The 72089-nt window shown below is 42.4% G+C and overlaps 2 protein-coding genes across 3 annotated transcripts; one reads left to right on the top strand and one right to left on the bottom strand.

Annotated features, from left to right (window-relative positions):
* The first annotated feature begins 20146 nt into the window (after positions 1–20146).
* Positions 20147–63420, top strand: stambpl1 (STAM binding protein-like 1). 2 transcript variants are annotated; one of them, XM_052027590.1, is made up of 11 exons: positions 20147–20555; positions 38913–39005; positions 42950–43167; positions 43322–43397; positions 45230–45325; positions 48812–49169; positions 53665–53789; positions 57518–57655; positions 57963–58075; positions 59409–59508; positions 63072–63420. In XM_052027590.1, exons 2-11 carry the CDS (start codon positions 38970–38972, stop codon positions 63126–63128), a joined length of 1317 nt encoding a protein of 438 aa, XP_051883550.1. In that variant the 5' UTR covers positions 20147–20555; positions 38913–38969; the 3' UTR covers positions 63129–63420. The 2 variants fall into 2 exon arrangements, with proteins under 2 accessions (XP_051883550.1, XP_051883551.1); XM_052027591.1 differs by lacking the exon at positions 20147–20555 and adding an exon at positions 20653–20937.
* acta2 (actin alpha 2, smooth muscle) lies at positions 62985–70973 on the bottom strand. The gene is made up of 9 exons (XM_052027592.1): positions 70818–70973; positions 69218–69363; positions 68309–68437; positions 68052–68162; positions 67771–67855; positions 67521–67682; positions 66401–66592; positions 65521–65702; positions 62985–64424 (listed from the first exon to the last, which is right to left on the bottom strand). Exons 2-9 carry the CDS (start codon positions 69344–69346, stop codon positions 64281–64283), a joined length of 1134 nt encoding a protein of 377 aa, XP_051883552.1. The 5' UTR covers positions 69347–69363; positions 70818–70973; the 3' UTR covers positions 62985–64280.
* Positions 70974–72089: the final 1116 nt, after the last annotated feature.

Genomic DNA, 72089 nt, shown 5'->3' with positions numbered 1-72089 from the left:
GCCCTTGCCGGTGACACTCTGGTCCTGAAAATGAACAGAACAAAAAACCCTGTATTTCTTCATCAACAGTTGCTTCAGGCACTGGAAGGCAACTCTAAGCATTTGCATTTCTATGGCATTTTCCTGCCTCAAAATCAATAGTTTATTCATTTGCTCTCAAGGCCAAAGTTCATCTTTGAACTTGTGGGAAAGCTATATGAGTAACGGCTCCATTCCATGGAACAGGGAAATCAGGGGTTTGTGGTCTATGCAAATGGTGAAGAGACATTCATGAGCATACTTGTGGAACCGCTGCACTCCAAATCTTCTTTATCCAGCTATGAGCACTTTTTCTCTGCTGCTGTCAGTGTTCTGGACATAAAACCAGAATTATCTTCCATTTGATGAAACAACTCTATACGAACATTATTTGGTGTTGGCATCACAAGATAAGATTAAACTCTCTGCCTGTTGAGTAGTGAATCAGCAGTCTGTAGCCATACTTTGGAATGCGCTAAAGCCACTTCTTGAGTTTCAGTCCCTCTCCAGTTCACATCCTTTCATAGCAATTGGTGCAGAGGAGCTAAGAGTATTGATAGATTTGGCAAGAATTTATTTTAATAATTCAACAATCTCTGCTATGTCTTCGGGAGCACTGCTAACAACTTTTACCTTCTCTTGAACTGAACGTAGTCCTTTAGCATCTATGCGGTGCCCAAAGTACTGTACCTCATTTGTGAAGAAAATACCTTACTTTGCTTTTTACGTAGGTCTGACTTTTTAGTGCGCTCATTGATTCTTCCAGATTGCACAGGGGTTCTTCCTCCTGAAACCAGGATATCATGCGATTTTATAGTGACCTCGGCAATGTCCTACAGAAACCTCACCATAGTTCTCTGCAAGGTAGGAGTACAGACAGAACTTAAAATGAGTTATATGTGAACAAGCTCTTGTGTGCTGCCATTAAAAGACTTAGACTGTTCCTCTAACACTAACTGTTGATATGAATGTCTGATATACAACTTAGTGAACTGCTGCTCTCCACACAAAAGGCAAAGAAATCTTCTATTCTGGGAATGGGATATTGTTGCAGGAATGAGATACAATTAACAGCCAGCTTATATTCTCCATTAGCCCTGTAACACTAGCACAATGGGAGCTGTCCATTCAGGGTAATCAGGAGGTTCAAGTACTTTCTCTCTGAAGAGGCTGCTAATTTCTGACTCCAATTTTGGTTTCACAACATCAAGTACTAACCTTGGCTTGAAGAACCAGGGTGGGGTGTTAGGGTCACCATGAATTTTGGCTTGGGTGCCCTTCAATGTGCAAGTGCGTTGCCGTAATTACACTCTTAGGATAACTTCTTCAATTTGGCTAGCCACTGTTTCAGCCATTGTTCCTTAGGTTTCATTCTGTTCCATACTCAGCCACTGTTTGCTTAGGTTTTCTAAACCACAAAGCGACTCTAAACATTTGCACAATCTCACTTGGCTTTGGGTTAAAGGTATTCTTCAACAAATCCACCAATTCTTCAATGGACACACAAGAGACTGCAGATGCTGGAAATCTGGAGCAACACACAAAGTGCTGGATGAACTCAACAGGTCAGGCAGCGTCTGTGGAGGGAATTGGAGAGCCGATGTTTCGAGTCAAGACCCTTCATCGGGACTGGAAAGAGGGGAGTTAGCCAGTATAAAAAGGTGGACAGAGGGGATGGAGCACGAGCTGGTGGGTGATAGGTGGATCCAGGTGAGAGGGGGAAGATAGGCAGGTGGGGGAGAGGGAGAGTGGGAATGATATAAGAAGCTGGGAGGTGATAGGTGGAAGTGGCTAAGGGCTGAAGAAAATGGAATCTGATAGGAGAGCATGGTGGACCATGAAATAAAGGGAGGAGGTGAGGAGGGGGACCGGAGGGAAGAAAGTGTAAGTGATGGGCAGATCGAAAGGGTGTGGGAGGGGAAAGAGAAGAGGTGATGGGGCCAGCGGGCTAAGGGAAAACAAAAGGGGGGGCAGGAACTGAGGGGTTTGATTACCGGAAGTTCGAGAAACTGATGCTTGTGCTGTCAGGTTGGAGACTACCAAGGTGGAACATGAGGTGCTGTTCCTCTGATCTGTGTCTAGTCTCAACTTGGCAGCAGAGGAGGCTATGGACAGACATGTTGGTGTGGGAATGGGAAGGGGAATTAAAATGGCTGGCCACCGGGATATCCTGGCTGTTGCAGTGGACAGAGCGGAGGTACTCATGAAGTGGTCACCCAATCTGCATTGGGTCTCACCGATGTAGAGGAGGCAGCCCCAGGAGCACCAGATGCAATAAATGACACCCTCAGATTCACACGTGAAGGATTGCCTCACCTGGAGGGACTGTTTAGGGCCCTGAGTGGTGACGAGGGAGGAGGTGTAGGGGCAGGTGTAACACTTAATGCGATTGCAGGGATAAGTGCCCGGAGGGGGATTGGTGGGGAGGGACAAGTAGACAAGGGAGTCGCAGAGAGAGCGGTCCCTGCAGAAAGCGGAGAGGGGAGGGGAAGGTGTGCCTGGTGATGGAATCCCATTGGATATGTCAGAAGTTGCGGGGAATGATCTATTGGATGCGGAGGCTCGTGGGTAGGTGAGGACAAGTGGAACTCTGTCCCTGATATATCTATGGGGACAGGGTGAGGGCAGACATGCGGGAAATGGAGATGTGGGTGAAGGTTGCATTGATAGCAGTGGGGAGTAAGCTCCGTTTTCTGAAAAAAGAGGACATCTCGGATGTCCTGGAATGGAAAGCCTCATCATGAGAACAGATGCAGTGGAGACGAAGGAACTGAGAGAAGGGGATGGCATCCTTGCAAGTGACAGGGTGGGAAGAGGTGTAGTCATGTAGTAACTGTGGGAGTCAGTGGGTTTGTAAAAAATGTCAGTAGATAATCTGTCTCCCGAGATGGAGACAGAGAGATCCAGAAAGGGGAGAGAGGAGTCGGAGATGGACCAAGTGAATTTGAGGGCAGGGTGGAAGTCGGAGGCAAAGTTGATGAAGTTGACGAGCTCAGCACAGGTGCAGGAAGCAGCACCAATGCAGTCGTCAATGTAGCGGAGCAAGAGTCGGGGAGCGTTACTGGTGTAGGTTTGGAACATGGACTGTTCCACATAGCCAACGAAAAGGCAGGCATAGCTGGGGTCCAATGTGAGTGTCCATGGCTACACCTTTGGTCTGGAGAAAGTGGGAGGAACTGAAAGAAAAGTTGTTAAGGGTGAGCACCAGTTCTGCCAGACAGAGGAGGGTGGTGGTGGAGGGGAACTGGTTGGGTCTGTTATTGAGAAAGAAACAGAGGGACCTCAGGCCTTCCTGATGGGGGAATAAAAGTGTGTAGGGATTTGATGTCCATGATGAAAATGAGGTGGTGGGGGCCAGGGTTGTAGAAGTGTTGTGGATGTAGGTGGGAAGGGACTGGAACAAGGGGGAAGGTAGTGGTAAAAGTCAGTCTACCAGACTACAACAGCACTGCCCTTGTCTGTGGGTTTGATAGTGAGGTTGGGATTGGTGTGGAGGCAGTGCGGTGGGTGAGGTTCCTCAACCAATTCGTCAACATGTTTTATCAGTGGGTTTCTTTGGGCTCACTAGGCTTCTCATTATAAACTATGTGTAAGGGTTCTTACCACACAAATTGGGATAGAGCTCTGTTAATCATCATCATCAATGGTGTTTGCAACAGAGTCAGAATCATAGAGAGATGCAGCATGGAAATAGGCCCTTTGGCCCACTGAGTCCGTGCCGACCATCAACCACGGATTTATACTAATCCTACATTAATCCTATTACTGTTATTCTCTCCACATTCTCATCAACTCTCCCCAGTTACTACCACACCTACACACTGGGAGCAATTTACATTGGCCAATTTGCCTTCCAACCTCTACATCTTTGGGATGTGGGAGGAAACCAGAGCACCTGGAGGAAACCCATGTGGTCACAGGGAGAACATACAAACTCCACACAGAAAGTCAGGGTTGAACCTGGGGCTCTGGTGCTATGAGGCAGCAGCTCCACCAGCTATGTCTCTAGTACAGTATCTCGCAATATTCCTCCCATGTCTCGGTTTGACTGCAACCAAGCCTTTTACTGTGGCCACTTTCCTTCCAAAAAGCACGCAGTTGTTGGACTTCCCTTTTCTCTCCCCATTTTTGCTTTGAGAAAGTGTCTTGCTTTGTTCCTACCCGACTTCAGAAACTTTTTTTCTGTGTCCTAAAACATTGTATCTTGAAATACAAAAGGGGTAAGGGCTGAGTTTCGTTCTTGAGGAAGTTTATTTATTTTCTTCAAGCCTGCACATGTCCACAAACATAATCGTTACAGGGACCAACCAAGACGGTGCCTGCCAAAGATCAAATCAAAGACACGCTCCAGAGTGTGGCGACTTGTTGCAAGCTGCTCTCTGAATATCTACTCATTACTTCTATTATAATCGTTCTATTTTTTTAAATCTACAGTCTATTCTGCATTCTGTTATTGCTTTTCCCTTGCACTACCTTGATGTACTGATGTGATGAAACGATCCATATGGATGGCAAGCAAAACAAAGTTTTTCACGGTACCTTGGTACATGTGACAATAATAAACCAATTAATTAAATTAATTTCAGCCCCCAGAAGCACGATGACCCCTACTGGCTTGGAGGAGAATACCTATTAATTCTATACAGGCGACCCCCATGTTATAACCACTCGGATAACAGAAAGTCACCCTGAAGGAATTCATAAATCACTCCACAAAAATTTGAGATTCGGAATAAAATTCACTCTCACAGAATTTATGTGGGGAGAAAATGTAAATAAATAAACACAATTTTTTTTTCTCAACTTGTGTTCCTTGAGTCCTGTGTAAATGATGTGGCTTCAAGTTATGGGAAGTTGCGATACGGACCTTTCTCTGGGAACACAACCACCCTCTGTAATGCAGGGGTTGCCTTTACATTATGCAGTATTACATTATACAGTATGTCCATTATGCGGATCACAACAAGTACAAAAAGTATATCCCCATGAATGAGTCAACATTCAAAATTAGTATTTTTTCTATATGTATTGAAAACCTAGAATTATTAACAATAGGTTATAATGAATAGAAGCAAAGCGTCGAGTATGACATATCATTTTCATTCAGTAGATAGATGGATATTGCTATCTTTACAAATATCTCTAACAATTAACTAAGTGTGTTACTGGCAAAATCAAAATTATGCAAGCACCTCAGAGATGATGAAGATTTAGAACTCTGGGTTGCTTTGCGATATTAAATCATTTAACTTTGGAAGTTACTTCATCTCTGATGGCATGATGCTGTTTTATAGGAGCTGTTGTTTCCATCAGATATCATTGTTTCTGAATCTAGATCAGTCAACTTTTGATGATCAAACTATTCATGAAAAGTACTTCTTCCATACTCATGCTACATTTTAGTAAACATTCCCTGTGAAAGCTTAAATTTAAGGCAAATTTAATGTTTTAGTGTAACTTTATCAGTTATTTATGTCGATTCTTGCATTTTGCAACAAGCTGTGATGAGATTTATATAAAACAAGTTGTTCTCCATTGATGTAACACATAAGTAAAACATCTTTATTTTTTCCTTTTTCATATAGTCTTGTGTAATTCTTGTTGACATACAAAATTCAAGCTGGAATAGGCCATTTGTCCCTTTCCAACAAATCCGCCATTCAACAAGTTCTTGACTAACCATTTACCCCTCTGCCACTTTCCTGCATCAGCCCCATAACCTTTTTTTTCTCTTATATCCTAAATCTATTCATCTCTGTCTTAAACATATTCAGCAACTCAGCTTTCACAATCCTCTCCAAATTCCAAAGATTTATTCGCCTCCGGGTGAAGAAATTTTATCCTATCTCAGTTCTAAAAGGTGATTCCTTCCCTCGAGACTTTGACACCTGCTTCTAGACACCCCACAGGGGGAAACATCATCCCTGCACCTACACCCCTACCCTGTTGGGATTTTTATGCTTCAATGAAATCATCACTTTTTCTTCTAAACTCCAGAGAACAAAGGTCCTGTCTGTTTAATGTCACCTCATGGGACAGCACCTCAGCCCCTGTCCACACGTTCCCAGGAATCAACCTAGTAAGCCTTTGTTGCACTCTCTCAGTCACAAGCACATCCTTCCTTAGATGGTGAAACCAGGCCAGTACATAATATTCCAGGTGCGGTCTCACAGGGCCTATATTATTGCAATAAGATGTATTTATTCTTGTACTCAACTCCTCTTGCCATAAAGACCAACACACTGTTGGCGCTCCTCAATGCTTGCTGAACCCACATGTTAACTTTCATTCATTTGTGTGTAAGGACACCCCTTTAAATCACTCGCCACTTGCAAAATACTCAGCTTTTCTACTTTTCTACCATAGTGGATCATCTCACATTTTTCCACATCATATTCCACCTGCTATGCCCTTGCCCATTCAGTCAGCCTGCCTATATCCCCCTGAAGTCTCTCTGCACACACTGTCACCCAACGTTCCATCACCGACAAACCTAGATAAATTACATTTGACCCTCTCAACCAAATTATTGATATAGACTGTCAAATCCCTGCACTGATCCCTGTGGCACCCTACTGGTCATAGCCTTCCAACCAAAAATGACCCATTTATTCCTAATTTTGGCTTCCTTAACCAATTCTCATTCCACATCAGTGTGTTACCCCCAATTACTTCTTTTAATAAACACCTATATAATACCATATCAAAGGCCCTCTGTAAGTCCAAATACACCACATCCACTGATTTTCCATTATCTTTTCAGTTAGTTACCACTTCAGAGAACTAACAGATTTGTCAAACACAATTTCCCTTTAATAAATCCACGTCAACTCTGCCCAATCCTATAAATAATTTCTAAATGCCCTGCTAGTCACTTTCTTAATAATAGATTCCAGCATTTTTCCTACTACTGATGTAAGGCTATTGAGTCTGTAGTTCCTGTTTTCACTTGCCATCCTTTCCTAAATAGTGGGGCCACTCTCACCACCTTTTAATCTATGGGAACTGTCCTTGAATCTGTGGACATTCTGGAAGGTGATAACCATTATGCCCACTATCCCCATCTTCACCTCTGTCAAAGCCTTGGGAAACAGAATCAGAATCAGATTTATTATCACTGACTTATATGATGTGAAACTTGTCTGGTGCTGGGGATTTATCTGCTTTCAGTCCCATTAGTTTCTCCAATGTTTTTTTCATAACGAATGTCAATTTCTTTCAGTTCTTCATTCACTCGAGAGCTGTTGTTCTCTGGTGTCTCAGGAGAATCATTGTGTCTTCCGTGAAGCCAGATACAAAATACTTAGTGGATTTCTCTGTCACTTCCTTATTCCCCAGTGCTCAGTCTGTAAGGGATTCATTTTAACTTTTGCTAATATTTTGCTATTCATCCTGAAAGGATCAGTAGAAGCTTTCAAATCTCTTTTTATTTTTCTTGCTCAATTACGGTCATATTCTACTTTCACTTTTCTTCTCTATTTCTTGGTTGTCCTTTGCTGATTTCTGAAATTTTCCCAATCAGGCTTACTTCTCCTTTTTGCAACAGTGACTGCCTTTTCCTTCGATTTACTACTATCTTTAAATTTTCTTTTAGCCATAGCTTAACCACATTTTCTGTTAGATTTTTTGTGCATTAATTGGACATGTATTTGTTGTAAACTTTGTATTAATTATTTAAAAGTTAGTCATTGCTTGTTGCGGTCATTTCTTATAACGTATACTATGTCTTATATTAACACTGCTGCATGGGGCCATAGACAACTGCCATCATTGTTTTCCTTCCTTTGTCTTTGTCTTAGCTCCATCCAAACTGATTCTGCTTTTTGATTTTCTAAGCTGCAATCCTTTTTCCCATACATTATTTCAGACAACATCTCCTCATTTTCTGTTTTGTCTTGTCTTTTCTGATGCTGAGTCCTGGAATATTTTATTCTCAACCTGTGTCACTTTGCACAGTTGAGAATGAAACAATGGATCTGACTTAATAGTGGCTGTTAAGTCAGATCCATTTGTTTCTATTTGTGCATTAATTCGTGTATCTTGTTACAACTGCTGCATGCATTCAGATAAAGGGCCTTAGGTGTGGTATTTTAACCATTGTTTTTGCCTGCTCTGATTCTCCAGTAGAGGTAATCTCTTGCATTTGTGCACTCTATCACTTCTTGACAGGCTCTCATTTATCATTACCCATGTCGACACCCTGCACCGTCAGTGTGTACTTCCTCTTTAACTTTCTAAATGTCCCCTTCCCCTCCACTATTTAATTTAATTCAAGTGAATCCCATCCCAATGGAACAGTTGGTATTGGTATTGGTTTATTATTGTCACTTGCACCGAGGTACAGTGAAAAACTTGTCTTGCATTCTGATTGTACAGGTCAATTCATTACACAGTACAGTTACACTGAGTTAGTACAGAATGCATTGATGTAGTACAGGTAAAAACAATAACAGTACAGAGTGAAGTGTCACAGCTACAGAGAAAGTGCAGTGCAATAAGGTGCAAGGTCACAACAAGGTAGATCGTGAGGTCATAGTCCATCTCATTGTATAAGGGAAACTGTACAGTTCCCTCTCTCTCCAATTGTGTGTCAATATCCCATTACTGATATCCATTTCTCCCACATCAACCTTGGAGTCGCAGGCTTATTTATCCATTTTGTTTAGGGTCTGGGTGTCACTGGTAATTATTTATTGCTCATGCATGATTACCCTTGAGCCGAGTGACTTGCTGGGCCATTCAGAGGTACTTAAGGGTTAACCATATTGGTGGGTATGGAGTCACATATAGGTCAAATCAGATGAGGATGGAGAGCAGATTTCCTCCCCTGTGAAGCATCAATGAACCACGTCCAATCTTTACAATAATCCAGTAATTTCACCAATCAATAATGTTAATGACTAGTTTTTTTTTAAAACTCCAGATTATTAACCAAATTTAAATTCCACAGCTTGAATTTAGTTTTTGGATTGTCAATCCAAGCCTCTGGATTTCTAGTCCAGTATTTTAACTGCAAAGCCACTGTACACACTTGTACACACTGATCTAGTATGCACAGTTTTGGTCATAATCCAGACTGTCACCTTCCAATCTGCCATCACAATGGTCTTGCTGCCACATCAAGATGGCACCTACAAACCTAACCTGGGAAAAGACTCCCTTACTGCATGCCAAAATATTTCTGGTGGGTAATCTGAACCCCTTTATCTGGGTGGCAGAGGTTTTGTGAGGTAAGAAAGGAGAACTAGGAAACCAATTGCAGAACATGAGGATACGTGACTTCAAGAGGTCCAGTGAATCACTTCTTTGGTCTATGCATTCGCTGTCTATCTCATTCATGCAGATGCACTGGAGACTACAGAGTAAAGAAGCCCAATATTTATTTTGCCTATTCAGTCTTAATATAAAGTGTGTAGACTTAAGCAGCCGTCATCGCCCCCACCCCCACTTCCCTTCAGTCCCACTTCAATGATTAATATCTGTCATACGCTGCTTCTTTTTCCACAGCTTAGCATTTCAGAAAGGTTAAATCTCAATTAAAACACCTTAAGACTCAGGGTGGACTACACACTGGCTCTCAGACATTGATTAAATTACACAAGAAGAAGTAATGAGTGGATCCGCAGAGAACAGCTTGCAACGAGTTGCCACACTCTGGTGCCATCTTGCCTTCAAATTCTACATTGTTACTACAAAAGGCATACTACATTGTACTGTGCTTAACCTGGACACATTATATTGGCTATTACACAGAGTGAGCAAATCATGTTCTTGTGGGAATACCCAGCATATCCTATGGGGACAGTAGGCAGTTGGCAGTTTCAGATGGAAACTGAAATTTAGTTGGAGATTACTTGCTCATAATCTCCACCTGTGCATGCCACCAGCACAACCCCATCTGTACAAGTGAGATGGATGGTAGACACTTAAGGAAGTTCATCACCAACTGATCTCACTGAAAGTGAATATGAACACTTTGAACATTATCACCAGGACAGACAAATTTACACGGCTTCTTCATTTATAACTGGCTTGTGATCTTGGATGCAAATGTTCCAAGCACTAGATGGCACTCCATTCCATGTATTGATCCAAATGGGAGAAGTGCTCCCTAATGTCTGTTTGCTGGCAGTTCCTCAATTTTGTACGCTGGCCTTTATAAATAAAAATAAGAATGATTTTCCAAACACTTGTCATTGACATTTTATCCAATGAAGAAAAAGTCAGTGAGCTGGCAATAGATTAGAACAAAAGCAGAAAAAGCTGAATGTGAATGGATTTGAAGGATAAATAGAGTGGTGGTGGAAGGAAACAGGTTGGGTCTCTGTTCAAGGGAGAACAGAGGGGCCAAGACCTTCCTGGTCTGGGATGAAGGTGTTGAGAGATTGATGTCCATGGTGAAGCTGAGTTGGTTGTGATGAGGAAACTGGAAACTATCCATGTGGTGGAAGGCATCAGAAGTGTCACAGATATAAGTAGGAAGGGCTACACAGGGGAAGTGAGATTTGGTCAAGTAAGCTTGAGGAAAAGCACTTAATCTTCCAACTGTGCACATTGCTGACGTTGGGACAGTACTGAATTTCACAGTTTTGGGTAACTTCCTCTCTCACAAATGTAGCTGCAGCTTTCTGTTTCGATTCTGTCTCCAACTGTAACTGTTTTGAAAGTAATTATTGTCATGACAATTTTGTCTACGTCTTATCATGGACATCGCCTCTGTTCTCTCCATCCCTCTCCCTTCCTGCAACTTAAGAAAATGTTGTTTCATCCTTTTCCAGTTCTGGTGAAGGGTTCTCATCCTGAAACGTCCAACTCTTGCTTTTCCCCCTGATGCTGTTTAACCTGCTGAGTGCTTCTAACATTTTCTGTTTTTTGTTTCATATTTCCAGCATCAGCAGTTTTTTTTACTCCAATTAATGTTCTTATTAATCCATTTTAGATATAAATTGGGACTGCGTTACAGCATTGGCAGATCACAGTTTCTTTTAATCTTCATACGAAGCCTTAATTGGATTCAAAGATGGTAACAGAACACAGCTGTCATTCGTATTACTGCAAAAGCCTTTTTAGTCTTGCTCTGTAATATGGGACAGTACCATAAAGATAACTTACAAAGTGATTCTCTTTCTGTATGAATTAATTTAATTAAAGTTGTGTCTATCATGTGATCAATGTGGCACATCTTAAAATAGTATGTCAGGGCACACTATTTTAAAATAGTATGACAGGTTCCCACCTGATTCAAAAAGGCATCAATCATAATCGATCATTATGATCACAATCATAATGCCCAAGAAGAGCAGGGTGAGCTGCCTCAATGACTATTGCTTGGTAGCACTCTCATCGACTGTGATGAAGTGCTTTGAGAGGTTGGTCATGGCTAGAATTGACTCCTGCCCGAGCAAGGACCTGGGAACCTGCTGAAGTTTACCCACCCACTACAACAGGTCTACGGCAAGAAGCAATCTCACTGGCTCTCCATTCTGCTTTGGAGCACCTAGACGACAGCAAAACATAGGTCAGGCTGCTGTTTATCAATTACAGCTCAGTGTTTAACACCATCATCCCCTCATTACTAATCAACAAGCTTCAAAATCTGGGCCTCTGTACCTCCCTCTGCAACTAGATCCTCGACTTCCTTATCAGGAGACCACAGTCAGTGCGGATTGGTAATAACATCTCTCCTCACTGACAATCAACACAGGCTTATATCAAGGATGCGTGCTTAGCCCACTGCTCTACTCTCTCTACACTCATGACTGTGTGGCTCGGCACGGCTCAAATGCCATCTATAAATTCGCCGATGACACCACTGTCATTGGCAGAATCTTAGATGGCGATGAGGAGGCGTACAGGAGTGAGATAAATCAGCTGGTTGAGTGATGTCGCAACAACAACATCGCACTCAATGTTAGCAAGACCAAGGAATTAATTGAGGACTTCAGGAAGGGGAAGTCGGGAGAACACACACCAGTCCTCATTGAGGGGTCAGCGGTGGAAAGGGTGAGCAGCTTCAAGTTCCTGGGCATCAACACATCAGAGGATCTATTTTGGGCCCAACACATTGATGCAATCACGAAGAAGGCACATCAGTGGCTCTACTTCATTAGAGATTTGAGGATATTGGTATTTCACTCAAAGACTCTTGCAAATTTCTACAGATGTACAGTGGAGAGCCTTCAAACTGGTTGAATACCGCCTGGGTATAGAGGCTCCAATGTGCAGGATCAAAAGAGGCTGTAGAGTGTCAGCTTTGCACCTGCCATTATGTAGTACCTACATTGTTCTAAGCAGGATGTTCTTTGAGTAAGTGATATTAATGTTGCTGAGACTAACTAAGCTGGCCATTTCCTGAAGGATGCAGCTGCCAGTCTGGATCAGTGCGGTGAAAAGAGCAAGGTGAGAAAAAAACTTACTTGAGCCTTGTCCTCATCTATACCAGTTTCAGATGCATGCACTCATACAAGTATTCATAAGGTGACCATCACATTAATCCGTATGGAGACAAAGTCACTGCTTCGCGTTTATGCAGTACTTACGTTGTTTTAAATGGGATGGATTCAGTACAAATCTAGTATCTCAGAACAACATTCCTGAGGTACTATGGTCATGCAGCAGTGTGGGAGGAGGACTGGAAGTGGTCACTTCAGTACCAGATGTAGTTGTTTGAGATAATGGGCCCAGATAAAGGGTCTAGAGTGCAACCAGAATCTCAGCAGGCTGACAGAGAAAACCTGTAACAGTTTGCTTTCTCCTTTTACAGGGGAACCTTCCAGGAAATGTAGGATGGAATTACTGAACGTCAACAAATAACAAAACACTAGAGAGCATCGTGCAAACTCAGGCGGCCAAGGAATGCACACATTAGAGGAAATCAGAGGACTTCACCTGCTTATTGTGTTGATTATGCCTTGTCATTAGTTGCCATATGGCAATAACAAAACGTGGTTATGGACGCAATCTAAAGATCTCAATAAGAATCAGGTGACTAGGTTGATTCAATGCAATTGATGGGCAGAAATAACTTGCCAAATAACACTAAAATAGTAGTTCTGAAAGTCATCTGGATTCAGTTACTTACATGTCAATCCTGGTGACGGCTTTGCTTACACCACTACCAGATCTACAGCATTCTGAACCTTTTGATTTCCCATGGCATGCCTAAACTGATTACTGTTTTGTAGGCTGAGACTTCTTTCTAACTTATGGAGGATTCAGTAATGACAAGTACGCTGGAAACTCAGGAAAGAAGGTGATGTCTTAGTGGACGGCTCCCCCTCAACTGTTCAGGTATGTGAACCAGTGCTCAAGATTCCTGTGATATATTTGCTGATAATTTAGCCTGTTGCATGGGCTTCTTTGCACTTGCACTTTTCTTCTGCTTGTGAGTGGTGTGTGGATGCACTGACAGGGAATTGGATGGTCTGCTCTAAGAATCTGTACTGTTTGCACACATTCTGATCCAAAGCACTGGGCAGGGAGCTATCCCAGATGAGCACTAGTCTAGTGATTCTGCTTCTTAAGTAAAATCGGGGAATGCATGTAAATACTGAGCAGGTCAGACAACAACTATGGAGAGAGAAACAGTCAATGAGTTAGGTCATTAATCCCCCATCAGAACCTGAAACATTGACTTTGTTACTCTCTCCCCAGATGCTGCCCGACTTATTTCTAGATTTGTTTTTGTATTCTTTCAGTTTCTTAGCACTTGTAGGAGTTTGCCCTTGGATTCTACTTTGGACCTGTGTTCCCTTGAATGAAGTTTAAATCTGAGGGCCTTCCTCAGTGGATACGAAACACCCAACAGCCCATTTTTGAAGATGTTGTTGCCATCCTTTGTTAACATCCCTAAAACATATTCTTTGTCTGGACATTAACACATTTCTGTTTGTGGGATCTTGCTGGGTACAAACTAGCTGCCCCCTTTGCTACATTGCAACTGTTACTAAACTTTATTTGGGATATTGTGAAGAATGTGATGTAATTGAAGGGTTTTCTTTAACTATTAATTAGATTCTATATTGTTGGGGTCAAGGAGGAGGTGGTAGCTGTTATAATCTCTGAAGGGTTTAATGAACCTTTCTTGCTATTTTTGTAATGAAATACCCATTAGCAAAAGGGCAGAAAAATAGAGACAAAACCTTGTCCTGGCATATACAGTTTAAGGAAGTATCATTGCAAATATCATCATTTGTAAAAATCCCTTTTTTTCAAGTCACAGTGGTCACAGCATTGTACTCAACAACCTGATGATAATGTGTAATCATTAATTGTATATGTAACTAGTGCCTCACTGGACAATAATGAGTTCTGATGTCATTTCACATTTCTACTATTGGCCAACAGCCAAAGCAATGAACTCATCGGCCCTGCTTAATAATGTGTCAGGAGCCTACTTGGGACAGTAAATTTCCTTGCATTATAGATGGCATCAAGGCCAGCTTGGAAGGGACAAATACACAAAAAGAGTCTTTGATGATTAAAGTTAAGATATCTTTATTAGTCACATGTATATCGAAACACACAGTGAAATGCATCTTTTGCATAGAGTGTTCTGGGGGCAGCCCACAAGTGTCGCCATGCTTCCGGCGCCAACATAGCATGCCTACAACTTCCTAACCTGTACGTCTTTGGAATGTGGGAGCAAACCGGAGCACCCGAAGGAAACCCACGCAGACACGGGGAGAATGTACAAACTCCTTGCAGACAGCAGCTGGAATTGAACCCGGGTCGCTGGCGCTGTAATAGTTTTACACTAACTGCTTATCTCCTTCTGTGTTGTAAGGTGAGTTGAATGCAGCTGAGCCATTAAAAGTACAAAAATGTAGAGTAATTTCTGGTGCAATATACTTGTGTGGATAAGGATATGGCAAGATGACAGAGATTTGATCTGATGCATTGGTTGTGGGATAACAAGGCTCTTTTCTACATAATGCCATTTCTGCTTTCAGTATTCATTTCATCATGTGCAGTAGCTTGACCAGCTTGGCATCTAATAATTGGGTGAACCTGGCACAGCTCCTGACGCTCCTACACCCCTCCTTAAATCACGTTGGCTCCACAAGATTACAGATTGTGTTGGAATAGTTCTGTTGCTTGATGGTCCACAGTATCACGGGCTGTTAGATTTGTTCTGAATCTCTTCTACTTCATACAGTGGCAGTCAGGCAACATGATGTGAAGTTAGAACTTTATCTCCTGAAGGAATGTGCAGTATTGTACCAGTACAGTCACGGATAGAAGCATGTGTGTCAGGTTAGTAGGTGAGCATGAGGTTAGTAGGTTTCTCACTCTAATTGATTCACTTAACCACCTACTGAGGGCCCAGGCTGGTGTCTCTCTATCCTATATTCCAGACTCACATACACTTAACTGTTCTGAAACACTTTTTGTGATGGACATTGAAGATCTCAATACAGCATATATTCCTGCCTAATTTTCTTCCAAGTGATATTCAGCATGGAGTAATACTGAATCATTACTGGAGGTACCCATCAGCAGGATGCTTATTTGCGTATTTTGACCTGAGACTTCAGGGGATCTGGAGCCAATGTTGTGTGAACTTCTAGGTTAACACTCTTCTGACTGTAAAATGCTGCCAGCGTTGGTATTTCATAACAATGAGACAGGACTTAAGAAGAGATCATGATATTGGAGTCTGGAATGTTGACCAAAGAGATATAACTCCATGGGTATGTATGTCAGACCATTGCTTGACTGGTCCATGGGATGGTTCTCCCAATTTTGGCATGTCCTCAGCCAGGTGTTTCTGAGGAGGACTTTGTGGGATTTTGCAGTGTCTCAATCCCATGTATTTCTCAATGCCAACCTAGTTTCCTGGTTTTTGCTACTTCCTTTGGCACTAATTTGTTATAACTTGCTAGGAAATTTCAGGGGGTGGTGGATCTGAAGTAACATATAGGCCCAGCCAGATGTGGATAATAATTGCCCAATCTTAAAGGACGTTAGTGAACCAGATGGGTTTTTGCAATAACCCATAATCACTGAACCACACTTCTAACCACCCTGGCTAGCTTTATGCATTATTCAGTAGTTTGGTGGCTAAGAGTTGTTTTATACCAGAAAGACTGGCTGCCAAAGACTTTGATCATGTTTGACCACTGAAATTAGGTGCTGCTGAACATAATCCAATGTAATTTAATCATCCGTGAAAATGGAAGACAAAGACCCATGAAAAACTCGATCACTTCAAGCTTCTAATACAATGCTGTCAGCTTTGGCAGATTTAACCTGTGGGTGACTTGAATTGCACATATGGTGATATGGTTGGGCTAGAGCTGACCATTAAAACATGTGTTCCAACACAGAAAACCAACAGCACAATACAGACCCTTCGGCCCACAAAAGCTGTGCCGAACATGTCCCTACCTTAGAAATTACTAGGCTTACCCATAGCCCTCTATTTTTCTAAGCTCCATGTACCGATCCAAAAGTCTCTTAAACGACCCTATTGTATCCGCCTCCACCACAGTTGCCGGCAGCCCATTCCATGCATTCACCACTCTCTGAGTAAAAAACTTACCCCTGACATCTCCTCTGTACCTACTCCCCAGCACCTTAAACCTGTGTCCTCTTGTGGCAACCATTTCAGCCCTGGGAAAAAGCCTCTGACTATCCACACGATCAATGCCTCTTATCATCTTATACACCTCTATCAGGTCACCTCTCATCCTCCGTCGCTCCAAGGAGAAAAGGCCGAGTTCACTCAACCTGTCTTCATCAGGCATGCTCCTCATGTTAGATCCTCATTCCGCCCAACAAAATTTTGCTAGATCCTCAAGACTTTATCTTCAAAATATGAAATATTGAGAGGGACCCAATTATTTCCTAAAGACAAAATGTGTTATTTAAGGAACAGAGTTCCTTACTGTTAAACAAAGATACATCTGCAATCGTTTGAAAAGACAATAAAAAGTCTTGGCCCATCTGGGCTTTTCATCACATGTACCCTGACTAAGTGGCACCAACGAACCAGAAAGGTCAATGATTTTAAGCCTCCTTGTGTGGCATTTAAACCGATCAATTTTAAAGTTAACAGAAATGCAGCCACCTCTTGCAATTATCCATCTCCATCAAATCTTATAATTGATAGTTACCTCAGGGTTGACTGTATTACAGAAGACACTAATCACATTGTCATTTAAGTATTATTTTGTATTTTGCAAAGGTCAATTTGTGGTGATTATTTGTGGATTATTAATTATCTTCTAAGTGGTCTTTCATTGTAATATTTTTTCCATGGCAATACAAAATCACAAGGTACAGAAACCTTGCTTAAGTCTGTTTGAACTAAATTACTAAGGAGCCATGAAATTGTGTTCCACTTCGTTGAAAAGGAGATATGCTTACACTGAGGAAAACAAAGTTCATTCACAACGTAGAGATGTGGGTTACAAAGAGTCAAAGCACCATGTCTCTCAAATCTGAAGAGCGATACAACGAAAGTTTGACCAACAAAGTAGAAGATTATGAAAATGAAAATGCAGTAGTGGCTGGAAATCCGAAATGAAAGCATAAAATGCTGGAAATGCTCAGCAGGTCAAACAGTATCTGCAGAGAGAGAAGCCAAGTTAACATTTTACCTGAACGAGGAACCGTTAGAAATGAAACAAGTTTTATGTTGGGGGACGGGGTGTAGGGGAAGGATATGTGGTTTGTGTTAAAGAGAACAATAGTTCTCTATGGTAGTTCTCGAGGAAGGTTGAATGATACAATTGGTGGTACTGCTGGCTGAATGGGGTAAAATTGTGTCTGCAGGAGGTGTAAAACAGAACAGGTTAAAGAAATATGATACACCTGAAGAGAAGGTAAAGTTGTGCAGCTGGTAGAGCCACTGCTTCACGTTGCCAGAGACCTGGGTTCATTCCTGACCTCGGGTGCCATCTGTGTGGAGTTTGCACATTCTCCCTGTGACCACGTGGGTTTCCTCCAGGTGCTCAGGTCTCCTCTCACATTGCAATAGTGTGTGGGCTGGTAGGTTAATTGGCCACTGTAAATTGCCGCTGATATGTAAGTGAATGGTAGAATCTGAGGGAGTTGAAGGGAAAATAGGGAGAATAAAAAAAGGATTTCACTCATCTCTGGAGTATCTGGACAGTAAGGACACCTACTTTGAACTATTGTTTATTGACTACAGCTGTGTCTTCAATACTATAATTCCAAGCAAACTCATCATCGAACTTCAAGACCTGGGACTCAATACCTGCCTCTGCAACTGGATTCTTGACTTCCCGACCAACAGACCGCAATCAGTGAGGATAGGCAGCAAGACCTCCAACATGATTATTCTCAACACAGGTGCCCCACAAGGCTGCGTCCTCAGCCCCCTACTCATGACTGCATGGTCAGATTCTGCTCTAACTCCATCTACAAGTTTGCAGATGATACCACCATAGTGAGCCGTATCTCAAATAATGATGAGTCGGAGTACAGGAAGGAGATAGAGAGCTTATTGATGTGGTGTCATGACAACAACCTTTCCCTCAATGCCAGCAAAACAAAAGAGCTGGTCATTGACTTCAGGAAAGGGGGCGGTGTACATGCACCTGTCTGCATCAATGGTGGTGAGGTCGAGAAGGTTGAGAGCTTCAAGTTCCTAGGAGTGAACATCACCAATAGCCTGTCCTGGTCCAACCATGTAGACGCCACGGACAAGAAAGCTCACCAGTACCTCTACTACCTCAGGAGGCTAAAGAGGTTCAGTATGTCTCCTTTGACACTCACCGATTTCTATGCACCATAGAAAGCATCCTATCTGGATGTATCACAGCTTGGTATGGCAACTGCTCTGCCTGGGAGCACAAGAACCTGCAAAGAGTTGTGGACACAGCTCAGCACATCATGAAAACCAGCCTCCCCTCCATTGACTCTGTCTACACTTCTCGCTGCCTCGGTGAAGCCGCCAGCATAATCAAAAACCTCACCCAATCAGGACATTCTCTCTTCTCCCCTCTTTCATTGGGCAGAAGATACAAAAGCCTGAAAGCACTACCACCAGGCTCAAGGACAGCTTCAATGCTGCTGTTACGACTATTGAACGGTTCCCTAGTACGACAAGATGGACTCTTGACCTCACAATCTACCTTGTTATGACCTTCACCTTATTGCCTACCTGCACTTTCTCTGTAGCTGTGACACTTTACTCTGCATTCTGTATTGTTTTACATTGTACTACCTCAATGCACTGTGTAACGAATTGATCTGTATGAATGGTATCCCAAACAAGCTTTTCACTGTACCTCGGTACAAGTGACAATAATAAACCAATTCCTATTGATATAGTATTACTGTAAGAATGGGTGTTCAATGGTCAGTGTCGGCTCGATGGGCAGAAGGGGCTGTTTCTGTGCTGTATTTATCTGTGACTGAAGAAAGAAAAGCCCCACAGTGTGGCCTCATCCATATGCATTGGGTTGTGGGTTTTCCCGGGTGAATCCCAGCCTCAATGGTATTTTTCTAATAAATCCTCTTAAGGAAGTACTCTAGTTGTTTAATCAAATCCACAAAACTCAGGTATGGTGGTTACCGAGTTGGTACCCTGGTTCGGTTACCTACTCTGCTACAGAAGATCAATTCAGAAAGTTTCTCCACTCACATTCCCTTCTCTTCCCCAAACCAGATTTTCAGGAAAGTTAAGTAAATTTAGATTGGCATTTTTAAGACTAGGCCGTTCACTGCTCCAGTGTTTTGGCAACGCTCTCCTCCCATTCCCTGGAAACTCAGTTTAGTTTTGGGCTCTTATTTCTTACTGAATGGCTTGTCTCGAAACTTTTTGAATACTGGTGTTTTGATAGGAGTATCATTGGTTCTACGGTCGCAGTTAAAAATTTTTTTCTGGACCTTGCAACCAAATCACACGATTGCAAAGTGTTCGCCACGATATAAAAAAACCCTCAAAGATACGAAAGAGATCAATTTTTGAAGCCGTTGCAAACAAAAAGAAACTCGACACGGCGCAGAAAGCAGGCCACTAGAACAAGTGAAATAATAACGTGACTTCCAATGACTAATAGCTTTGAAAATCAGAAAATAACCCTGCATGTGCTGGAAATCTGAATGTTGATTGTCAGGACAAGTTGAAATGATGACATTGCCCGTCCTGCTGCTCACCGAATAAACCGAATGGTGCAGAACCCTCCACGTCTCCGGGGATTGGCACCGCCCGGGGTGTCAATCACAGCTTTGCAGAGGGTTCAGTGGGAGGGGAAGCGGAGGGCGGGTTGGAGCGGGCTTGCAGTCGCATCTTTTCCGCTGGGCTGGCAGGGAGCGCTTTGCTTGCTGCAGTCTGGAGCTGTGGGGGCCAGCTGCTGCTGTTGTGATGAGGATGGGGACATGGAGCAGGGACATGGCTCATTGTTGAGCGGGAGTGGAACTGCTGATGCGACAGCGGGTTCCAGCAGCTCCCGAAGGATCTGAACGGGACGAGCGCTGAATAACCCGGCCCGTATCGGCGCCGCCAGACAGATGCACCCCGTTCCCGCAATCCGACCACGTTTGTCTGAAGAGAACAGTGCCAGGTAGTCGGATGAGTGGCAGATCGCAGTTTGCACGTTTATTTGTTATGTAGTCTGATATCATTAAACAATAACAAGTAAATCTTTCAATTAACAAATGAAAGCGGTCAGAACATTTCCACAGCTGGCCAGGAAACGCTGCGACCGCTTGGTTTTGATTCAGTGATACAAACACACACATAGCTGTGTATCAGTTTCAACCTGCAGTAATTTTGTTTATGTATGCGAACAGAGCTATTCGCCTGCATTGATTCCAAGGCTTAGATTCCGCGTAGGTGCAGCAAGTGAGAAGAGAAAGCAACCCCAAGCAAAGAATCTTTTGTTGATGTCTCGTACTGAGAGGTGTTCGATGTGGTCCGAGGATTAGGTTACTGCATTCAGCAACGTGAGCACATGGTCACCGTGTTGGCGCAAAATCTGTGTGTTTTAAGTGGATTTGCAAAAGAAAAAAATATATAGTTGCTGGAATGGTTTGATGCATGTCAGTCTTTGGTTACTCAACCTCCTGCGCTAATACTTGGATGCACATTGTGGGTATTGGTGTTCCATTGGGCAGGCTGGATCCACAACAAAAGAATCAGGGGGTGCTAGATGTGTCATGTGACCTCAAGCAGGAACTGTTGGAGATTTTTGCATCTCAAATGTCCTGGGCTGGATGTTTAGCCGGCTGTCGGAGTGTGTTCCACCAACACTTCTGGCCACATTCTTCTAAACCGGTTTTGATCTTTGTCCCGAGCTGTTAGCGCATTAAAGAGTTGTAAATTGTAAATTAAAATGAGTGTCAAGTGTGAGATGACCTTTGCTTTCGAATAGCTGCCCGAGAGGAGTGGCAGGCATGCGTCGCCCTTTGGTGCTGCTTGTTTGTGGGTGAAAGCTGTGGTGTGAAAGTCGATTGTTTTCAGCACCCTACCTTAAGTAAACTCAATGTAAGAAGAAGCAACATGCCCTTTATGCTCGTTATTTCTGCAGTGTAAACGGGCAACATTTGTTCAGTTGTGTGTATCTGCGCGAATGTTAAACATTCAGATTGATCCATCCAAGGAAGGCAGCAGGTGGAGAGTACATGAGGCAGACATTGCACGTTCCTTGAAAATAGAGAGCAATGAAATGAGTGTGTGGTCTTGTTAGATTTCAATTGCTTTAGCAAAGAAACAATATAGACAAGATTGAATTAATCAGGTAGATTCAGAATAGACTAGTATTACCAGAATTAAATAAACATTAAATAAAGAAAATACCATATGAAAAGGAATGTGGAGTTTATCCAGGGGATAGTATAACAAATGCCATGTTGATTTAGTCCTCTGTAGAAATTCTTTATGGCACCACTCAGGAGTGATTTATGCCACAAGCATACTTTATAATTGATTTACAAAATGAATAGATCAAATGGGAATTACTCTAGGCATAAAATGGTACTTTAAATTCAATTATTACATACACAGTCGCTTTCAGTTCTCTTTGGATGGCTTTGTGCACAATCTAGTGGGAATTAGGATTTAAACTTTTTATTGCAAATGCAGAGTTTGAGCATTACATTAGCATTATTCTTTAGCTAGTTTTAAAAATGTATTGACTATCATAATGTATTTATATTTGTGTTAGAATGTGAATGACGATAATTGAAATATTGGTTGAAATTAGATGTAGCTTTGAACAAATTGGCAGTGCTGAATTTAGGCATAAGCATTGGGCATCCACGCATATTCAGTTTTTCAAAATATGGCACATTTAAAATGAAATCATTTCAAAAGCCTTTATATATGGGAAAATTGTTTTGAACTTCACACCAATGTATCAGTAAGGATCATTTCAAGTGCAGCTTGTCAGAGGAACTTGAATAAAATCCTTTCAGGTTGCAAAGACATGTCTAATGATGGTTTAGGTGGCATGAATGAGGAGGAAACATTTCTGGTGGTAGAAAATTTGATAACCGGAGCACAAAGGTTTAAGATAATTGGCATAAGAACCAGATACTGTGTGAAAAATATTGCACTGGCAGCTGTTATGAAATATACTGTCTCTAAGGATTTTATTGAAGTGACTCTGTATATTTTAATGCGATCTAGTATTCTGGGCCTACAACTCTCTTGGGCCTATACTTTCTGGAGTTTAGGGAAATGAGAGAGGATCTCACTGAGACACAGAAAATCCTTATGCAGCTTGACAGGTGATACATTTGATATTTACCCTGGTTGTGGTGTCTGGAATGAGGGGCCATCTGGAACCATGTCCCCATCCTCGATAAAAGGGGTTAACTGTCCAGGACAGAGATGAGAGGAGATTTCTTCACTTGGGTGGTATCGAACCCTTGGAACTCTACCCTGGCTGGCTGCAGAGACTCATCTGTTCAGTATATTCAAAACAGATGGATAGATTTTTGGATATTAAGGGCAATTGAAAGAAAATGGTTCTGAGCTAAAAGATTGCTTAAATTCTGAGCTGAAAGAGAGCTAATATTATTAAATACTATAAAGGGCTGAATGGCCTACTTATGCTTCTGTTATGATTTAATCAACACTGCTGAGCAAACATTAATGTTGATTTTAACAATTTTTGTCTTCAGAAATTTCAGTATTGTCATTCTGTTGGGTTGGCTTGTCTAAATTCTGCTGAAAGTACTTTTAATTATCAAGCAACCCAGGCTGCTAAATATCCCTTTACTGTTGCAGCATTTCTACAAGTAAGAAGCAATCTCAATAGCACTTATCAGTTCCTTGAAGTCACTCTCTTATCTTTCCTTTTCTGGGCAGGGTTAAACTGATATTATTTATCTTTGTAAAAAGTGCAAGTGCACTTTATGTAGATTTGACAGTCGGTGGTTTGTTTTAAACATATTTAATCCTGGTCTTTCTGCACTATATCTTGTTTAATTCTTCAGTGTTGATTGCCATTGTCATCTTGGTTAGAACCTTTGCCCAGTTCAGAGGGCCTAGGGTCAAACATCACCTAGATAGACACTTCAGTGCAGTTAGGCACAAGGGTGTATGCCAGTGTTGGAGCTTCCCTCTTTCAGTTGTAAGTCACCTTCTCTGCTTTTTTAGGTGGAGGTCATGGATTCTGTGACAGTGTTTGAAGTGAGCCCTCCCTGCATCCTGATCAATATTCCTACCACAGCCAGTACCACAAAAACAGATTGACTGTTGGCTTGCTCTTCATGGCCATAGAGTCATACAGCACAGAAACATGCCCTTCGGCCCACCCTGCCCTTGCCAACCATTAAGTACCCATCTATACTAATTCTGTTTACCAGCACTTGGTCTGCTGTCTTCAATGCCTTGGCATGATGGTATTTGCACTGTTCGAATTTTCTGCCATCTCCAAAATTACTCGAATAAACCTTGACTCCATGGGTAAGTGTAAAATGGGTGATGGCAAATCAGCATCCATTCCTACATCTCTCCCAATTGTTATATCAATTGGAGTCAGCGATGGGTTGCTGACTCACTCTCACCCATTTTACTCTCATTCACAAGGTCCAGATCTACATTCTGGTGATAGCTAAATTAATTGTCCCTGAAAGTTATTAATTTTCAAGATGCAGATGTTATCAGCGACTGCTATGGGATACTCCATTGGAGTTTAGGTAAATATATCTTGGTGCTTAGAACCTTAAGGCAATTTTTTTCTTGGCCTGTGATTTTCTTTTTAAGATATTTTCTACTTATCCTTGCATCACAGTAACTTCTTTTGTGCTGGATTTGGGGATGCGAAAAGATTAGGAAAAATGTGAGAGAAACATTAGGGAGGCAAACTGAAAATTATCAAGGAATGTAGAAAGAAATAATCAAAAACTTTACAGATGCATTAAAAAAAATGTTAGGACTACTAAGAATTACACACAAACTTGTGGCTAATGACGGAGATATTAAAGGATGACTTTGCCTTGGTGCTTACCATAGAGTCTAGGATAGTGGATGTGACATTATCAAGATATGCAAGATATAAAGAGAAAGAAATAATTAAACTTAGGAAGGCCAGTCTCCATGGTCCAGATGAGTGCATCAAGAGGTATGGAGAAAGGGTGAGAATATGGTATTGAGATGGTTGACCAGCCATTGAAGGGTGGAACAAGTTGAATGACCTACTCCTACTCCTATTTTCCACATTTCTATGTGTCAGTGAACTGGTGGACAGCTACTGTGATTCCTTTAAATAAGTTCAGTTAGTTTGATATTAAGAAAATGACAAAGTTATTGTTAGCAAGCCAATGAGAAACGGTAAATACATAAAAGAACAGTCAGCATAGATTTCAAAAGGGAAGGTCATGCATGACTAGCATTGAATTGTTTGAAGAAGTATCAGAAAGAGAGAGAAAGTGTAGGAATGTATTTATAAACTTGAGAATAAGCATGTAACTGGCAAGAGCAGATGTGTGGATTAAATGTGAGAGTACATTTTGATTAGAAGGAATAAGGACACTACATACTAGTTTGGAAAATAAGTGTTCAAATGGGCTTATGTCTACATATCACTTAAAGGTAGTGAGGCAAATTGATGATGTCATCAGAATAGTAGACAAAACATGGAGGCTCATTTCTACAGGGAAAGAATTGAAAAATGGAGAAGTTGTGTTAAACTTGCATTGAATTTTGGTCAGTTTGCTTCATTAAAAAGGATGTTAAGGCATTGGAAAAGGTGTAAAGTAGATTTACTAGAAAGATCCCAGAACTGAGAGGTCTACTCTACAGATCCTCACACACAGAGTCCTGGAGGAACTCAGTGGGTCGGGCAGAATCTATGGAGGGAAATTAATGGTTGACATTTCGGGTCGAGACCCTTTGTCAGTCCTGATTATTTCCCTCCATGGATGCTGCCTGGCCTGCTGAATCCTCCAGCATTTTGTGTGTGTGTGGCTCCAGATTCCAGCATCTGCAGAATCTCTTGTGTCTCTACAGATCCTCCCCTGGTTACGAGTGCCTGACTTATGAAGAAGGTCTGGGAGACTAGCAGGATGAATGGGAATGGCTTTGCCGGCCACTGTGGGACTGCAGGCATCTTCTACTGGGTGGGAATGGGGCATTTCCGTATGCCTTCTCTCTCTCCCCACCCCCCACCCCCCCCACCGAGCCACAACGATCAGGGTATGGGTCGAGCCGATCAGAGTTGGTAGTGCTGAGCAGATTCATTCATTCACTCGCTGAGTCAGTGAGGCTGGCTGACAGCTGCTCGTCCCACGCCTGCGCGCTCTCCAATCACAGCTGTTTCTGTTCATTTCCAACTTGTGTTTTGGGTTACGGACAGTCCTCAGGAACTATTGTAACCTGGGGACTTCCTGCGTCAGGGAAAACTGAACACACTGGGATTTTATTTTCCACATAATGTGCTGGCCAGGTGGAGGACTTTAAGATTGTGAAAGGCTTGATGGAGGAAGGAGTAGAGAAGATGTTTCTAATTGCAAATGGGGCCAGAATTAGGGGTCATAAGTGTAAGATGATCACTAGTAGCAAACTTCTTCACCCACAAATTGGTCAGAGTGTGGAACTTGTTACCAGAAGTGAACCAGCATTGATGCACATTAGGAGAAGCTAGATAAATGTGAATGGGTGAAGAATAGAATATGATAATAGGGTTTGATAAGGAAAGATGAATGGGATGTCGATAACGGCATGAATCAGTAGAGTTGAATGTTTCTGGGCTGTGGATATAGTGTATGGTAGTTTTGCCCATACCTTAATCGACCTCCAGTATCTAGTTTAGTTCTGTGAGTGTGTTTATTGATGCTGGGGTTGGGGCGGTGGGGGGGGGGGGGAGGGAGGGGTGGTGTGATCTCACAGGCCCTCAGCACTCTCTGATTGGCTAGAGCCTGGACAGGGTGTGCTAACAGGTTATTCAACATAGCAGCACCTCAGCCAAGCCTGGTCCTCACTTCAGTCAATTTCAGTGTGTTTGTGCCTTCCATAAAGGCGTCATGGAATAGCGGTAAAAATAGGAAGCCTTTCTTGCTATCCAGTAGTAGCGACACTTTTCATGTGTCTGTGTGGGTTTCCTCCGGGTGCTCCGGTTTCCTCCCACATTCCAAAGACGTATGGGTTAGGAAGTTGTGGGCATGCTATGTTGGTGCCAGAAGCGTGGTGACACTTGCGGGCGGGCTGCAGAACACTCTACGCAAAAGATGCTTTTCACTGTGTGTTTTGATGTACATGTGTCTAATAAAGATCTCATCTCATCTTAACACCATTGCTGAGATCAGCTAGCTTAGCATTAATTGGAATCAAATCGGGGATTTTTGGGTCACTTGAGCTGGCTTCTTGGTACCTTCAACTTCCTCTCAGTGTGTCAGGATTTCTCATGGAATGCAACTAGGTATTACCCTAACCGTAGTGAGCTCCACAGGCCTGATCTCCCTTACTTTTCTCCCTTTGTGCTTTAATCGCTGAATGGAAAAACTGGAACGTGTTGGACATGTTCTATTGTTTTCAATGGAAAACAATTCTTTCCACTTCATTGTCCCTAATTCTTACAATAACTGTTTTTCCTATTGCTTAGCTTTACTTAACAATAAAAATAATGCTTCCTTATCATAAGTTAAGTGCAGAATTATATAGAGCAATGAGTAGCTACAGTGTTCCAGGATCACTGAGCAGTAATCATTTGTTTTTGAACACTGGGCAACTAGACCATTAGTTTATTCTAACTGTATACCTGGGTGGATGATTCTTTTTATGTTCTGGTATTAAGGAAAGACTTGCATGTATATAGTATCTATAGAACTTTCCAAAGTGCTTTACAGTGACTGAATGCGAGAACAAGAAAATAGCAGGAGTAGGCCACCTGGTCCCTCAAGCCTGCCCCGCCATTCAGTTTGATCATGGCTGATCCATGCTGGCCTCTTCTGTTTTAGTTCCCCATAACCCTAAATTCCTTGATCTTTCAAATATTTACCTGTATCCACCTTAAATACATCTAATGATCTGGTCTCCACCACTCTTGGGGGCAGAGAATTCCAGACATTCACTACTCTCTGAGAGAAGAAATTTCTATGCACCTCATTTTTTAAATGACCCATCCCTTATTTTATAGCTACGTCCCCTGTTTATTGCACTGTAGTGAAAGCATCTCAGCATCTACCCTGTGAAGCCCTCTTCAGATCTTATATGTTTGAATTAGTAGAGAGGTTAGCCAGTTTGATGCTTCTTCCAAGTACTATTGCTGTCTGGGCAATACGTTAGCCAGTTTGCACCCACAGAATCCTACATCCAGCGATATCAAGCTGATAATTTGTTTCAGTGATATTGGTTGAGTGACAAAAATAGCCCAGAGAACATGACCACATGGAATGATTTTGTTCAACGTTTGAAGCTGATAAACTGAACATTAAAGTCGGTAACTTCAGCAGAACCAAAATTCTGAACCTTTTTCTGTCTTGTTTTATTTTTAAGTCGAAACTCAAGTAAACTTTACAGTTTACCTTCTTGAGATTATCTAGGAAAGTGATGATTTAATTGTTGAGTGGTCCTATTAGAAAGATGTTCATAGAGTCATTCAGGTCATGTCTAGAGTTTGCAACCAGCCAACAAAGTAGTGGGTGTAGATTGCCAAACAGAATGTGGTGCGCAACTGTTTGGGGGGTGATTTGTACAACACGGGTTGCAAATCCATTACATTGGATCCCCCACTCACTCAACATTTCAAGTGACCCTAGGTAATGGGTACAAGGTGATCCAGGCCTTCTCTAACCTCATTCTTGCCCAGGCAGACTTTTTAACAGAGTTTGAGAGTAAGAAGTGTGCTTGAATTTTGCCTTCCTATAGCCCAGGGTTCCTTGAGCAAAATCTAATTTATCATTTGTTGTTGTATCCAAAGAAAGATCCATTGTGGAAACAGGCCCTTCAGCTACTGAGTCTGCGACAACCATCAAATACCTATATTTACATGAATCCTACCCTAACCCATTCTATTATTCCCAGGTTCCCATCAACTCCCCAGATTCTACCACTCATCTACACACCAAGGGCAATTTATAGTGGCCAACTAAGCTACCAACCTGCAATTTTTGGTCATAGGGAAAGCGTGCAACCTCCAGACAGACAGCACCGGAGGTTAGAATTGAACCTGGATCTGTGGCGCTGTGAGGCAGCAGCTCTGTTGGCTCTGCCACTTTGCTGCCCTGGGCCTTGGCTGTGTTTTATTTGATTTTTTTAAATTTACCTACTGGATATCACAGAAGCCAGGAAAAGGCTATTATTTTTAAGTAAGAATTTAGTTTTTTTTACTCAATCCCTACTTCCAATCTCGTCACAGGTTTGTTTTGTTTTAACTTCAACTTTGCTGGAGTGTCTTTGTGTGGAAAATTTTATTTTTATCCCATGTGTTAATCTTTCAGTGGTGTGTCATTTGGGAATTTATTTGCACAATCCTTTGTTATTGTGACTTTCAGGGCACATGTGGGGAACATGAAACAAAGGGCAGCTATTATATTACAGCAGTTTCATTTTAAACAAAACATCTATTCTGGTTGGAAACATTCCATGTTTTTTGTTCATCGTAGTGTGAAAATGGCATCACTTTCATCATTATCATTTAATAAATCTGAGTTGTTAGAGAAATATACACTTAGAACAGTTTCACTTTGGCTACCGTCTTTAAATAATCAGATTGTTAAGTGTTAAACAGAGTTTTCTGTATTAAGTCAGCGTGGTTGAAAAGGATACAGAAAGGTTGAAGCAAACGTCATGAGTGAGCTGTTACCAGAAAATGGTGATGTTTCCTTGTTAAGTAAATACCCCTTCTAAAGGATTTGCATCATTTTATAAGCCTGCAGTAAGTGGAAAGTTCAAGCATTTTTGTCATTATCAGATAAAGAAATTATGGCCTTGAAGTTTCTCCTATCTAGTACTAATATACGTTGAAGGTTTTCATATATTTGCAATTGCAGCTTATTTTTCAGATGTGGGGCAACTGTCTCTTCTTTTACTTGGCGCATATTAGCAAAGAAGTGAGCATCAAGTCTGCTTCCTCATGTTATTTTCCCCTGGATTGTTCTTCGTGTTGTGAGTTAACCAAGAACCCGTGTGGCCTGGTAACATTTTCAAGTTTTATCAAAGTTGTACTTGTTTTCATGCTATAATGAGAGAGATATTTTGTAATTCTGTGTGTGTGTGCGCGCACTTTCAGGTAACTAGGTCAGTGAGGAATGTTGGCCCTGATTGGTTTTGTGAGCACTATGAGGCGTTAAGGCAGTTTCACAAAGCTCTCAGTTTGTTCCTTTCACTCGCTTAGGTCAATAGTTTAATTCTAAAGTAGAGGAGATGCAAATATAGACTTGAGGCAGTACTCTGTTTAGAGTGCATAATGTCAGCGGAGTAGACCATAGAACCATAGAAAAACGACAGCACAGAAAACAGGGCATTCGGCCCTTCTAGTCTGGGCCGAAACATTATTCGGCTAGTCCCATTTACTTGCCCCCAGCCCATACCCCTCCAGACCTCTCTCGTCCATGTATCTATCCAATTTACTCTTAAAAGTTAAGAGCGAGCCCGCATTTACCACATCAGATGGCAGCCCATTCCACACTCCCACCACTCTTTGAGTGAAGAAGTTCCCTCTAATGTTCCCCCTAAACTTTTCCCCTCTCACCCTAAAGCCATGTCCTCTCGTACTTATCTCTCCTAATCTAGGTGGAAAGAGCCTACTTGCGTTAACCCTGTCTATGCCCCTCATCATTTTATAAACCTCTATCATGTCTCCCCTCATTCTTCTCCGCTCCAAGGAATAAAGTTACAACATGCTCAATCTTTCCTTATAACTCAACTCCTGAAGACCCAAGGGACTAAAGATCTAGGACAAGATGAATGGGGAAGATGGCTAGTGACAAATCAAGATGATATATGGCAAATGGATGGTTGAGCCAGGTCATGAGTGTGCAATGTATGATGCAAGTACATAAGAGAGAGAAGCAGGAGTCGGCCATGCAGCCTTACAACCCTTTTAAATAATTTTGGGACCAGGGTGTTGCTGGTGAACCCAACATTTATTGCACCTTCCCAGTGGCACTTGAAGTGGGTGGGATGCTCGGGCATTTCTGAGGACATTTAGGTCAAGCCAGGTGAGGATGGCTGATTTCCAGCCCCCAAAATACAATGGTGAGCTAGATAGGCTTTTAGAACGAATCGTTGGTTTTGTGTCATCATTACTAATGACTAGTTTATTTTTTTAAATCCAGAATATTAACAAGATTTAAATTCCACAGCTACCATGGTGGGACTTGAACTTGGGTCTCCCGATTGTTAATCTTGGGTCTGTTGATTGCCAGGCCTCTGGGTTAATATCCCAGTAACTTAACTGTTGCATCATCATTCAATAAGATCATTGCTGGTCTGATCTTGGCACTTTCCTATGTGTTCCTCATAACCCTTCTATCTCAGTTTTGCCTGTACTCAATGTCTCTGTCACCAGGTCTCTGAGGTAGAGGATTCCAAAGAGTCATGATCCTCTGATAAAAGAAATTCCTCCTCATGTACATCTTAAATGCAGGACGTTTTATTTTGAAACTGTGCCCTCTGTGCTGGATTCTCTCATCAGGGGAACTATCCTCTCAACTCTAATCTATCAAAGCTCCCAAAAAATCCTCAACATTTCAATAAGATCACCTCTCTTCTGAGCTGCAATGAATATTGGCCCGACTGCTCAGACTTTCCTCATAAGGCAATCGATCCCTTTGTTGGTGGAGTGATTGAAATTATTCTGTTTGAATGGCCTTGAATAAAGTACATTCCTCCTTAAATGGGGAGAACAAAACTGGTCCATGTGTGGTTTCACCAGAATACTGTACAGTTGTAGCAAGGCTTCCCTAGTTTTATCTGCTTCTGTCCACTATTACATGTCTTACCTTGTGTTTTATAGTACTCCAGCCCCTTGCAATCAAGATGAATATTTCACTCGCCTTCCTGCTTACAGCTCCTGCATGCAAACTTTCTTTGTTTCAAGTCTCAGCATTTCCAAATGCCTCTGTACAGCAGTGTTCTGTAGTCTCCATTTAAACAATGCTGTTTTGGTTTTCTTCCTACTAAAATGGGTAACCTCATATTTTACTCCATCTACTAAAAATTTTACCCACTCACTTGACCTGTCTAAATGACCAGAAGCTTTGCTTTCATTCTGTCTTGATTTATAACATACTGAATGTTTGACATTAACCAAAACTCTGGTGATTGTTTATGGTGTCGGCAACATGACATCAGAAAATGGCCAACAGCATTCAGATGGCTTGACAATTAACATTTGGAATAGAGTAACTGCTTGTAACTCCAAGGCTATATTTCACAGGCACCTTTGTATATTGCTGAGATAGTTTTGTTTGGCAAAAGAGCTGTCAGCCATCACCTTAAATTGTGATGAGATTGCTGTTCACTGTTCCATGTCCTACCTTGTGTTATTGATACTGGTTCCACAGATAATTTATACATTATTGTAGAAAAGTAGGCATTTTTTCCAAAAATACATTATTTGAAATACAAGGTCATAACAGTTTTAAACAAAAAAATTTATTTTCAGTTTTGTCATTCTGCATACTTGATGTTTATGTCTTTGAGAGCGAGGTAGCCATTAATAAAAGAATAACCATTCTTCACATCACTCCATATTCTTGTTGTGCTGGAATTTTTTAGTGCCTTGTAGTTTTTGCTACTTTGGGCATTTCGATGTTGATGAGATGCTAACTGTATTAACTGAATTATTCATTCATGCTGCAGCCACACTTCAGTTTTAAGGGGATAGTCCTCTCACTGGCTTTCTATCTCAGGCAGCAGATGGTTGTGCAGCTGTCCTGTGACCTTAACTGACAGATGAGTGGAAAGGAGCATTATATTCTGCGGACTGTAGATATCCTTTCATCTTCTAGTGGTGGTATCTTTGTCTAATTATGTACACCCCGCTGTACAATAATGACACAGTTAAAGAGTTTCCTCTAACATCAAATTATTACTTCCTTTATATTTCTGAAACTTTTTGCCCAATTCAGTAAAACCAGTTTCGATAATTTTCATAGACAATCTTCCAGTGTTGATCAACTTAATTTTATCAATGCTTTAAGGATCTGCTTAACTTTTTTTCTCCTTGAGATGAGAACTTTTAAATGTTAATTTGTCTTTCCTATTTTCTCTTTGTTTTTCATTTCTGTTTGCACATTTTTTGTTTCTCTTCCTTGCGTGTGTGCAGTCAATCTCTCTCTCCCCCCCTCTCTCCCCCCCTCTCTCCCCCCCTCTCTCCCCCCCTCTCTCCCCCCCTCTCTCCCCCCTCTCTCCCCCCCTCTCTCCCCCCTCTCTCCCCCCCTCTCTCCCCCCCTCTCTCCCCCCCTCTCTCCCCCCCTCTCTCCCCCCCTCTCTCCCCCCCTCTCTCCCCCCCTCTCTCCCCCCCTCTCTCCCCCCCTCTCTCCCCCCCTCTCTCCCCCCCTCTCTCCCCCCCTCTCTCCCCCCCTCTCTCCCCCCCTCTCTCCCCCCCTCTCTCCCCCCCTCTCTCCCCCCCTCTCTCCCCCCCTCTCTCCCCCCCTCTCTCCCCCCCTCTCTCCCCCCTCTCTCCCCCCCTCTCTCCCCCCCTCTCTCCCCCCCTCTCTCCCCCCTCTCTCCCCCCCTCTCTCCCCCCTCTCTCCCCCCCCTCTCTCCCCCCCTCTCTCCCCCCCCTCTCTCCCCCCCCTCTCCCCCCCCCTCTCCCCCCCCCTCTCCCCCCCCTCTCCCCCCCCTCTCTTCCCCCCCCCTCTCTCCCCCCCCCTCTCTCCCCCCCCCTCTCTCCCCCCCCCTCTCTCCCCCCCCCTCTCTCCCCCCCCTCTCTCCCCCCCCCCTCTCTCCCCCCCCCTCTCTCCCCCCCCCTCTCTCCCCCCCCTCTCTCCCCCCCCCTCTCTCCCCCCCCTCTCTCCCCCCCCTCTCTCCCCCCCCTCTCTCCCCCCCCCTCTCTCCCCCCCCCTCTCTCCCCCCCCCTCTCTCCCCCCCCCTCTCTCCCCCCCCCTCTCTCCCCCCCCTCTCTCCCCCCCTCTCTCCCCCCCTCTCTCCCCCCCTCTCTCCCCCCTCTCTCCCCCCTCTCCCTCCCCCCCCCTCTCCCTCCCCCCCCCTCTCCCTCCCCCCCCCTCTCCCTCCCCCCCCCTCTCCCTCCCCCCCCCTCTCCCTCCCCCCCCAGAAGTTCTTTTAACATATATTGTTCCACGAATTATTTTCAAATCCAGATTCATGACATGCAAGTGATACATTGCTTTTTTTCTAAATACTTAGCTCCTATTTTGCTTTGTGACTTTAAGAGTATGTAGTTAGAAGGATGTTTCTTAAAATCATTTTTGGGATCTGGGCAGCAAGGCCGGCATGTGTCACACTTTCCTAACCGCCTGTGAGAAGGTGTAAGTGAGCTGCCCTCTTGAACCACTGCAGTCCTTCTCGTGAAGGGACTCCCACTGCTGTTGGACAGAAGGTTCCAGGATTTAGGTTCAGTAAAGCTGAAGGACTGGTGAAGTACTTCCAAGGTAGGAGAGGTGCACAACCTTTTGGAACACAATACAGACCTCTAACTGGCCTCATTAACCCATTTGACCTGGCCTCATCCTATCACAGATATTCCCTTTGTCCTATTCATCTGTGCTTCCATTTATGCAACTTTATAATGACCTTTTTCTCAGTTCTGATGAATGGTCTCGGATTTCATTTTCCGTAGTTGCTGCCTGACCTGCTGAGTGGTTCCAGCATTTTCTGAGTTTATCTCAGCTTTCCAGCATCTGCAGTTTTGGTTTCCTTCGTTTGGAGATGATTTGCAAAATTTATATTTGATCCTGTTTTCAATTGTTTTGCTCAAAACTTAAAACAAAAAATTGCTTGGTTTTAAGAATGCAAAAGCAAAACACTGCAACAGCTGAGTATCTGAAATAAAACAGAAAATGCTGGGAATATTGAGCAGATTAGGTAGCATCTTTGAATGGAGAAATCGGAGTTTATGTTTCAGAACTTGGAGATATGAGAGAGAAAACAGGTTTTAAGCTGCAGAGTAAGGGCAAAGGGTAGAGAGAATGAAAGAGAAAGTCAGTGATAATGCAGGTGCATTTCTTTGACTTTTTAAGATTGTTCATGTTGGATAAAGTTGACCTGCATTGCCCTTTAATCTTATCATTTTACTCAGTTCATTATCTTCTGTAGATTGACTAGCCAGAATTTAGGTTAACCTGACTTAAGACACAATTGTACTTTTGCGGAATATTTAGTTTAGTGCCTGCTCTTCAGAAATGACTGTGACTTCTTGTATGAGGTAAATTTCTCCTTTTTGTAAATAAGAAGCCCCACTCTGATTCAGTATATCCTCTGATATCACTTTAATCGCATTTTACTTTTTGACTGATGGCTTCCAGCTGAAATTGATTTAGTAATAGAAAGGTGCCAGATGTTCCACATGAGGCATATTACCTTTTGAGATGGCATTGATTATTATGCTGCACATCAAGGTTCCACACGCAATACTGAGGTGAATGAGTGTTAAATGCTTCTCGTGGTCCAGTTGACTAGCCTCTGTTGTCTTGAGATCTTTATTTGAAAAGCTGAAATAGGTAGTTTAATTTATCAACCAAATACCAGAACCTTCAAGAGTACAAGACTTCTGCATTATACCAGTTTCCGATCAGGACATGAGTTAATGGGTTGTGAGAAGATTGTCATTAAAAGTATTTGCTTCTCCAGTGGGCTTGCCTCTAGCCATGTGGTGAATAGGTCAGCCTCCTTTAGTGGTTTAGACTCTTACCAGGGAGCTACATGGAGCTCTCTGCAACTTAAGTATGAAAACAGGTAAGATCTGCACACATGAAATGACGAACAGAGGAACCCACCATATTAAGCTTGTCAGTCAGATTGAGAATTAAAGACCAGGTGATACGATGGAATAATGGACTTCCTCAAGATTCAGTATGTCCTCAATGGCTCCTATGACTCAGTAGAGCTGAGGCCCTTCTCAGCCATGTGAACAAACAGGCTCCATGTAGGTGCTGTTTGTGACACTGCTCAGAGGATTCACTTTGAGTGCCTTTGAATTTTTTATCATTAAACTGGAAAGAGTGCAGAGAAGATTTACAAGCATGCTGCCAGGACTCAAGGACCTGGGTTATAGGGAGAGCTTAGACTTTATTCCTTAGAACGAGGGAGATTGAGGGGTGACCTTATAGAAACGTATAAAATCATGAGTGGTATAGATATGGTGAACGCTCAGTCTTTTTCCCAGGGAATGGGAACTAACAACTAGAGAGCATAGGTCTAAGGTGAGAGATGAAAGATTTAAAAGGGAGTTGAGGGACAACTTCTTCACGGAGAGGGTGATGCGTGTAAGTAATGAACTGCCAGAGAAAGTGGTTGAGGCAGGTACAATAACAACATTTTAAAGGCATTTGGATAAGCACATGGAGAGGAGGGTTTAGAGGGACATGGGCCAAATGCGGGCAAATGGAACTAGCTTGGTGGGCACCATGGTCAGTATGGACGAGTTGGGCCAAAAGGCCTGTTTCCATGCTGTGACCCCTATGACTTGGCATGGGGATGCATTAACAACCTTTCAACCTGGAGAAAAGGGTTATGCAGCTCAGCTAAGCTAAAATCTTTTACGATTTTTTTTTTGACCAAAAAAGCACAGCCAGTCAGCTTGCCAAAGCATTAGTGGAATGGTAAGAAATGAAGAAGGAGAATTATTGGTGAAAGCAGGGGGTGTAGTTGAAGTACTTTTACACTGGTGCAGAGGCATAGAGCCATACAGTTGTACAGCACAAAAATAGGCCCCATTGCCCACTGAGTTTGCACTGACCATTAACCACCTATTTACACTAATCCAACATTTATCCCATATTTTTGGGAGATAACAATAGAGGGTAGGTTACTATAAAATGAACTTGGTGGTCTTAGTGCAGAGAAGACTAAAAAGGTGGTTTTAAATTTAGCTGCAGAATTTAGACTGAGAAAATAAAGAGAGATCACTTCCATAGGCTGAAAAATGAATCATGAGAGGGCTGAGGATTAAGCTGGAAGAGCCGTCAGTGATTGAAGATTTGTTGCTCAGAAACAAACTAAAAGATGTATGGGGTGGTGGATTTATAGGAGGTTTTTATTTCTGGCGTGTTAAGCAGCAAAGATCTGGGAAGGACTTTTACAAAAATTCGGAATGGCTAGGCTTGAAATTGACCCTGCAACATCCGATAGCATGAGAGGCCTGGATGACAGAGGGAAACAGTAACAGGGACTCAGGAAATTCAGGGTGGCAGCCAGAGAAGGAACAAACATGCAGGACCCATGAACATGTTTCCTAAGCCTTTTATTTTGTTTCCAAATTCATAATTATATTGTCACATGGTGCCATGCAGATTATTTACACAAAACAGCACATTGTTTATACATAGCATATCGTTTGATTAAAGGGTGCCAGGTTCTTTGTGGCTCTCTGATAATCCAGGCAGATCGCAGTCCACGATCATTACATTCACCAGGGGGAGAAAGGTGTTCAGGTACTCTCCTGTATTGGCTCTGTTCTTGCCCATTGGTCACCATGTGCAACAAGCCCTCCCAACGTTCCTTTCGCTGTTAGTTAATACCTATAAAACCGGCTGTTTCTGATTGTGCATTTAATACCACTCAGAGCATCTGTATTGCAAAGTCCAGTGTTGACGGATTGATGCTGTGATAAAGCTGTATCAGTAGGTTTAATATTCCTGAGGATTAGTAAGGCACGGTAGTGTAGCGGTTAGCATAATGCTTTACAGCGCCAGCAACCCGGGTTCAATTCCAGCCGCTGTCTGTAAGGAGTTTGTACGTTCTCCCTGTGTCTGCGTGGGTTTCCTCCGGGTGTTCTGGTTTCGTCCCAGATTCCAAAGATGTACGGGTTAGGAGGTTGTGGGCGTGCTCTGTTGGCGTCGGAAGCGTGGTGACACTTGCGGGCTGCCCCCAGAACACTGCACAAAAGAAAGATATATTTCACTGTGTGTTTTGATGCACATGTGACTAAAGATATCTCATCTTGTCTTATTTGACGTAGTTGTTTATGGGAGATTACCTGGAAAAGATGACTGGTCAGTATTGCACTCACTGTCCCCACTGTTTTATTCGTAAAAGTATCATATGTTTGAAATACTTATTCGCTTGTTCTCATATAAATTCCTATGTCATTTTTTTAATGTACAATATCCATTTAAAGCCATCTTGCTGTAAGTACATATATTCTCCACCCCAGGGGAAGTGTTGCAGTGTGGTGTTAGAAAAATATAGTAGAGAGAAGACTAAGATCCACAGGGGGCATGAGAGAGTAGGTGTCGCGATATTACCACCAGTGGGAAAATGTTGAATGAGGGGACACAGCTGGAAAATGAGGGGGTGGTCACTTAAATCTGCGGTCCTCTTGCGGTGGATGGTGAAACTTGAAGATGGTGAATCTCTGAAATTATCAACCACAGAAGGTTGCAGGGGTGAGATCATTAGGGGTTTAAAAGAGGAAGTAGATGAACCTTTGAAAGATCAGGGGACTGAAGGCTTTGGGAAACTGGCACAGTAAAGGAGATGAGACTGGGGCAGATCGGCCATGATCATATTGAACAGCGAGGCTGGCTTGAGGGGCCAGTCTCACCATACTCCTCCTCTGGTTTTCTCACGTTCTTATAGCCAGGATGTTTAAATAGTGTGCTGCCTTCAGTTCTGCTGATTCTGGACAAATTGGAGCAGGCCTTCAAGCATGGGACTAAGTAGAGCAGTTACAGAAAGGTCAATGACAATGAGAGTTCAATGTTACAAAGGCTTTGGGATATGGCGAAGGTGCATTTTTCTGTAGTAGTGCAAAATACTTTAAGCCTATCAGCAAATTTTGGAGCAGTACTTTGAGGAGTTTAAAAAAAATCGGTTCTAGCCTTGGGACCTCAGGCCACGGTAATGGCATTTAGCCTGTGCAGATCACTGGGTTGGTCTTTGCTGAAGAGGCCCACTGCCCATTCTTGCTGTTTGGTTTCCCCTTTCCCCACACTTGCTGGCTGAGGTCTCCTGTGCAGTGTCAGGGTCTTGCATAAAGTAATTGGGGCAGGTTGAAAGGAACCCTGTCCATAAGTTGGCTGAGAGAACCTTCGGCAAAGCCACGCCCCTCAGCTTTGTCGTCGGTCTGATTGTTGCTGACGTTGAAAAGTGCTCAAAAACTATTATAGCTGAAACAAAAAAAAATAAAAAGGTGCCAGATCTTCTCTAATGCACAGAGCATATGTTCCTTTTATTGTGCTCTTTGCATAATTAGTTGAATTGAATTGGGTGTTTATGAGAAAACGTTTTATGTATCTTGATGTTATGATCATGATTTAGACCAATTCTTTGCTTCTGTCTGTGCAGTGTCACAACAGGACTGTTTGAAGAAGAGAATCTGGTAACTCTGCTTTCTTCCCTGTAGGTGAGGTGAGGAGTCGAAACGTTAAGAGGGAGCTCCAAAACTAATTCACGTGCAGATATGGAGTTTGATCAGCCATTTACATTCAACTCTCTGGTATTACTTTTGTACTATTAATGATAGAATTAAAATTTACCAAGGTTAGCAATTGTAGCATTCTTTTGGAAATATAGCATTAACTTACAAACAGCCTTTACAGGAATTGATGGGAATGTTTGCTTCCTAGATTAATTAGCAAGAAATATTGCCGTGCGACTCTTTAAACTCTACGTCTTGAATGTAATGATTTTGATCAAATTGTACTTGAATGCCTGTTTTCCTGTTGATTTTACTCTACATGGTGTGACTTACTAAAGTAGATTAAGGAGCAAGATGTAATTATATGACCATTGGCTTTAAAGAGTAAAAAAAAACATGCATTGTTAAAAGATGGAAGTAATAGAATTGAGAAAATGTTTTTGCAAGTCTAGTTTAATTCAGATAAACAATTTTTTTTCGATAGAGCTTCAAAAATTTCAATTCACCATTGTTTTATTGTTTAAAGGACAATCCATCTGTCATTATTGTTGACAATAGTTTCAGCAGCTTTGGCCCATATAGAGGTCGTGGGGGGGAAAGTCCCGGTTCAGTGAACATTTAGAAAAATTTCCTGTGCAGTAAGTCTCTAATAGTCCACTGTCTGGGGATTTGGAAATCCCAAAGGTTCGGTATCTGGCTCTCCAGTTATGTTTATCGCACCCCCTTCCTCTCTCCAGAGCCACGGTTCCAATGCTCCCTTTCCACTCACCTGCGCTACAGTTGCTCTGTTCTTTTGTCTTTCATTGCACACTCTTGCAATTTAATTGAAAGGAATATTTTCACTTCCATATCATTAGTGTGACTAATTGTTTAACATTTACAAAGATCATTTGTCAATCACTCTTTTCCAGACTAGAAAGAGCAAGTTTCTCTGATGCTTTCTCCTCGCTCCAACCTTTTGTTCCAGGAATTAGCCTCTCAGCTTCTCCCAACATTGCTTTCAGCACATGGTCTCCCTTGTTTTTTTGCTGTCTGGAGCAAGGCAGCATATTTCAGATGAGGTCTGACTAGAATACTCCAGTTTAATCACAAATTTCCACTGGTATTTTCCTGTCAAGTCCACTTAATTCAACTTTTTGTTTGCTTTGATGTTGCTTCTCTGCTTTGAGTGGATATGTTGAGTGTTGATTCTCTGAAGGCTTCTAGCACTTCTTTTGATTCATCCTTAGTTATTTCAGCACCATTCTCGAGTCCGCGTGTTGTTCATTTTCCCTTGATTTGTGCATTATTTTAGACAAATTCTATCTGCCCTTTATTTTTCTGTCATTTTGGCCTAACCCATTCTCAATATCTGAGCTTTTCCCCTTTGATTCCACTGCCTTCAATTCTGTAGGAGCAGTAACTTTGCAAGTTTGCAGGGATTTTTTTATGAATCAGTTATGTAAATTAGAAACAGTAGTGTTCCTATTACTGAGCTGTGGGACACCCACTCAGTAATTACATCCCCAGCCAACACGAATGACTCTTGGCTGGTTGCCTGTTATTGCAGGTTAATCACTAGCTGTCGTAATTTACATGAAATGAAAAGCCAGAACAAATGTTTGGGCCTTTGTGACATAGCTAATATATGATTAAATTAGGAAAGAGCCTCCTGGTGGTCAAGTAAGTCCACTTTCTATTTGGAGAATTAATTGACTGTCCACAGAGGCAATGGATAGGGACAACATTACAAGTTAGACTTGCTCTTTCTTTGCTCCATATCAGCCATGCCAGTCATCTGACATGCCGCATGTGTGGCATATGGAAAATGAGGTTCCAATAGGCAAATAGTTCTCCCTTTATGTGAACTTTTTTTCTACTGGCTAATATTTGTCAGTCATGTCAACCCAGGAGATCAATCATTTCAGTCAAGTTACAAACCTTTTATTGACTAAGTCACAGACAGTTATTTTCAGAAGGCGTAGTTCAGATGAGGAGGTCAGGAAAAGATTACAACACTTTGTTGATTATACTAGTTAGATTAGACATTTTGAAGTGCTTACACAGAATCAGAGTTGCATGGCTTGAAGAGGGATAGATGATCTTGTTTCTCTGAAAAAGCAGAATGAATATTTCCATAAACATACACTAGAAATTAATTACTGAATTCACTACAGCTGAGTCAGCCTTCAGATCACTTGCACCAGTTGGTCTGGATGAATTAAGAGGAACTGCCCTCCTGTGTTGCCAGCACTCAAAGGTCCTTAGTCAAAATATTCCTGTCTGTGATAATAAATGTACGAGGTTGGAAATTCATCTTGGACGGAGTGTCCGTTCTCAGTGCAGCAGCCTGTTAATATTTAAGTTCCATTGAGGTGCCATTCTGGATGAATTAATTCACCTCTGACTTTAATGACTTTTATCTTGCATTTAGATCATAGAACATAGAACGGTACAGCACAGGAACAGGCCCTTTGGCCCATGATGTTGTGCCAAACTAATTAAACACCTAACTAAACTAATCCTTTTTGCCTTCACAAGTCCATATCCCTCCATTCTCTGCACATTCATGTACCTATCTAAGAGCCTCTTAAATGCCTCCACTACCACCCCTGGCAGCGCATTTCAGGCACCTACCACTCTTTGTGTAAAAAAAAACTTACCCCGCACTTCTCCTTTGAACTTACCCTCTCTCACCTTAAACGCATGCCCTCTAGTATTAGACATTTCGACCTGAGGAAAAAGATACTGGCTGTCTATCTATGCCTTTCATAATCTTATAAATTTCTGACAGGTCTCCCCTCAGCCTCCGCCTCTCCAGAGAAAACAGCCCAGATTTGTCCGACCTCTCCTTACAACATATGTCCTCTAATCCAGGCAGCATCCTGGTAAACTTCGTCTGCACCCTCTCCAAAGCCTCCACATCCTTCCTATGATGTGGCGACCAGAACTGAATCCAGTACTCCAGATGCGCCTAACCAGAGTTTTGGTGAAGCTTTTTAAAAACTAAGAAATTAAACAAAGAAACCATTAGAAAATGTTGAATTTTATCAAAGTTCCCAACAAGTATGTAACGTGGCCCTGTGATTCCTCAATAGTTATACTGGCACCACTCAAATACAATGTCAGTATTTCCCTTGCTGGGTTGGTATCCTCAATCAGGTGTTACTGTGGCTGTTACTTATCAGATTCCGCAGGGTTTTGGTGTCTTTGTACGATGTGTATTAATTTCTTGGATGTAATCTGCATTGACTAACACTGGGCCCCCATCTGGGAGCTGGGATCCTTGGTCTCACCTCATCTATTGGATGAATGACTTTAAGGTCATTGGGACAAGTCTCTGACCGTAGCCAGGGAATACTCGTACCGTTGCATGCTCCCATTGCGGATGAACAACCACAGGTTGGCTCTGTGTTTACCTCCATTCAGAGGATGACTTGGGTACCTAGGCTAAAACTGTATTTTTAAACCTTGGCAGTTAACCTGCATTTGAACTTCAGTGATGTGGGCAAGGTGCTGTCATCATGTCAGTACATTGCCAGGAAGCATTGCCTGACCAGTATCAGAATGGGAACAATCAGCCATAAAACTGTGGTGGGTGAATTTTTCATTCTGAATGCTATGGCCATGTGTGAGGATGAAATTGATGACATTAACTCGCTGTCAAATTGCCAACTCAAGGTCACAAGCAAGGTTCTGATGTGGATAATGAACTGGAGCTCCATCTGCTGGCCATGTACTGCATTTCATTCAGGAGGGAAGGGAAGTGCATTGGATTTAATGACAAATGGTTTAAAAGCATTTAGATGTTTTTAGTGTGAATATTCAGTAAAATGAATTAGTTAATTAAAATACCTATATTCAGTTAAATGAATTATTAGGTATTGTTAGGGCAGCAGTTAAAATATAATTAAAATGCCTTTTAGTTTTTTTGGATTTCAAATACAGAATTCTAGCTGTTCTTTGTTTCCTGAGTCTTTTATTAGAAGTGTCTATTTGGCAAATTCTAACCTTTTTTTAAAAAAAAGTTAATTGCTCTGCAGAAAAAACTGGCTGCTGCCCCCAGTCACACGGATGTTACCTTGTCTCCGCAAGAGCGAGTGAGGGTCCTCACCAAAATGGGCTGCAACATAGAAATCAGTGAGGTCATTACCCCCCGTCGCTACTTCAGGTCTGGAGTGGAGATGGTCCAAATGGCATCTGTCTACTTGGAAGAAGGAAACCTTGAAAATGCTTTCGTCCTTTATAACAAGTTTATAACGTAAGAAGCATTTTACTAAAACCCTTGCTGTTAATTTTCATGCAAGTTGTAATTGAAAGGAAATTACTAAATAACTTCTGACTCGGTTAAATGTACAGTAAAAGCCAAGGTCTCTTTGCATTAGTCACAATGACATATTAACTTGTTTTTGCAGTTTGTTTGTTGAGAAATTGCCAAAGCATCGGGATTATCAAACGTGTGCAATTCCAGAAAAGCAGGATATTCTGAAAGTACGTATGCTGTTTCATCAACAATATGATCATTGTGTCAGTTAGAATACAGAGGCTGTATGTTCCATTAGAAACCATTTCTATACCTTTCATTTTGTGCTAGCTCAGTGCTTTACCATCACAATCACCACCAACACCACCACTCTATAGTCCCCTTCCAGTTAGTTTATGATCAGGGCAACAGGTTAATACATGTGTGCTTTTAATGCCACTGTGGTAGCCCAGTGGAGGGTGCTCATGTAATGGCTGATGTTAGCACTGAAACTTGGATGCCCTGAATGGGAAATGCAGTCTTGAAACACGGAACCTGTAAAGACGTTAGTTTCCTGCGTTGGATCTTTGCAAGACTTGAAAACATGAACTTTTTCACCTCTGAGTCAGGAAGTTTTTGAGTTCAAGTTCCATTCCAGGGACTTGAGCTTAAAATCTTGGCTGCCACTCCATGGTAATGCCGAGGGAGTGCTGCCCAGTTGGACATGCCATCTTACAGATGTGTTGTAAAAAAAACAAGTCCTATTTTCCTCCCCTAGGGTGGAATTGAAAGGTCCTGAAGAAGAGCAGGAAGATTTGCATATTTTCATATGGATTTTTACATTTTCTATGATATGAAGGGGAACCATTCACCTCATTGAGTCTATGCTAGCTCTTAGCAATTCCATCAGACCTATTCCGCTGCTTGTCTGCCATTCACTCCCACATGCCCATCAACCCCTGGTTCTCCAGCCATCCACTTACACTAGGGGTAATTTAGCCAATAAATCAAACAGCACCGTCTTTGGGATGTGGGAAGAAATCCAAGGACCTGGGGGAAACCCATGCGGTCACAGGGAGAATGTGCAAACTCCACACAGACAGCACTGGAGGTCAGGATTGAATCCAGGTAACTGGGGCTGTGAGAGCCTTCCTGTGCTTAAATTGGCTGCTTTATTTCGAACATTACAACAATGACTACACTTCAAAATGTTTCATTTGTTTTAATGTTATAAACGCACTGGAAAATCTTTATTTAAAAGTTGTTTGTTGATGAACAAATCATCTGTCTTCTCTTAAGTTGAAACAAAAAAGTTGTGAGCTTCCTTTTGATCTGTACTGTAGTCCTGACTAACCTTTGTGTCTGATGTTCAAAGCCTGCCTGCAATTTATTTGCCTGTTGTGTTATGACGGTGGGTGCTTATTTCTCTTCTCGCATCAAGACATCCACCAGGTGACTTGACTATTATTGCTCATTTATTTGCCAGAAGGTCAGTGCATGAACTGGCTACATATTCCTGTTCCATTCGGCTGGGAAGTCGTGCCATATGCAGTCAGCAAACCCATAGGCCAGTAGAGCATGCTGGTCATGTTTGAGGTAGTATGCTTGCTTTCAGGGCTTGCTCGTCCACAGTCTCACCTACTTACCATGTCACAGAAGAAAGCCAGTAGGTCCATGCGGGCTCCCTGCGGAACAATCCTGCAGCCCCATCTCCCCTCCCCTTACTTGTCTGTGGCTCTGTGACTTTTTCCCCTCTCATGTGCTCATCAATTCCTCTTTTGCCACTTTCCTACACTGGATAATTTACAGCCAATAAAGCTGCCAGTCTGCCTTTGGGTTACGGCAGGAATCTAGTGATTGAAAACCCAGTCACAGGCAGAAACGTGCAAAGTCCACACAGAGAGCACCAGAGGCCAGGATCGAACCTGGGTCCCTGGAGCTGTGGAGTGACAGCATTAATTGCTGTGCCACCATGCCGTTCAGCTATTTTAAATGCATTCAACTGGAAATGATTGTATTAACCTTTCGGTGTTTTATGAGGGGGCAAAAATAATGTCAATTCATTTCTGTTTAATCCAAGAAATTAAAGGAGGTTGCTTTTCCAAGGGCAGAGGAGTTGAAGGCGCAGCTTATTGCCAAATATGATGCTGAATATAAAGAATATGTGACTGCTCAGGTAAATTTAATGAGTTTTACTTTCTTTTCTATATTTTTTTTCCCCCTTACTGGTAACCTGTCCTGCTCTGGTTGCGATTGGGGGTTACTGCTATACAACCCATGCTCTCAATGTTTTTGCTGGTTGCCGGTGATTCTGTGGGAGATTGGGTAGTTGGCTTTTCTCTTTTTAGCAGCACCTGTCCATTAATTTAAAGATCCGCCTCTGCAGATCATTTGGTTTATCGAATTACAGGGAAATTCTGCAGGTTTTTACGTCAATATCTATCCCTCAAACAACACCTAGAGCAGATTGCCTCTGTGTTTCCACATTGCTGTTTGTGGGATTTAGTTCTACACAGACTGGTGTTGCAGTCCTTACATTGCAACAGTGACTGCATTGGCTGTAAAGTGCTTTAGGCCACATTTGCATTCCTTCAAGCACCCAGGAGACAAACAAAAGGTCGCATTATAAACAGAAAATTAGGTCTATAATGCCATGGCACCGATCCTTTGTTGTAAGCTGTCTTTTGTCAGACTTTCTGCTGGGAGAGCAGTTTGGTGAATATAGTCTCTCATCAATTAAAGAAAAAATAAGTTTTGCATCGTTATGCCACATTTCACCAGGCTGTCTGCAGGATTGGAAATTTGCTGCAACACACACAAAATGCTGGAGGAACTCAGCAGGTCAGGCAGCATCTGTGGAGGGAAATAAACAGCTGACGTTTCGGTTTGAGACACTTCATCAGGACTTTTTGACCTAACTGTTTCTGAAATATCTTTGTTTTCCATTCATGAAGATTAGTGCTGAGGAATTGAACTTCTTTCCATTTTGGTTGTCCAGTGCCAGTACCAAACAATCCCAGATCCTGTATATAGCAGTGAGTAGGGTGCACCACTCCCTCCCACTGCTTGTTCCAATCCCAGTCTCTGAAAGACACTCCCAGCTACACAGGAGACTTTTTTTCTCCTGCACAAACCATTCTTCAGTACTGATTTGTGTTGAACTTTGTGCATTAACAGTCCCTAGCCAAACTTGACATGTCAGCCTAATTCTATTTCAAGTGGGATCCTTGCAACCAACAGACAGATGAGAATATATTGAGCTGCACTTGAATGGTCGTTTATTTCTAACCTACTTGGCCCCCTTTGTCAGATAGAATAGAGCTCCTGGCCTTGTGTCTTCACAGCTGCAGCCTATCGGCTGAGTGTTGATCCTAGGTTCCTATTTCATTACAAAATAGTGTCCAATGTTTTTTTTAAATTATTTCCCCAAAACATTTATGTGGTTGGATTAAGATTTCACAGGGTCACTGGGCACTGCTCAGATTTTTCATTTTTATCTTGTTTTGAGTTGCTTTGACTAGAAACCACAGTTCTCTCAGTCTTCATGACACACGTTTTCATTACAGCACCTCTGAGTACACACAGTCCAGCAGTCTCATATGCTGTCTACGTGGGAAAACTGTGTTGGGTATTGTTGGTTTTTTTTTGAGGAAATCTCAGGTAGGGTGGATAAGGGAGAGGCTGTGGATGTTGTGTATTTAGACTTTCAAAAGGCCTTCGACAAGGTGCCGCAAAGAGACTGATTAATAAGATGAGAGCTCATGGAATTACAGGTAGGATATTGGAATGGGTGGAGCATTGGCTGGTAGGCAGAAAGCAAAGGGTGGGAATAAAGGGATCCTGTTCTGGTTGGCTACCGGTTACTAGTGGTGTTCCGCAGGGGTCGGTGTTGGAGCTGCTTCTTTTTATTTTGTACATTAATAATTTGGATTATGGAGTAAATGGTTTTGTGGCTAAATTTGCAGACGACACCCAAGATAGGTGGAGGAGTAGGGAGTATTGAAGAAACAGGAAGGTTGCAGAGAGACTTAGATAGTTTAGGAGAATGGGCAAAGAAATGGCAGATGAGATTCAATGTTGAGAAACGTGCCATTGTACACTTTGGAAAAAGAAATAAACGGGCAGATTATTATCTTGATGGGGAGAAAATTCAAAGTACAGAAGTGCAAAGGGACTTGGGGGTCCTCGTGCAGGATACCCTAAAGGTTAACCACCAGGTCGGATCGGTGGTAAGGAAAGCGAATGCTATGTTGGCATTCATTTCGAGAGGTATAGTGTATAAAAGTAGGGAAGTGTTGATGAGGCTCTATGGGGCACTGGTGAGGCCTCATTTTGAATACTTTGTGCAGTTTTGGGCCCCATATCTTAGGAAGGATGTACTGATGTTGGAGAGTGTTCAGAAAAGATTTACGAGGATGATTCCTGGAATGAAAGGGCTTACTTATGATGAGTGTTTGTCGGCTCTTGGACTGTCCTCACTGGAGTACAGAAGAATGAGAGGGGACCTCATAGAAACATTTAGACTGTTGAAAGGACTGGACAGAGTAGATGTGGTTAAGCTGTTTCCCCTGGTGGGTGAGTCCAGGACTAGAGGGCACAATCTTAGAATTAGAGGATACCAGTTTAAAACAGAAATGAGGAGAAATTTCTTTAGCCAGAGGGTAGTGAAATTATGGAATTCTTTGCCACATACAGCTGTGGAGGCCCAATCATTAGGGGCGTTTAAGGAGGAGATAGCTAGGTATCTAATTAGTCAAGGTATCAAGGGATATGGGGATAAGGCTGGAAATTGGGGCTAGATAGGAATAGTTTTAGTTTAGCTCGTGGAGCAGACTTGATGGGCCGAGTGGCCTACTTCTTCTTTGTCTTCTGATCTTGTGAGCAAGATTCCTAGATTACTATCTCCTCCCACACTAGTTCAAGGGTACTGAGTGCTCAAGCATTCAAATTAAGCCACAGTCCTAATATATTGATATCAGCTAACCCTGACCAGAAGTTATATCACCTTGGCTCCATAAATCATTGTGTTCCATTTTAATCTACTAGGCTGTCGTGCCATGTATTAAATAGCTACTACATCAGATGGAAGAGACTCTTCCAATCTTGAGTCGTCTTGCTGACTTATCTTTGCATCAAGGGTTAAGTACAGTGCAGTTCCAACTTGTGCCATGTTCCAATTTCATTTGAAAAATGAAGTGCAACAGTGAAATAGTTCCCATTACCGTTTTTTGAAATATATTATTTGGAAAAGGTGTCCCTGAACATTCCTATTACATTGCAGATCTGAGACAAACATAAACAAAATCATGTACTGTGTTTCTGACGGTTTTTCTAATAATTATTTAAGCAGATGGACTCAAATTCCACAGGGACACCAAGCCCTGCGCAGATTTTTCAGTTTGATCCTGTTTTGAGTTGTATTTACTGGAAGCTACGGGCCGCTCTCAAGTCATGACACATTTTTTTAATAAAACACTGCTGAATGTAATCACAACAAGCACAGGTACAGTCTGCTGTGTGGAAGTTGCCTTAGAATAATTTTCTCATGGATGAAGGTGGGATTACAGGACTCCTGTACACTTATCCTTGTTTAGTAGCTGACCATAAACGCAGTACTGTGCTATGCTGGACTGCTCCTCTAATTATTTTCTTGTTTTCACAGAGCAAATCTAGAGAAGATAAATTGGAAAAAGAGCAGCAAAATAAGTTGATTGAGGAGGAAAAAATGCGCGTTGCTAGGATTCGACAGCAGCAGTTGGAAGTGCAACAGTTCCGTATCTTTGAAGAGCAGCTTAAGAGGCAGGACTTTGAGAAGGAGAAGCAGAAAGAGGTAAAGCTGCAAGTGTCGGAGCAGAGTGATGGTGGGATGCTGACATGCACTGCTGCTGCCTATGGAAACACCGAGCCTTCCGTTCTTCCCCGGTGGGGAGTTAACGTTGCCGGACAGCTGCCAAGTGATGCCCGACCAGGGTGGTGCCCTCCTGTGGATAGGTCCCTCAAACCACAGAGCACCTCAAGTAGTAAGTGTGCTGGAATATCGGAGCAGAACTTGGTCCTTCAATCCCTTGAACCTTCTCTGATTTTCAAATGGACCCTGGCTGATCAGTTTCTTAACTGTGCTTATCTGTCTTGTATCCATACCTGCCTGTTAACAATCAGGCCAGACCTCTACTTTGATTTCTGCAATTGCTACGTGCTTTTTCCCATTTTGAACTGAAATTACAAGTCAGTATGAGAGGCGGGGAAATGTCAAAGTCGAGTTTATCGTCATATGTACAAGTACACGTACGCACAGGGGCAATGAAAAACTTACCTGCAGCGGCATCACAGGCACGTAGCATCAGAGACACCACATTCACAAGAAAGGTTGTGCACCTCGACAAGAGGACATGCACATGTGAGGCCATGCACGTTCATAAGAGGAATCAAAAGATTTATCTAAATGGAGAGAGATTGCAAATGAGTGAAATGCAAAGGGATCCAGGAGTCCTCTGTGCACGAATTGCAAAACTTTAGCAAGCAGGTTTAGCAAGTTGTTGGGAGGGCAACTGACATATTGGCCTTCGCTGCAAGAGGGTTGGAGTTTAAAAATAGGGAAGTATTGTTACAATCGTACAGGATACTGATGAGGCCGTTACCTGGAGTACCACGTACAGTTTTGGTTCCCTTATATAAGAAAGGTTATACTACCATTAGAGACAGATCAAAAGAGATTTGCTGTGCTAACTCCTAGAGTGAGAGGGTTGTCCTATCGCAAGCGGCTGAAGAAGTTGGATCTGTATTCTTTAGAATTTAGAAGAATGAAGGGTGATCCTGTTGAAATGTATGAATCCTAAGGGGACAGGATAGGTATTTGAGATGTTTCAACAAGTGGGAGAGTCTTGAACAGTGGGATAGAGTTCCTAGATTAGGGGATGGTCATTTAAAACAAAGATATGTAGAGCTTTCTCCTCATGGATGGTGGTGAATCTCTGGAATTCTCTACCCAGGAGGGTTAAGGAGGTGAGATCACCGGGGGAGGAGATAAGTATGTTTTGGAAAGATTGGCAAATTGAGGGGAATGGGAAACTGGCACAGAAGAGGAGATGGGGTCTGGGGCAGATCAGCCATGATCACGTCACATTGCAGGGCAGGTTTGAGGGGCTGAATGGCCGATTATGCTCCAATTAACTTTTGTGTTCTTGTGAACCACTAAGAATGATTTTTTTTTTTGGTCACTCATAAAATGTGTTGTGTCTGAAAGTGTGATAGGAGCAGACGTAGAGCAGGGGTTCAGGGATGAATTGAACATTCACAAAGGGAAGAATTGATGGGCCACAGGGAACTGGTGTGGGCGTGGGATTATTTGGATAGCAGTTTGGGGGGAAAAAAAAACTTGGAGAGCACAAAGAGCTGAGTGAAGACTTCCTCCTCCTCTTCCTCCTCCTCCTTTGCTGCATGATTCTATCATTGATATGTTTAGCAATCAGCTTCCCTCATCAGCTTTCAGTGGTGCCTTTCAGATTTCCGTTGGTTTGCATGCACATGTGTGGTGTGCTGCAACTAATCCTGACTCATGTTGTCGCCATACAAAATTACTTTTTAAGATTAATTTTTTCCATTGGGGGACAGGCATTGGGGTGCACCTGTCTTTTGTCTGACTACCATCAGACGTGGTCAGATTCCAGTTGATTTCCTTTCCCTTGGGCGCTCAGTCTAGGCTGACATTGCAGGGCAGCACCCGGGGTACTGCACTGTTGAAGGTGCCATCCCTTGGATGAGACAACAAACTGGGTGTCCTGTGACATCTTGGGTGGATATGAAAAATCGCCTAGCACTATTTCAAAACAGGACGGAGACCCTCCCTGCTTTCCTGCACTAACATTGGTCTATCAAACATCACTAAAACTGATTTTGTTATTGCAGGATCTTGCTATGTTCGAATTGTGAGGTCTTTTTGGTCTCTCTCGCTCTCTCTCTCGTCATCCGTGTTCCTTTCCCATTTAGTATCTACTGGCTTACCTGTTATGGAAGCTGCTGAGCATTAATTTCTGTTGTTTTTGGTGGTGAGGGAGGGTGCAGGGTGGATGTTGAAGTAGAGTGTGTGTGAGGGGGTTGTGGCGGGGTGGGAGGGTGTTATGATGGGCAATTCTGATATCATTCCTTTATCCTCTACGCATCTCTCATGGCAACTGTAGTTGGGCTGACCTTTTTGATGTCACCATCTTGGGTACCAGGCCAGTGGTTGTAGCCTTGTTGCTGCTCTGGTGGGATCATCCCTCTCGATGCAGACAGCAGATTGAACCTGGAGCTTTGTGGTTTCTGACTCGGTTGCTGTGCAAACCCACTAAAATCTCACTGAAGAAACTAGTAATTGTCGTTACGAAAAGCCTCTAACTCAGCCGGAAGCCGCCATTGCTCTTACGCAAGCAGCCCTGCAGATGTTGTTTTTGAAAGTTTTTCATTTAAGCTGTTTGCCCACCACTTCCAGGCACTGCAGTCTACATTACCACTGGCTGCATGAAAAAAATTACTCCAACTCCCTCCTCACTTCCTCCCCAGTTCCTTTACTGATTAGCCTAAATCTAGTTACCAATCTCTCTCTCATTAATTCTTATCAAAACCTCATAATTTAGAACATCTTTAGTAACTTTTTTTGGTAAGTTTAAGAAGGCCTTTGATGAAGTCCCACTTAAGAGGTTAGTCTGCAAAATTGAAGCACATGGATTCAGAGTAATGTACTGGATTGAAAATTGGTTGGCAGACAGGGAACAGTAGGAATAAATGGGACTTCCTCTGGGTGGCAGGCAGTGGCTATTTGGGTGCCGTAGGGATCAGTGTCTGGGACCCAGATATTTACAATATTATCAATGATTTAGAAGAGGAAAGCAATTGTAATCTTTCTAAGTTTGCTGACAATACAAAACTGAGTAGGATTGAGGTCACAAAGCATCTTCAAGTTAAGTGAGCAGGCAAATACATGACAGGTGCAGTTTAACTTGGATAAATGTGAAGTCATCCACCTTGGTAGGAAAAACAGAAAGGCAGAGTAATATTTAAATAGTGACAGACTGGGAAATGTTGACATAAAAAAGGGTCTGGGTATTCTTATACAGCAGTCACTGATGCAGGTGCAGCAAGCAGTTAAGAAGGCAAATGGCGAGAGGTTTTGAGTACAGGAGCAAGGATGCCGCATTGCAATTGTACAGGACCTTGGTGAGACCACACCTGGAGTATTGAGGACTGTTTTGGTCTCCTTACCCAAGAAAGGAGATACTTGGCATAGAGGAGCTGCAGTGAAGGTTCTAAAGACTAATTCCTGGGATGGTGGGTCTGTCGTATGAGGAGAGGTTCGATTGATTCGGCCTGAATTCACCAGAACTTAGAAGAATGAGAAGAGATCTCATTGAAGTGTAACAAATTCTGATAGGATGAGACCGATTGGGTGTGAGGTGTTTCCCTATGATTGGATGTAAGAGATACAGGACCAAGATGAGGAGAAGTGTCTTCACTCAGAGGGTGATGAACCTGTGGAATCCATTTCCACAGAGGCTGTAGAGGCCAAGTCGTTGATTGTATTTAAAAATGGATTTCTAGGTACAAAAGATGTCAAGCAAAACTGAGAGAGAGCTCTATTGAGATCAGCCATGATCATATTAAAGATTGGGGCAGGTGCAAAAGGCCGAATGATCTACCACCTGCTCCTGCTTTCTGTGTTTCCTCTAGACTGCATGACCAAGGCTTGCCTTCCTCAGCCTGAACTGAACACTGCTTTCATGTGGGCAATTACTGATTTCACACTGAGGCTTCAGGAGGTTTGCACAATCAACAACGATCAACAGTTAGAGCCCAGTCTGCACTAACTTGCTCAGTAAACCTCAGCAGGGTAGCAACAAAGCTCCAAGCGCTGGGCCCAGTGCAGGCAGAATTATCAGCCAGTCTCCATCCACAGGAAGTATACGTGGGGGAGATGTGGTCAAAGTTGCCACACCCCACCAAAATCTATGGAAAAGACACCTGCTATGATTAATGGGCCGAATTACCTCTTCCTCCACTACCAAAATATTCTTTCATACATACTGACTGCAAATGCAAGATTTAACACCACAGAACTCCACATGATGACCTGCACCAAAGGTACCAGTTACTGAGGAATAAATGTGCAGTACATTTTGATTTCTTCATTTTGGTTGCAGAGTTGGCCTGGGTTTAGGTATCGGTGAAGAATGGAGATGCTGACATCAGTGTAATCAATTGTCTTTGAAGCAGAATTCTAGCTGAGCTCTCGGGAACAGTGTGACAGCACACTGAGCTCTTGACGAGAACAGCAACTCATTGTTTCTTCTTAATCTGCATTGCACAAACCATTCTAGCCAAATAGTCTGTTTCATTGCTGTAAAACAGCCATATACCAGTTCAAATACAGTTGAATCCTCACCATTCTTGCAAGTTCACGTCTGAACCCACTCTGGTGGACTATTGGAAATGATTGTTTTCAAGCAGTTATACAGCTAATTATTCCTTAATATCTTGCAGGGCAAAATGTTGATGGGCTTCAGCACGTGGTCCTTCCAAAGAATCTTTGCCAAAGGTTTTTGATGCGGGCTGATGCAAATACAGCACGAGGAATAGAAACCTGTGGAATTCTTAGTGGGAAGCTGGTAAGACTTCAAATAAAAGCTATAATGGTAAAGCATTTTTCTAAGGCCCTCCTTTATGCCAGTGGCTTCAGGTGCTGTTTTTCACAGATCCCTGTTGATTTATAACTGTGTATGTTTTGTTTCACTGAATTCTATAACCTGCTCAGAACACAAGAATAAGAACATACAACAATAGGGACAGGAATAGGCCATTCAGCCCCTCTAACTTTCCCCACTGTTCAATATGATAATGGCAGATCTGCCTCAGGCCTCATCTCCTATTGCCAGTTAGCCCTCAATTCTCTGACATTTCAAAAATTTACATACCTCTTTAAATACCTCCAGTGATCTAGCCTTCACAACCCTCCAGGGTTGAGAATTTTATTGTTGTAATTTGTTTTGCATTGACAGGTATCATCAGCAGAGATGCTTTAGTGTCATAGAGAGAGAGTCAAAGAGAGACGGCATGGAAACAGGCCTTTTGGCCCATTGAGTCCATGCTGATCATTAACCCACCCATTTACAATGACCCTACATTAATCCTTTATTTTCATTCTATTCTGCCACTCACCTATGCACTAGGGGCAATTTCCATTGGCCAATTAATCTACCAACCCACAAGTATTTGGGGTAAAGGAGGACACTGGAGCACGTGGAGGAAACCTACGTGGTCACATGAAGAAAATGCAATCTCCACATAGACAAGATTGAGCCCAGGTCTTTGGTGCTGTGATGCAGTGGCTCCACTAGCTGAGCCACTGTGATGCCAATGATACTCACTCACACATCCTTCCTGTTGTCCAGTATTGCGCTGGCTTCTGCTGATGGTCCCTGCTTGCCATATGGTAGCTGTACACTGACAAAGGAAGTGTCGTGAAAGAAGTACAGAATGCAGGAAAGTTGGTTGTGAAGTTTCAGACTGTGTTTGACCATTATAATAGAACATAGAACAATTACAGCACAATTCAGGCCCTTCGGCCCACAAAGGTGTGCTGAAATGTTTTTTCACTTTGCATCCAAACTAAACTTAAACGCAAAGATTGACATAAATTCCATGATGTTCTGCAAGCCCCGTGAACGCAATTACTCACAATATATTGTGACCACAGCTGGAGCTTCCACGGCAACAGGCTGACCTTGAATCATTTAAGGTCTGAGCTTCCACTGCGCTATCCAGATGCTGGGTGGATTCTGCAGCAGAGACTTTGCCATCTGATGGTGCATCGTGGTGGATCCACATGTGTGTTAATAGAGCTGCCCAAAATTTACATACTGAAAAGAACAGGTCCCCAACCTGTGCAAAGTTAGTCTTGGACTTGTGTATACCCCCCACATTGGTGATCTGGCAGGCTGTTGAACATTTAATTGTACTTATCCATCGGCTTCTTTAGCCTGCCTAACCCAAGTCCTTCATAAGTGGAACTGTTGTGCAACTTCACCTACTGGGTGGTAAATTTGTTTATTACTGTCATATGTACGGAGGTACAGTGAAAAACTTTGTTTTGCATGCCATCCATACGGATCTTTTCATTCTGGCTGTGCATTGAGGTAGTACAAGGAAAGGCAATAACAGAATGCAGAATAAAGTGTTACAGTTACAGAGAGAGTGCAGTGCAGGCAGACAGTAAGGTGCAAGAACATAACGAGGTAGATTATGAGGCCAAGAGCCCATTTTATTGTACTAGGGGATTGTTCAATAGTCTTATAACAGTGGGAGCTGGTATCAATGTCACCCCTGCCCTTTTTCTCAGTGAAAGTCTCGCCACCTGCAGACCCCGCCTCGAAGCTAACTTCTGCAACAGGTGAACTGTCTGTACTGGAGCTGCTGACACAGGATGGTGTGCACTCTTCACCACTGTCTTCCTCTTCTTTCACCTGCTTTCCTTCCAGTACTCCCTGCCGTTCTTAGCTCGAAAAACAAACAAACTGGAGGAACTCAGCGGGTCAGGCACCTCTGTGGGGGCAAAGGGATAGTCAACGTTTCGGGTTGAGATCCTGCATAGGACTGGGAGTGTGGAGGGGAGGTAGTTGGTATACAGAGGTGAGAGGGAGGGATGAGGTAGGGTCTGGCACACGATAGGTGGGACCAGGTGAGGAGGGAGATGATGGGCAGATGTAACCAGTTGGAAGAGGAGATGGGAGACGCGGTAGATATTGCGTGTGGGTGATAGGCAGTTGAGACTGGGTGGGGGTGGGGAGAACCTAGGTGGGTCAGAAGGAGAGAGAAGGGAGCACAGTGAGTGCAGCTTGCTTGAAGTTGGAAAATTCAGTGTCCATACCATTGGGTTGTAAACTACTTGGGTGGAATATAAAGTGTTGTTCTTCTAGTTTGGGTTTTGGCCTCACCCTGACAGTGGAGAAGGCGGAGGGCAGACGGGTCAGTGTGGGAATGGGAAGGGGAGTTGAAATCACATACGACCGGGGCCTCAGAGTAGCGAGTACGGACAGGGCGCAGGTGTCTGCAAAATGGTGGCTTGGTCTCGCCAGTGTAGACGAGGCCGCCTCGAGAACACTGCATGGAGGTTGAAGGAGGTGCATGCGAACCTTCGCCTGACTTGGAAGGGCTGTTTACGTCCCTCGACGGTGGTGAGCAAGGAGGTGCAGGGACAGGTATTGCACCTTCTGCAGTTGCAGGGGAAGTGCCTGGGTATGGGGAAGGGGCGGATGAGCGCATCAGGGAGTCAGGAAGAAAGAGGTCCCTGTCGAAATCAGAAAGTAGGGGAAAGGGGAAGGCTGTGGAGTTAATTCAAAATGGATCGATTGATTTCTGGATATTGAGGGAATCAAGGGATGCAGAGTAATGCAGGAAAATGATGTGGAGGTGCAAGGTCAGCCATGATCATGATGACGGTAGAGCAGGCTCAAAGGTTTAAACAGCCCACTGCTGCTCGGATTTCTTGGGCTATATTCCAATGAATGACACCAGCCCCAAACCCAACCCTGTACAATTTGTGCTGTTTTACCCCAAGGCCTGTGATCCACTGATAAATTCTGTACAGACTGTATCTTTCAAGGCCACACTGACATGGTTATGATCACTGGGCAGCACACACCAGTTAGAACCATGTAAAAAGAAACTGCCCTCCTCGTAAATTGTGAACTCTCAACAAATGCTTTTTACCAGATGAATGGATCATAAGCCTATTTTTCTCGTTTGTTGTAATACTGCTTTCTACATCTCACTGACCTTGACTGTGTGCGTGAGGTCGCTATGCATTTGCACCACTGCATACAGGTCTTTTTGCCTGACTGCCATAGCTGTCTGATCCTGCTGCCTTCAGCGAGCTTCTCTGAAGCTCTTCTGTGCATTAAGGCCATCTCTTCCCTTCTCCACTTCCTCCACCAAGGTCTCCAGAACAGGGCCAGAGAGTCTTGGTACCAGATCTTGCTCCCAAACTGTGCTGCTATTACACCTTTTGCCACTCTCTGGATGAGCTATAGAACAGGAACTACTGCAACTACAGTGCCTCCATTCCCTTAGGTGGCTTATGTAACACGGTTGCTTTAAGTGATGCACAATATTATCTGCAGAAATGTTAATTATCAGGCTGCGTGAAGTTGGTGTGCGGCCTACACTGGAATTAACAAGCTTGGGTTAATCCTGCATCATGATTTTCAGGGCCTATTTAGACCCAAACTCTCATGAAAAACAAACTGCACTGTCGTAACTTGGAATTGTTATGACTCTAAACTACCTTAACAAGGCAGTTTTAATATTGATACACATTGTTCTGATATTCTATTTGCAGACACATGACGAGTTTACAATTACACATGTAATAATACCTAAACAGTCTGGGGGACCAGATTACTGTGACACCGAGAATGAAGAGGAATTGTTTACTATTCAGAATGAACATGGCCTTATCACTTTGGGCTGGATCCATGTAAGTTAATGAAATGAATGCTCTGGGAATAGTAGGGGATTTCAACTCCTCCAATATTAACTGCGACAGAATCAGATTAAAAAAGCGTAACACGTGCAGAATTCTTAATGTATTCAGGATTTTTTTTTAGCCTGTAGGTAGCAAGCCTAACAGGAGAGGGCAGTTTAACAAGTGAAGCTGGCAGATGGAAAGGTTATCAGTGGGAGAGGGACAGAATGAATACAAGGCAAAAATTTAGTTTTGGATTTTTGTCACAAAAAAGTTTTGCTTTTTGCATTAAATGTGCACTTTCTAAATCTATTTACAGACCCATCCAACACAGACTGCATTTCTTTCAAGTGTTGATCTTCATACTCATTGCTCCTATCAGTTGATGTTGCCAGAGTCCATTGCAATTGTTTGTGCTCCCAAACACAATGAGTAAGTATACGTATGAATATGAAACCAGTAGTTATTTATCTCTTCACACTCGTGCTAATAGTTCTGATTTAGAAATTCCTCAGAAAACTTGAGAATCAATTGGTTCTCAAGTTCGCTGAGGAATTTCTAAACTAATAATCAATAAAGGCAGAGAAACAAAGGACTGCAGATGCTGGAATCTGGATGAAAAACATGATGATGCTGCAGGAACTCAGCAGGCCAGGCAACATCCATGGATAAAAGCTGGTGGTCAAAGTTTCAGGTCAGGACCTTTCAAGATTGCTGCCTGGCCTGCTGAGTTCATCCAGCATCGTGTTTTTCATCAATAAAGGGAGACTTTGCAAATCTGTCGGCCAATGTAGAGCCTCGCCTGCTGGTGGCAAGTATTGTCAGTTGGATTGTGCTGCCCTTTGTTAGTAGTGGCATTCTTACGTCTTGAGTGAGGAGGTTAGGAGTACAAGGTGGGACTAGGTTGGGTAGCTCAATGTTGACTGGCATGGGCACGTTGGGCTGAATGGCTTCCTTCTGTGGCTCCATATACTGTAAGTGAGCCAAACCGTGCTGACATTTAGGGTCCATTTGAGCCACCATTTTTTCCTCTTTTGACCATTAGTATACTTGTACCTCTGTTCCCTTATGCTGTGTTCACCTAACCTCTTCTTAAATGCATCTGTGTTATTTAACCCATCTTCACATTCCACACTTCTTCATTGTTCTCTGGATGAAGATATTTCTTGTGGATTCTCTGCCTCTCTCTGTCTCTGCCCCCCACCCCCTGTCCCTCTCTGCCCCTCTCTGACCTGACCCCCCCCCCCCCAACGCCCCCTCCATGACTTTTTCTGTTTTTGTATCTGCCTTTGTGCCTCTCCACATGTCTCTTTGTCCATGTTCCTTTCCGAATCATCCAGACAAACGCGAGTTACCAAAATGTACTCGGCTTTGAACCAAATGGGATCAGAAAGATAGGTTTTTGATGGTTGGCATGAACATGATAGGCTGAAGGCACTGTTTCTGTGCTGTATGACTGACTCTGGTACTTGCTCTGTGGGGTTCCAAAGATGATTTTGTCTATTGAACCTTATTTTCTATGTAGAGGTGGGATTCCTGTGATTGGGTTTGCAGGCATTACATTAGACCAAGACACACTGTAGCACAGGAGACTTGCGGTTATTATTTTAATTGCAAATTTGCAGCCTGTATACGTTTGTTTTTCACATAACTGATGTTTTCTGTACCGACATTGATAACTTGAATTGTTATCAATGTTCAGTTATTTCATTTTGCCTTGAAGGATACTTTCAGCTCTTGTTGATTAGTGTTTGATACTTTCTAGGACTGCAGCCTTCCGCCTTACTCCTGCAGGGATGCTGGAAGTTTCCTCCTGCCGAAAGAAAGGGTTTCATCCACATTCTAAAGAGCCAGCTTTATACCAAGTATGTGCCCAGTATTATCATATGCAATTACTATTTCTTGCTGTGAACAGGTTGCGTAAAGAAGTAGAAGTAAGAGTAGGTCATTTGACCCCTTTTGCCTGTACTGTCTTTCAACAAGATCACAGTGGATCTTTTACCTCAGTGTTGCTTTTCTGCATATCCCCCATATCCCTTGATTATCTTAATATTCAGATAGCTATTGATCCCTATCTTGACTTGCTCAATAACTAAGCTTCCTCAGCTCTCTAAGGTTGAAGATTCGAAAGATTCACCATTCTCTGGGTGAAGAAATTCCTTCTCATCGCAGCCCTGAATGGCTAACACTTCATTGTGTTCCCTGGTTCTAGGCACCCCAGCAAAGTGTAACCAAATCCCTGCATCCTCCCCATTTTGCCCCATAAGAATTTAATATGTTTCAATCAAATGTTATTGAGTTTTATTTTAAGAACTAAGGTTGGAATGATGTAATCCAAAGGTTTCTTTGAGCAAAAAAGGCCGTAAGATCAGTGTAAATCACAAGACAAGATCACAAGGCAAAGGAGCAGAAGTAGGCCATTTGGCCCATCAAGTCTGCTCCATGAGCTAAACTAAAACTATTCCTATCTAGCCCCAATTTCCGGCCTTTTCCCCATATCCCTTGATACCTTGACTAATTAGATACCTATCAATCTCCTCCATAAACGCCCCCAATGATTGGGCCTCCACAGCTGTATGTGGCAAAAAATTCCTTAATTTCACTACCCTCTGGCTAAAGAAATTTCTCCTCATTTCTGTTTTAAACCGGTACCCTCTAATTCTAAGATTGTGCCCTCTAGTCCTGGACTCACCCACCAGGGGAAACAGCTTAGTCACATCTACTTTGTCCAGTCCTTTCAACATTCTGAATGTTTCTATGAGGTTCCCTTTCATTCTTCTGTACTCCAGTGAGGACAGTCCAAGAGCCGACAAACGCTCATCATAAGTAAGCCCTTTCATTCCAGGAATCATCCTCGTAAATCTTTTCTGAACACTCTCCAACATCAGTACATCCTTCCTAAGATATGGGGCCCAAAACTGCACACAGTATTCAAAATGAGGCCTCACCAGTGCCCCATAGAGCCTCATCAACACTTCCCTATTTTTATACATTATACCTTGCGAAATGAATGCCAACATGGCATTTGCTTTCTTTACCGCCAATCCGACCTGGTGGTTAACCTTTAGGGTATCTTGCACGAGGACCCCCAAGTCCCTTTGCACTTCTGTACTTTGAATTTTCTCCCCCTCTAGATAGTAATCTGCCTGTTTGTTTCTTTTTCCAAAGTGTACAACGGCACATTTCTCAACATTGAATCTCATCTGCCATTTCTTTGCCCATTCTCCTAAACTATCTAAGTCTCTCTGCAACCTTCCTGTTTCTTAAATACTCCCTACTCCTCCACCTATCTTGGTGTCGTCTGCAAACTTAGCCACAAAACCATTTACTCCATAATCCAAATTATTAATGTACAAAGTAAAAAAAAGCGGCCCCAACACCGACCCCTGTAGAACACCACTAGTAACTGGTAGCCAACCAGAAGAGGATCCCTTTATTCCCACCCTTTGCTTTCTGCCTACCAGCCAATGCTCCACTCATTCCAATATCCTACCTGTAATTCCATGAGCTCTCATCTTATTAATCAGCCTCTCGTGCGGCACCTTGTCAAAGGCCTTTTGAAAGTCTAAATACACAACATCCACAACCTCTCCCTTATCCACCCTACCTGAGATTTCCTCAAAAAACTCCAATAGGTTGGTCAGGCAGGATCTTCCCTTCACGAAACCCTGCTGGCTTGGACCTATCTTGCCTTGCACCTCTAGGTATTCCATAACCTCATCCTTGAGGATCGATTCCAAAAACTTTCCAACCACTGACGTCAGACTAATAGGTCTGTAATTTCCTTACTAATTTCCGGACTAATAATCTTACTTTGCCTAAAGATTACTTGCCTAATCTTCATGGCATAGTGGGTCTTCTCGTACTGGGTGCCGCTATCAGACTCTTTCCTTCCCCCAATGAACAGTCATTCAAACTAAGTTTCAGACTGACACGCACGAGTCCTGGATTTAAGGCTGGATTTGGGTCAGAATCTGTCTCTACACTCTGTTGCTTGACATCTCAGGAAGTTCAACAGCAGGTCCCGGACTTGCTGGGACTCTCTCTGTGTTACACAAAGGGGAAATGTCATGCAGATTCTGTACCAGCTCAAAACTTGGGATCTGAAGCCATATGGATTCAGTGGGCATCAATGGCCTGCATATTAGGAGACAAGGGGCAAACTGATCTACTTAGTTTAAATTGTTTTGCTTTAATTATATCATTAATTATTTTTCAGTGTTTTTCTGTTCTTTTAAAATTTATTGAACAATTATTTACCACAATTTTACTATTTTTGTTTTAAATGTCTGCACAGCTGTAGTTTTTATCATAGGAAGATGTGTTATACAGAATATGACACTGGGATAAGAACTTGCTGGCAAATGTTAGCATTTCTGAATTGAGTTGCTGACATATGCCCATAAGTGTCAGAAAGATCGGGACTCTGCCAAAATGCAAAGTCCTACAACTTGCAGGATGTTCTTCGGTGGGCTCTTCCCAAATGCACTCCCATCTGTGGAGTGGAGTGCAAATTTGCTACATGTCCCCAGTAGTTAGACTTTGGGGTTCATTTAGACCTGGCATAGGGGCAGCAAGTCCATTCATTTTGATAGAGAGGAATGGATCCAAAAGAGAAGGATAAATACTGGCTATGCTTAATTTTTTTTTAAAATTTTAAGCTTTAATAACATTTTTAATAATCTGGGTTTTCAATAGTGTTAGAAATGAATTTTATGAAAGGCAGGGAGAGTCAGAAACAATAATTTATGCCAAATTTGGCAGCCAGCTGTCTAAGACTTCTTGCCATTTTGTGGATGGAGCTTTACCTGGCTCTCATATGTGATGACATTATATTGTGCAAGAACTTGCCACTGTGCAGGACATCTCCATTTAGGATCAGGATGGCTTCAGCCAGCAACTCAACGTCAGGAATCTTGAATAGCTAAAATTGTACTCGACCTTATCGATCAAAGACAAGCTCAGCAAATTGACAGCATGGATTCTGAATAGTTACATTTATACTTAACCTTGTATATATGTGATGGCTTCAGGTAGGTGAAGTCCAGGGACTTGTTGAAATGGCTAATTTGGACAAATCAAATTATGAATTATTCAGTGTCTTAAATTATGAAAGGTAGGTGGGAGAATATTAGTGAGTGAATTCCTGAGCTTAGAGCCCAGAAGGTTGATACCATGATGTCCGTAGTGGGTCAGAGATACTGGAGGATGCACAAGAGACCAGACTGAAGGCTGTAACAAAAGTACAGAAGATAGAAACCATGAAGCACCCACATTATGAACAATAAAACTCCTTGAGCAGTTAAGAGTGAAATGCTGAAGAAAGGCACAGTATTCAGTTGAGGATTGCATATGAGGCTTGCTTGTTTAATACAGTACTCTGTGAATGGAACAATAAATGTCAAACTTATGTCTGATTCTTTTACAGACTTGCAAACACATTATTATAAAAGATATGAATATAATCATCTTGGACATGAGGTGACAATGTGAGACTACCACATACATGGAGTCGGTATAAATTATTTCTATTGTAAGGACACAAATGTCGCTTTCAAATTTCAATGACCAGTTTTGGCCAACTGGATTATTTAATGCTCTTTTTGTATATTCATGTTACAAAAAAATGCATACCGGTCGCTAATATTTATTTTTGAAATGCACCAAATATTTCACAGGCATAATGTGAAATTATAAATGCTAGTTATCCACAAGACTGTTTATAAAATCGAATCTGCACTTCAATCAGAAACCAATAAATATTAATCTCTTTGGTACTTGTGTTTCTCTTAATTTTTTTGAGTTTAGAAATATGGCCTAGTATTGTTACAAAATAATGAGAATAGAGAGAAAAGTAGAAGGGTACAGATTTATGGCCATATCACAATGTATAAACCTGTTGTTGTTAATTGCATTGGTTTTTATGATGCAGGAATGATGGTCACCAGCAATATCAGTATTTTCAATAAGACTGATTTCTACATGATCAGGGACATTCTCATAGATTTTTTTACTTGGATGTCAGAACTCAGTAAGAGCACAGGCCACAACTGAATTCAGAAACCAACTGGACTGCTTTAAACAAGCATCTTTTACAATAGTTTATGAAACCATTTTTTTAATAGCAATAACTTTAAGATAACTGTATCCCCCGAAGCAAGTAAAAGCAGAACACATCTTAGTGAAAGGAAATATAGGAAAATGTGGACAGATTATAAGTGCAGCAATGGGAGGCCTTTTAATCTGAAGTCAAAAGGTTCAAAGCAATTTTAAAATGAAACATGGTGCCACAGAACCATTGATATTTTGAAATAAATAAACCAAGGTATAGGTTTAAATTTTATCTGGCATGCTTATTTTTGTTTATGTCAAACTAGTTAGCCATTAGCTAAATAAATAGGTATCAAATATATATCAGGAAACACAAGACAATTGTGAAAATACTGGCAGCACATTCTGACTTTATTTTAAAAACTCCCATTCATTCAGTTAAAGCTACAGGTAATGTCTGGTGATAGAGCAATGGAATGAAAACAGTAGGAAGTATTTTTCTCTCATTGCACGTTCACAGTTTTTTGTTGCAACAAGATACGAAAGAGAGAGGAAAAAAGAGGCGGGGGAGAGAAGAGATAACAGTTTAAAAGCATTTGCGGTGTACAATAGATGGACCAGCCTCGTCATATTCAGGCTTGCTAATCCACATCTGCTGGAAGGTGGAAAGTGAGGCCAGAATGGAGCCACCGATCCAGACTGAATACTTGCGCTCGGGAGGAGCAATTATCTGTTAATAAAGCAATAGGAGAGTAATAAGTATTTTATGTAGGTACTTTTCAGTCACAGCATAGTTAATTAGTTTGCTTTATTTTTGAATCTTTTTGGGCATCAGGTTCTGTTAGAATTCTCATTTTATTTTCTTTAATTTCCATTAAACTCTTATTTCACATCACTGGTCAGACTCAGACTGCTTTGAGTAGTTCCCCATAGATGATTATCTCCTGTCTGAGTAGCAGCACACACGTTGTTTGCAGTCAAAAACTGTGTGAATAACCAGGGTTTCCAAGTTATCCATAATGCTATTCAACTCACATATTTAAAGTGTATTCAATATTAAATTTATCAGAAGTCTGATGTAAAAATGAATTTGTTGCTTTACTGTAATACTTAACCATTTTGGAGCTGTCTCTCCTGTAGGTAGCAGGAAAAGGGAAGTGCATCCCAGCAATGGAAAAAAAGGATTTTAGTTTTTAACAAGTCATAAAATATACTTACTGTACAATTTTTCTAAACTAAGCTTTACCTGTGTTATATAAAAATGAAGATAACTTCAAAGCTGAGATTACAAGGGAAATAAATCAAACTTGTCAAATATGGAACAGTGAAATAGTAATATGAAAGTCAAAATGGAGATCTGTGTTAAGTATTTTACAGTTTTGAATGTAGGCTCTGTAAGAAAATTTATGAATATGGAAAATGGACCAGTTCTGTAGTCCTAGGTTCTATCTGCAGTTCTATCTTGTTTTTTTTTTAGCTTTAAGTACACCTGTCAACTAAATCACATACTGAGCCAAATTTAATGCAAGAAGAATGTCAATTCATGTTTTTGATGACACTTGTTTGACTACAGTATCCGAACAGCAACATTAAAGTTTTTTTTTTCATGCTCTGCCTTAAACAATTGACTTCTACAAAAAAAAATCTTTTCATTCCTATATTTAACTAACAGTCAGTGATCAAATTTCACCAATAAGTTTCCAATGACTGTTTAAGGTATCATTTTCCTGGGAGAAGGATCATCCTAATTGATGCTATCAAGAAATCAATAATGAAAATACAAGAAATAACATTGTTTCTTTTCCTTAAATGTCGATTCAACTAACCTTGATTTTCATGGTGCTGGGAGCCAATGCAGTGATTTCCTTTTGCATACGGTCAGCGATACCAGGGTACATGGTGGTACCTCCAGACAGTACGTTGTTGGCATACAAATCCTTCCTGATGTCGATATCACACTTCATGATGCTGTTGTATGTGGTCTCATGAATACCTGCAGACTCCATCCCTACCAAAGAAGTACCATAGTTAATCCATGAAAAATGTAAAATTAAAGTGAGTTTCACATGAAAATTTCTTTTGTAAGATGTGTCTTGGAGTTCTGGTTATCTTTGTAGAGATGAGCATCTCGATGTGTGGCTGGGATTTGGTGTAGTCTGTGAACAGCGATGAATGAAGCGGATACCAATTAGGTGTAGTTGCCTTGTTTATATTGTTGAACACCTCCCCAAAGCAGTGCCTGCCAGTATTCTTGTGCACTGATGTTTGAAGACCCACAACATTATTGCTTTGGTGGGAGTGCCATCAATTAAGCCACAACTGACCATAAGAATTTCAACAGTAACATAGAACAAGAGTAAACTGTTTTGTCTCGCAGTCTATTCTATCCATCATTGGCTTATGATTTAGCTGTATATCAACTCTATACCCTTTTACCTCAATATTTGGAGACAATGGTCTTTGGCTGAGAATCACTTACCTGCTTAATGATGAAATCCATTATATCTGAGTCCCAGTATTTCATTTATGTTAGTGACAATTTTGAATTGTTAAACTAAATTTAGGTCCCAAATTGAATTTGCACCTATGAACCTTCTTATTGATAGGATTTTGTGATCTCTGCCTAATCAATTTTGCAGCATATATGCTTGGAACCCTTTAAGGAACCTGAAGTAGCAAATGTTTGTAATCATAAAATCAACTCACCAATGAAAGAAGGTTGGAAGAGAGTCTCGGGGCATCGGAAACGCTCGTTGCCTATGGTGATGACCTGGCCATCGGGCAGCTCATAACTTTTCTCCAAAGAGGAAGAGGAGGCCGCAGTGGCCATTTCATTCTCAAAGTCAAGAGCCACATAGCACAGTTTCTCTTTAATGTCACGGACAATCTCGCGTTCAGCTGTAAATCAGAGAAATGGCACATAAGTTCTCTCTTAATTATAACTTACCACTCGATGTGCCTTGAGATCTAATAAAGGGTTTATTTGATCTAGTGGCCTAGCTCATTATAAAACTGCAGATACATTGGTCAACGCGAAGGGTGACTTCCCTAGAGTCGAAAGGTAAAAGTGTGATTTTTATTTTAAATCTTGAAACAAGTGTAAGTATAAATAGTAAAGTTGCGTGCATTTGTTTATGCAGCATCAACTCCCGCTTGCTGGTCAGTATCCGCTGTGGGTGCGGGTTGCTGTTTTACTTGTCCGTGCCCTTAAAAGGGTGAAGGTTGGACTGAGTTGTCTGTACCTGTGTTGAAGGTCAGTCAAGAACGCCCAACCTGGAGAGTGGGTTTTGAAATGGTCAGGTGGGAGGTTCTGCCACCGCTGTACCGTCGGATGTTTTTCAAAAATTATTGAAAGATTGGGGGTTGAAAAAGCACTATCAGTATTGAAAACAAATAAAAATGCAGACGCTGGAATCCGAAGCAAAAACAGAAAATACTTGAAGGACTTAGCCAGTCAAGCAGCATCTGCAAACATTTTTTGTTTCGGATTCCAGCGTCTGGATTTTTTTCCGAGCCTTTATCAAAAGAGAAACCAGTTAACTCAATGAACCCCAGTTCCGAGGAAGGGTTCCTGATCCCAAAATAAACAGCGTTCTCTTACCACAGGCGCTTCGTGTCTGCCTGCGTTCTTACAGCACCTTTTTTTTTGTTTTCGTCTGGAAAATGCTGTGTTTAATTGCAAAAGCAAACTAATTCTTAAAAAAAGAACGATTGCCTTGAAATGAATGTTAAAATATCTTGGTCTGGAGCCTTAGAACACTGTTGTGAACTTTACGTGGGTTAACGTGAGTTGATAGCAACTGCTAAACTAAAACCGGCCCATTACCTGTAGTGACGAACGAATAGCCACGTTCAGTGAGGATTTTCATGAGGTAGTCTGTGAGATCGCGGCCAGCCAGGTCCAGACGCATGATGGCATGGGGCAGGGCGTAGCCCTCGTAGATTGGCACGTTGTGGGTGACACCATCTCCGGAGTCCAGCACAATACCTGCACACGGGCACAAGCACTGCATCAGTAACAGCCGGAGGTGGCCCATCTCCCAAGTGCTAATACAGGAAACACTGTTCCCACTTACCGGTTGTACGGCCGGAGGCGTAAAGGGATAGCACGGCTTGTATAGCAACATACATGGCTGGCACGTTAAATGTCTCAAACATGATCTGGAAATGACCAGAGATGGGAGTAATTACCAAGAGCTGTTGCAAGGCCACGCCTGCTAGTCAACACTTGAAAGACCTGATGTAGGTTCTTACTGCCCTCCCAGTGTTTATATAACAGGGATTTTTAAACCTGGTGAGTGAGTCACACCGAAGCAGGAAGGTGGTTAGGTGGGTGGGTGAACAGGCGCTGCCGTACCTGGGTCATCTTCTCGCGGTTGGCTTTGGGATTGAGGGGAGCCTCGGTGAGGAGAGTTGGATGTTCTTCGGGAGCCACTCGAAGCTCATTATAGAAAGTATGGTGCCAGATCTGCAGAGAGAATGACCGTAGTTTTAAAATACTGCTCAGCCCAAACGGTACTTTAAATTGTGATACCAATTACAGCATTCGATGTCTAAAACAGTGTTTAGCTGGGATGGTTTAACTACTCGGGAAGAATGCAAATAATCCCTTGCCTTCTCCATATCGTCCCAATTTGTGATGATTCCGTGCTCGATGGGATATTTCAAGGTTAGGATACCTCTCTTGCTCTGAGCCTCGTCACCTACATAGCTGTCTTTCTGGCCCATCCCGACCATGACGCCCTGTGGGATTAAACAGGACAGGTAGAATGCATGTGTGCATCAACTCGAGGTCGCAATACAACTCGCCGCCGCACGGAGAAGTAAAACCAATATCAACTGGATTTAATTTGATACATTTAGCAACTTGTCCTCGATCTTCAATGTATAATTGTTCTCCGCTCTTTCCAATCCTAGATGGGCTGATAATATCGACCCATCGTTACAGCTGGCATATTAAGCAGGGAAGCAGACCAGGTATATGAAAACAAATGCAGGGAGTCTAAGCGGATCATTTTCTGTGTCCATTTCTTATCTCCAGCATCTTCGGCTTTTTAACTGCACAGATCTACCGCCCCCTACCAATTCGTATCTGACCCTTGCTCTTTCCTCACGTTTCCTTTTCAAGTATTCATTCCAATTCCCTTTCCAAGATCACTGTTGAATCCGTTTTCTCCCTCCCTCAGGCAATGCGCTTAAGATCACAGAAACACAGGAGACTGCAGATGCTTAAGACCATAGTAGCTCGCTGCCCAACTCCCCACCCACCCCCTCCCTCCAACACCTATCGCCACCTCCTCGCCACACCCCGCCTGCTCTCCAGCACCTTGCTCTGTGTCCTCTGTTACCGACCCAGTGGAAGTTCAAGTCTTCCACTCTATTCCTCCGAACTCTTTTTTGCAGCTATCCTATCTAAATCCTGATGCACATCCAGTAAAATTATTTTTTTTTAACATAAATCGTTCAATTAAGCCTCTAGGGTCTCTCGCTGCCTTTGCAGCGTCGCGGCCGGGAGCGGCTAACCTGGTGCCGTGGGCGGCCCACGATGGAAGGGAAAACGGCCCGAGGAGCGTCATCCCCGGCGAAGCCAGCCTTACACAGTCCGGAGCCGTTGTCGCAAACCAGCGCTGTGCTTTCCTCCTCGTCACACATGGTCAACCTTGCTGAGTCTTAAGGGAATAAAAACGGAGAGTTAACCAACAGTCCAGATTAGAAAATACAGCCAGAGTGTTTGTGTGTGCATGTTTACCTTTCCCTCCCTATGAGCTCCTGTATCTATCAATAGCGTCGATAAATAAATGCAATGCTGGTTCCAGAATCATAACGGGACCAGGACAAACTTGAACTTGGGGGTAATAAGTTCTGTATAAAACTGCATTTGAACTGATTACTATTGCCATTGTCTCTTTTCACGGTGTTTGAGATTGTCGTGCAGTCCTTGGTGAATTTAAAATAGCCACCAAAAAGTCTAAAGTTCTCGTTCCACTGTACAGGTCCCTTCAGTGTGTTACAGTCGGACTTTGCATTCTTCAAAGTAGCCAATAGATCCCCTGCTCAGACAGGAAGTCCAAATACATGAAAGGCCCTTCTTTAAACGTATCTTTTCCTAATTAGGAAATCCCTGCAACTCTGCAAAATATTCTCTTAAGTGTGTTTTTTGGAACATGGCTCGCAGTAGCTGCTGCCCATTCTCTGCACTGACTTCAGGTTTGTAATGCTAACAGTGACCAGAGAGGCGTTGGAGACGGGCTGAGAAAGAACCATATTTAGTAATACAGTAACCCCAGAATCCACAACACCGAGCGAAGGCAGGCCAATATATTACAACAATCACACGTAAGGCGGGGACGAGACAAACTCGTCCAAACTGATTCTTCGTTAGATTCTGTCCCGATTGGCCACCTTTACCAGATATAGGAAACACTACCAAGAAGATGAAACAACTGTTAAAAACACACACACACATACACACTAGGATTCTGATGCTGAAAAGAGAATCCCTTTTTAAACGTTAAATGGTCGCGGCTGGGCATCCAACTACTTGATGGAGGCCCATGCTATTGCCCTGCTACATAAGGAGTCCGGAACGGAACGAACATCAACTCAGTTATAAGCTCTGGAAGGATTCCACCACCCAATGTACCGAAACTCTACCAAGCCAGTTGCAGGGGAATCAAGCGTTACTTGAGAGAGGTAGTTAAGGTAACGCAGCGATGCCACTTGCAAATTCACTGCGCACAACAAAATAAACTTACTTAGGACAGATGTTTTCAAAAACTTGCATTTGTCAGTAACAGCAGAACCAAATCCACTTTATCAACCATATGACATACAGTATCTTTTGAAATCATACAAAATGCTTCAGAATCAAGGTTTTACTTTAAATCTTTCTGCTAATGTTATTAAAAAACAGAATCAGCGTACAATAACTAATAATCTTCCATTTACATTCAATTATTGCAACGACGAGAAATAAATGGCTGGTTTCAATTTGCAAGCATACAATTCTCTGACAAGCCCTCTGCTCGTTGCAATTTCGCCATTAATAAAACTGAGAATAATTGTCTGAAAATGAGTAATGTACATAGAAAGAACTGCAGGTTAACCCTTGCCTGGGACTCACCCTGTCGGTGCTTTGCCGGGGTCCTTTACTCTGGGATGGTGCACTCTCCCTCCCTGGTTTGTTAAGTTTTATAGCCCCTAGGTCTCGTCACCCTCTGCCTCCACCCACAGCAGCCCCAAAAAAGGACCAGACCCCAAGCCTGGTTACACGGATTCCTACAGCCATATACGGTTCTTACACAAAAGCACTTCGCTGGGTGGCCGAGGGCTCTCGGTGCATTTTACTGCATTCCAAGTGCTCAGTTCATCAAGTAAACGGGAGTATCAACGTCTAACATAAACAGATTCGAAAGTCAGGAGCAGCTGCAAATATACATTGACAGGCGCTGATAGATCACCCCCTGGAACCGCTCAATTATCTCCCGTAACCAAAAAGGCAAAAAAAAAAGTCCCAATGCAAACAGGTTAAACTCGCATTATATATTAGGCTCGCAAATGGGAGATCGGATTTTTGCACATGACTTTGATTTGTGGTGCACATTTTGCGGCAACGTAAAGTTTAAGTTGAATGAAGAGGGTTCAATGCAACACAGTCTGTGGGGAGATCAAAAATATCCATAGATGGTAAGAAAAAAAGCAATGATGGCCACATCACTTTTAATGGATTTCAATTACGGGGATTTAAAGTGGTATCACTACAAAGGCCGCATTTCGGCAGTACGTTTTCCTGAGGACCATTGGTTAAGAGTTTACCATTTTGTTGGTATTTTGACTTTAAAGCACATTGCTTAAATAATGATTTTGATATCACAAGGCATTCATACTGCACTGATGCAGTTGTCAATCAGTGAGATTGGTGACCCACATCAGATGTTGGATAAACATTAAGTGCAAGTTTCTAAGGTTGTCGCCAAATGTCAAAGCCATCACTGTTTCCAAGGAGAGAGAGTCTCATGACATTTAATGCCATTGCTTTGGCTGGGTGGCCCAAGATCAATATTTGGGGAGGGAATGCAAGGTAAGAAACTTAGATGGAATAGGCAGACAACTGGCGAGGCTTCCAATACAAGTCAGAGATTGGGTACTTGAAGTAGTTCATTTCAAATGTCTATAAAACCTTACCACCACCCACATGGTGTACAGCCTAGAAATTCTTTCATTTTCACTAGCACTAAATGCACTCTATGGTACCATCAGCACATTGTACTTTGCCCCTGAATTTTGGAGGTTTTGTACAGTGTATTGATGCTACTATATTGCAAAGTTAACATTACTGTTGGTGGATTCATTTCTTGCCCATTTACTAGGTTAATCATTTATTCCCTCCATTAGC

Source organism: Pristis pectinata, chromosome 12, assembly GCF_009764475.1.
Source record: "Pristis pectinata isolate sPriPec2 chromosome 12, sPriPec2.1.pri, whole genome shotgun sequence".
In the NCBI taxonomy this organism is placed as follows: Eukaryota; Metazoa; Chordata; class Chondrichthyes; order Rhinopristiformes; family Pristidae; genus Pristis; species Pristis pectinata.
This window is presented reverse-complemented; position numbering and strand designations above follow the sequence as displayed.

What these genes read in the sequence shown, in the direction of transcription:
- stambpl1 (XM_052027590.1), top strand. Translation starts at nt 38,970, where the DNA reads ATGGAGTTTGATCAGCCATTTACATTCAACTCTCTG. An exon ending in ACCACAGAGCACCTCAAGTA is followed by an intron (nt 49,170 to 53,664) that starts GTAAGTGTGCTG and finishes AATATCTTGCAG; the next exon opens with GGCAAAATGTTGATGGGCTT. An exon ending in TCACTTTGGGCTGGATCCAT is followed by an intron (nt 57,656 to 57,962) that starts GTAAGTTAATGA and finishes ATCTATTTACAG; the next exon opens with ACCCATCCAACACAGACTGC.
- acta2 (XM_052027592.1), bottom strand. Translation starts at nt 69,346, where the DNA reads ATGTGTGACGAGGAGGAAAGCACAGCGCTGGTTTGCGACAACGGCTCC. An exon ending in TGGGCCGCCCACGGCACCAG is followed by an intron (nt 68,438 to 69,217) that starts GTTAGCCGCTCC and finishes TTAATCCCACAG; the next exon opens with GGCGTCATGGTCGGGATGGG. An exon ending in CCAGCACCATGAAAATCAAG is followed by an intron (nt 64,425 to 65,520) that starts GTTAGTTGAATC and finishes CTTTATTAACAG; the next exon opens with ATAATTGCTCCTCCCGAGCG.